Below are 72089 nucleotides of genomic sequence, written 5' to 3'. Positions count from 1 at the left end.
GTGAAGGTAAGGTAAAACTCTGAGAAAGGGCAATAAATGCAGAAGTGCATCCAACTGTTTTTTTACAGCATATATAAAATGTTTATGTATTTTTGTTTATTTAAATACTTTTTGGTAATTTGTTTTTAAATATTGGATGTGCAAGTATATTTTTAAGGATTTTTTCCTGAGTTCAGTTTTTATTAAAAAAATGATGCAATATCATTCTGAGTATTTTCCTTCGGAAATTACGTCTTTATCCCCATATTTGAGGGATCACATGGATCCCGTCCCAATCGAACTGTTCATATTTTGAGGGCAAGAACGTATCGATCCAATTTGAATGCCCGGTAACAATATGATGCAAAAAGCGAGTCTTTACGCTTTAGTGGTAATAATAATAATATGAATAATGTACCATATAAGCAGAAATGCCTATGCATATGTAAAACTGAAATGGGAGCAAAATTCAGTGTATAATAATTCATATGTACTACGATTTCCGACAACGTGGTAGTACCTATGACACGGAGACACTTGAAGCTCCTTTAAAGGAAAATTGTAAGAGTCGGTGAAATATTATTTCTTATATCATTTTCCCCCAGGCAATAATTTTAAAGGATTACATTTAAGCCTCATGTTCCATTTTTTTCAATTCGGCCCAAGAAAATTGATAAACAAGAAGTTATGGCCAAATCTTAAAACTAATTGCTTGCACCTATTACACTTCCCTGTAAGAACAGTGGCAATTATATGAGAGTCACAATTGATGAATATTTATTTATTTATTTATTTAACAAACGCCAATCGGCAATATACATACAAATAAAAAGAGGGTACAGAATCAGAATTTATAGAGGGCTGGTAAGTAATACAATGATAAAGAATATGGGACAGACGGTTCTTGAGAAAAATCTATAGGATGCATTTCGCAGAAAAGTATCGTAGGTTCCACCATAGAAATCGAGAGCACCATGAAGTGAGTTGACGCTGATGGCTATTCTATTGCACGGGCAGTAGACGACTATTCCTAAGAGTGAGACCAGCCGGGGCAAGCTCGAAGGAGCTGCGTACTTCCGGGGCATCAATAATACCATTCACCACTTTATAGAAGAACGCCAGATCAGTTATGCGACGGCGAGCCCGCAGACTGTTGATGTTGTACCGAATGTAGATATCTTCTGTAGCTGAAACGGTTGATGATGAATGTCGGAAGGCTAAGGCCTTGCAGAGCTTACGCTGCACTCTTTCAAGTCTAGTAATGCCTGCTTCAGTGTATGGAGACCAGATTATGGATCCGTACTCCAGTATTGGAAGAACTTGAGTTTTGAAAAGACAAATCAGGGAGTAGGGATTCTTGAAGTCCTTACTATTCCTAGTTATAAATCCGAGTATCTTAAAAGCTCTCTGAGTTATTCCGTCTATGTGCTTGTGGAAAGTTAGTTTTGTGTCAATCGTGACACCGAGGTCTTTGATGTCATCCACCTCCCTTATTTTATCACCATTGAGTGTGTACACTGCAGGTAAGGGAATGCGCGATCTCGAGAAGCACATCACAGCACAATTTTTAAAGTTGAGATCCAGTTTGTTCCTTGTACACCAGCCAGAGAGATTATCGACGTCCTGTTGTAGTAGATGACTATCCAGCACACTAGTGATTGATCGATAAACTTTAAGATCGTCTGCAAAGAGTAGGTATTCCGAGTTGAAGTCGTTACCAATATCATTCACGAATATGCTGAAGAGAATCGGACCGAGGTGAGAACCTTGCGGAACACCAGAGTTGGCCACATATTCATTGGATAGGTGGCCATCCACTTTGACCTGCAGGTGCCTGCCAGCTAGATATGACCTAAGCCAGTCTAACGCTTTGCCGCAGATGCCATATTTCCTGAGCTTGTATAGCAAGATGTCATGGTCAACTCGATCGAACGCTTTTCTGAAGTCAGTTTAGATGCTATGAACACAGGTGTTGGTATTCAGTGAGTTCAGTAGATAGTTGGTGTAGTCGAAAAGGTTAGTTGACGTTGAACGGCTACTAATAAAACCATGCTGTCTTGTGGTAATGATTGGATCAAAAGCAGCAGAGAGTTTCGGTAGGATCAGCTTTTCAAAAAGTTTAGCCAAAGCCGTCTGAATGCGGATTGGCCGATAATTCGTGACTGTATTCTTTGGACCTTCTTTATGAATGGGGCTGATGTACGAGAGTTTCCAGTCTGTAGAAAAAACACCACACTGCAGAGACGATTGGAAAATGTGTGTCAGCGGTTCACAGAGACCAATGGCGCAGTTCTTAAGAAAGGCATTCGGTAGGCCATCAGGTCCCGCACCTTTACTAGGATCTACGGAGTTCAGTTGCTTGAAGACATTATCAAAGGTAACCTCAAAGTCATTTAAGTTTACCGATTGCGTGTAAGGGTGTGAGTGTGCTAGGGTTACGCTATCGTCAGACACCGGTGCATATATGCTTTTAAAGAACTGTGCAAATAAGTTACTGATCTCTACGCCACTTGATGCTGATTGATTATCCCAGACCATGGATGCTGGAATGTCACTGTTTCCTCGCTTCTTATCCTTGATATAATTCCAGAACGCTTTGGTATCACCTTTCAGTGATATTCAACAATGCTCAAAACAAAGTTTTGATCGCATTCTTAACGCCAATGTAAAATCGTTGATGCAGACATTTGTATACATATGTGTGATTTTCCATGTGCATTTGATTTAGTCCATAAATTAGGCATTCAGCTCACTATAATCCTTCTTTGTAATCAACGATTAATAAATATTCTTCCCATATTACAAATCGCATTGATTTAATTTTTAGTCACAGTCACTAATCAAACTTTATGTAAGAATCAATTCAATGAGAAGCAATTTACATACATATTACATATCTTAATATATCATACATAACATAACATTTTTACTACATATTATTATTCGAACTTTCCAGCGCGGTATAGAACTGCTAGGGGAGCATGAGCAAGGGCGAGAGTGATCCACTTTGCGTAAGTGCCAGCCTTGGATTCACGAAATAATTTTCTCTGCTCCGTTATTTACGGCTAGAACCAGATTAAAATGCTTAGGAGCTTTACAATATTAGAAGGTAGAGTACCTCTCGGGGATAGAGCTCCAAAGTTTACTTAGATTCGCAAAAGACGCAGACGTATTACAAGATGTATACTACAAAGAAACGTAAGGGTCTAGCTCCATTTGGTAATACTAAGGATCAATAGGTCTATGTGATGGCTTTCAGCCTGCCAGGTCAACCTAACCTAACCTATTTCCGACTTATCAGTGGATCAATTAAAGTTTTAATAATTTTTCTTGGAAATGAATAATAATGCACGAAACGGAAACCGTTGATTTAATCAATTATGCGATCTGCCACTGTTGTGTAATTGTTCTTCTCTGTTTTAGACGTTCTTTGCAAATGTCACAATTCACAACTCCATCAAGCAGTAAACATTACTTTTTCTTGCCAGAATAATATTCTCTCAAACGAACAGTTGTCTATTACTTTTTACCCGTTGCCCATACTTTTTATGTTTCATAAAATTACTATCAGGTCAGCCCATAAGTTCGAGCGTTTTTTAAAGGTGGTTTTAAAATTAATAAAAAAGATATTTAAAGTATTTATTAATCAAAAATATATTTTCCTTCATTATTTACAATGTCTTCCCAACGTAAGTGCAAATTTTTATTTCCCTGCTCACAAAATGTTTGTCCTTGGAGCCAAAAAACGCTTCGATATCCCTTTTTATAGCTTCTTTTGAGGAGTAGTTCTTGTTACTCATATAGGATTGAAGTCCACGGAAAAGGTGATAATCACAAGGTGCAATATTCGGAGAGTATGGTGGATGCGGCATTAGCTCCCATCCGAGCTCGTTCAGCTTGCCTAATGTTTGCCTTGGTGATGAGGTCTTGCGTTGTCGTGGTGAAACAAAACTTTGCGTATATTCAATAAAGACGGTCGATTTTTCTTAAGAGCCTCATTCATTTGATAGCTGATGGGAATAATAATCAATAATAATGTTGTTGTTGTTGTAGCAGCATAAACATTCCACATACTTACATACGGGGAATGCTGCTGGAGTGACAGTCCTTGGCCGGATATAAATCCGGGTTGTTTCGGTAACGTAGAACCGACTGTCGTGAAAAAATAATAATCGTCTGATTTGGTTCCAGAAGTTCATAATAAACAATACCGGCCATATCCCACCAAATAGACAGGAGAATCTTTTTGGGGTGAGGGCCATCTCTAGGGGTCGGTTCTGGTGTTTCATCTTTATTTAACCATTGGCGTTTGCGCACAGGCCTATTGTAAAGGACCCATTTTTCATCACCAGTAACGATACGGTTCAAAAAACTTTAATTTTCAAACCGTTGCAGCAGCTGAGAACACACATTCACTCTCTGCTAAAGGTTGGCGACGGAAAGTCTATGCGGAACCCATTTTCCCAGCTTTGAAACCTTTCCCAACTCAACTAGGTGCCTGTGAACTATTCCATGCGATGAATTTAACCTCTGAGCTATCATATCGACTGTCAAATTTGGCTTCCACGAGTTCGAGCAAAGCGGGGCATCCTCCACGTCGCAGTTACCACTTCGGAATTTTGAAAACCACTTTTGCGCAGTCCTTACACTCACGGTATCCTCTCTGTGAACAGTTTATTTTGCAGCAGCAGTTGTTGCATTTTTACCACTTTTATAAAATAAATACAAAATATGCCACTTATACGCGTTCGAAGATTCCATTTTATTTTTTAACAGCTCGTGCTTCTATCCTCGATTAAAATCACTTGTTGAATGCACAATATATCAAAGAAAATATAAATAATTCCGTTATATTCCGCGAATAATTTTTTGTATGCAAAAATCGTACAAAAGTGAAATTATGAAATTTATAACAGTTCTTTAATAAGTACTCTAAATATTTCGATACCCATGATTAGCCTTTTCTAGGTAAGAAAACATTACTTAGCGTTTCATATACATAAGTAATTTTCTATATTCTGAAATTATTTTTTTAGTCCGGAACTGTCTACTTTATGAAGCAAGCATAAACCTTCCTTGTCTGTATATGGCCGATCTATTGAATCATTCGCAGTTCTTGAGGAAGAATTCTCCCAATTCTGTCAAAAAAGCATACAATTATAGGTAGATACTTGTGCTATGCCATTTTGAACTTTGCTGTATTTAGGGTATGTCTTTTTATTTTAATCCTACCAATAAGTTTTAAGCCAAGACAAAGCGAATAAGCATTTGGGGTTATAGCTTATTTCAGCATATTTTGTTATAAATCATGATTTTGCATATCCAAAAGGAAGTGGCATAATTTTTATTTTTAAGGCACAGCAAACTTAATATTTAAATATTATGGTAAAGTTAAAAAATTCAAGACTGATAATAATATTTATAATTATGATTAATTAAATACAATTAATAATTAAAAAATTGCTAACTATAACACAACGCCATTTGGCGTAACATCGGCCACCTTGACAGGATCATAATCCTTCAACTTCTGATGGCAGTACGGCGAGCTTGTGAATGGGGCGTTTAATTACGCCCGCTTTGGTTGCCACGTCTGCTACGCGGGCCTTGCCGTCTTGACCTGGTACAATTGCGGCGACGCGGCCGAGCACCCATTTTTGCGGTGGCGTGTTGTCCTCCTGGGCCAGGACGAGGCCGTTCAGGTCGAGGTTGCGCTTCGGATGCAACCACTTGCTCCTCTGTTGAAGACCCAACAGGTAGTTCCTGGACCACAGTCTCCGAAACTGTTGCTTGAGACAGCAAACAAGTTAACATCTGTCGCAGCGACGCATTGGGTCCTTCGATACTTGTGCTGGTGGTAGCGCTCGAAGGGGCACCCAATTAGTAGGTGCACTGGTGCTGGGGCCTCTCCATCGTTCGGTTACCAGGGGTCGCGAGTTGAGTTCTTCGGCGGTGAGCAGCGCGTTGCCGATTGCGCGCACGAGAAGATGTTTGGCAGACTTCACTGGCGCCTCCCATAACCCGCCGAAGTGCAGCGTCCTGGGTGGTATAAAGGCGAAGGTGAATCCTTCACCCGTTCCGTACTTCTGGACTTCTGTTTGTTGGACCTCGAAAGCTTCCCTCAGCTCGCGAAGCTTGCGCTCGGCACCGACGAAGTTGGTGGCGTTGTCGCTGTATATTTTCTGCGGATTATTTATTAATTTTATGTTTATTATATTATTATAATTATTTTTTCACGCACTTAGTCCCTGCTCGGGCGTCATGAAAAATCTTAAGCGTTTTTAAGATCATAATTAATTTATTTTGTTTTTTCTTTAGTGGAAAGTGCGCTAATAACAATTGTCTGGTAACTATTTACTTTTTTTCGAATAAGAATGCGAGCGCGTTCAATGATTAAAGTAACGGATTAAATCTAAAAATATATAATTAAAGTTATATATATTACGGATGTATGTATGTTATATAGGTATTTATACATATGTAGTATTATTTTGAAATTCATGTACAATAATTAAACAGTATTTTTTCTTTATTTTATTCTAATAGCGGTCGCCCCTCAGCAGGCAATGCAAACCTCCGAGTGTATTTCTGCCATGAAAAAGCTCCTCATAAAAATATTTGCCGTTCGGAGTCGGCTTAAAACTGTAGGCCCCTCCATTTGTGCAACAACATCAAGACGCACGCAACAATAGGAGGAGGAGCTCGGCCAAACCCCCAGAAATGGTGTAAATTACTACTATATGGTAAAATAGATATGTATATTCAAAAAATTAGAAGCGTCGGGTCTATGATTAAAAGCAGCTTTATAAATTGTAATTAAAACTAAAATATAGGTCGAAGCTGCAAATGTTGATAAATTTATTATCCCAAAAATTTTACTCCATATTACAAATATTATATTAAAAAAAAATTACAAATTCGTATAAAGAATCTAGTTCAAAAACATATGACAATGACTATACTGCTTTCACCGATATGTACCAAATTTGAAATGACGGCGAGTAACGTAGGCGATGGGATAATGAGCTGTATGACGACTTAGACAAAGCGCAGTGAGTAAATATCCAGCGACTTCGTTGGTCATGTCATCCAAATGAATACAAATGCACCGACTTTGAAAGTATTCTATGTGGTACCAGCAGGTGGTAGCAGAGGAAGAGGAAGGCCTCATTCGTGTTGAAAAGATCAGGTGGAGAACGATTTAAACGGCTATTTTTGTAAAAAAAATGTTGTACCTTTTCAATTTTCTTCGAATGAAATTCATAGCATGGATTCCATATTAATGAACGTCAAATAAAGTATTATGTGCTTTTATTTCATTAACAAAAATTCTTAGATTTTGTAATTATTTTACGAAAATTTATTTGTATTGTTTTCTAGCATATTAAAAGCACTTCTTTAAGTTTGAAAAAGCATTTATAGGTGCTTAAAATTTGATTCTTATTGCATATTTCCCTTTGGCAGTGATCACCCATAGTATTTATTGAGTCCTTTATTTTAAACTGAATTAGATTTTTAGTCAGCCCCTTAAGTATTATAAAATCAAGGTTACAAAGTTAGATTCCACACCAAATCCGCACAGAGCTCCATCAGTCAATATCAAACATAATCTATATTTTATATTTCTTGTTTGAAAATGACTCGTTCAGACGTGCAAAATTAAAAAACGTAAACAAAAATTTACTGAAAAAAGGTTAAAAATAAATTTATTAAAAAATGGAAATTAAAGTGGAAGGATTAAATGTGAATATTTTTTGGTAATAAGTACATATGTGTATATTTGTACCACTTATACATATAATCCTTTTACTACACGTGTATATATATATGTATACGAAGTAGTTAATTAGAATTATCATCGGAAATAAATAGGCAAACATATATGTATGTACATATATGTGTAAATAAAAATGTATTTGGACCATCTATGTATGTATATACATATGTATGTAAAAGTCCTGAGTCCTCTCCAAAAGCGGAAACTCACCCTTTATATGCAGCATCCACCCCACCACCAATTTTTTTTCGAGTTTTTGCTGCTCAATAGCAAGGAAGCATCCCTTAAATACGGTCGATTTTTTGGTATAAAAATTGCGTATTTGACATTAAACCATAATAAATATGATATAACATAATAGGTGTAATTGTCATTATATCACAACAAACTATGTGTGTAAATAACTTGTCAAGATGTTTAGTGCTCTCAACCCTAAATTGATTCGTTTGACACTCTCGTTGGTTTTGTGACTCTATTCCACATTCTTATTGGTTCGTTAATGTGCTACAATTAATAAGTCACAATTTTGACAGCAAAGTATTTGACCTTGCCGAAGTCACTAAACTCGAATATTTACTATGTTAATAACGGTATTAATGTTATCAATTCGTATATAGATGCACACATACATACTCTCAAACATATTAAGATACATATAAATATACCTTGTAAAGAAAAAAATAATAATGAAAATCACAATGAATTTAATGCGGAGAGATTATCGTCGAAAACAGCGAAAACAAGCTCAGGAGATTGGTAATGGATTCAACATAAGAGTTTGGTGTGACTGAACATTTTTACGAGTGTGTTTAATTGTTCTATGTACAATCCCTAGCAACTTTTCTAGACGCGAAGACAATACGCTATAATGTTGATATGGCCTTTTGTTGGTATTTTTTAACCGATTGTAGTTTTTGTAGACTCGTTTTAAAGATAATGTTGTATAAATCTCGATTAAAATTAATTTAACATACAAGAATAAAACAAACTTTTAAAAATTTAAACTGTGAAGCATGGTAGAGTTTTGATTTTTTCAATTTTTACAGACATTGAGCTTCACTAGGCGGGGCTTCGGTTCTGAATGAACAAATACGACAGTTTTAAGACCCAAAAATCTATAAGCAACTTCAATCTTTATAATTAGTTACAGCATTGAGTAAGTAATAAATTAACAATTTAAAGTACATAGCACTCTATTTCTTAATTGCAGTCAATGGAATAAAAACACGGTAAAAACCTAACGGTTAAATAATAGCTTTGTGTACGACATTGCGAGGCGGTTTTCAATGCCATATCAAGTAAGTTCTCTCTTTACTACTTGAGGAAAATATTTATATTGCTCCAATGAACTTAAAACTCTAATTAAAACACTTCTAACACTCTATAAGACTCTCATCATGCCCGCCCTAACGTATAGGGCAGAAGCGTGGACGATGACAATATCCGATTAGTCGTCGTGTGTTTGTGAGTGTTTGAGAGAAATATTCTGCGGTAGATGTTCGGACCTTTGCACGTTGGTGACGGTGAGTATCGTAGGCGACGAAACAATGAGCTGTAATGAGCTTGACGACGACATGGACATAGCGCAGCGAATAAAGATGCAGTGGCTACGTTCGCTGAGTCATGTCATCCGAATGGATACAAACGCACCGGCTTTGAAAGTATTCGATGCGGTACCAGGCGGTGGTAGCAGAGGAAGAAGAAGACCTCCTCTGCGTTGGAAAGATCAGGTAGAGAAGGACTCGGTTTCACTTGGTATGCCCAACTGGCGCCGGTTAAAGCTCCAGACTTGCCAACACACTGCCATTCGGATAGCGACGGGTTGCCTCCTGATGTCCTCAACACATTCATGACGAGGCCAATGTGCTACCTGGTAAATTCCACCTAAAACGACCCTATGCAGAAAAAAATTAATTTAGTTGTTTTTAGTTAAATTCAGTCAAATAATGTCTGCCAGAGAATAATATATATGGGAGAATCAAAAACTATATTTTTGCCTTAAGTTTAATAAGTTTGGCAACACTGTGAACTTCGCCTATACTGAAAAGTGAGTTTACATTCTTTTTATGATGTGTCTTTATTTAACATTTTCTTGTTCTTCCTTTATGACTATTGACAAAACCCCATTATATTTGAATATAATAAGCTATTGCTTCCATTCTTTCAAAGTTTCGACATGGTACATTGTAAAATAAAATGTTTATCGATTTTTTGAAACTTTAAAATTTTCGGTCACACCCGTCCCACTAAAAATTGAAAAAGTTCAATTAAATTGGTACTGTACATTATAATCACTTGATACTTTGCAATGATAACAAAGTATGCGTAGTAAATAGTTTGGTGACATTTTACTAATTTTTTATTCGCGTTTTGGACATTCAGTAATATAAAATACTTGGTCACACCCGTCACATAAACGCGAAGTGCTTGTTTTTTTAATGGATTCGAAAACCAGAAAGCGATAACAAAGGAAAAAACTTAAAAACAATAAAGAAAAATATGAACTGCATTTGGCTTTAGAGAGAACAAGAGATAAAAAAAGAAGAGATGCCAAAAAAATTACAATGGATGAAGCGACGTTGGAAGAAAAGAGGAGAAAAGATAAAGACATTGAAATTGCTAGCTTCAAATCACGTCGTTCATTGAAAAAAACAGTCACCAAAATTGAGAAAATCCTGCTTCGTAGTACATCGAAAAGAATTGCTGTTATTAAGCAACTCGCTAATGACGTTCACAGTGTTTGGGCATTATTAAAAATGATTACAAGTGACCTTAAGAAAAAGGTTGATTTGAAAATTGTACACATTTTTCAGAAGGTTGTGCATCTCAATTTAAAAATAGGTACAACATTTTCAATATATGTCTTGCTCCTAAGGATTTTGGGTTAGAAGTGACATGAAATTTTTTCGCTACAGGCCATGGTAAAGGCGCAGTAGATGGTATAGGGGCAACAGTAAAAAGAGTATTATGGACAGCCATTAAAGCTAGAGAATGTATTATGAAAACACCGCTGGACTGTTTCAAATATCTTGTTGCAAAACACAAATTGGATAAGATCAATGTTTTTTACGCATCAAAAGACGACATCGATCAGAATAGTTCTTTCTTAAACGAAAGATGGGAAAGCGTTCAAATGGTAAAGAACCTTCAAAAATGCATGCCTTTAAAAGAGAAGATGCGGTATCTGTATATACTTCCTATTCATATTTATCTGAATTTAAACAAATTTCCTTGAAAAATACAGGTCTAGAGTATTGTGATGTCAATGATAGCGAAAAAAAAATGAAATGTTATTTTATGTGTTTTTATTCATAATTGGATTCAATAAAAAGTTTTAGTTCACTAAATGTTTGATACTGGGTCACACCCGTTCCTTTTTTTAAGCTTTTTTTTTAAAGAAAAAAATGATTTTTTTAGAAAAGTAAGTATGACATACAACCAGAAAGACTTCAAACAATGTGCTCCTCCAACATTTCTATACGCATTCTTTGGGAAATTTTACAAAACCTTCAATGAAAGTAAAGTTTTGTTGAAAGCTTAAATATGTAAGGTCACACCCGTCACAGTCTTCAAATGGCAGCTATGGTCGGAAATGATGCATTTTCAGTATGTACTTGGTATCAAACAACTTTAATATTCACATGGCAGGGATTATTATAAATAAATAAATAAACACGGTCACACCCGTCACAATGGAAATGACCACCTGTTAAGGAGTATAAAAAACTGGTCAGGAAGCAGTTCCTGTTAGGGTGCTACCGTTGGTTTCACAAGACTAAATATAGGGTGGGCCACGTAAAATTTGCTTTTTGAATCGGTTATAAAAAAAAAAATAATCATTATTTTTTCAAAATTTTTTTTTTATTTTGAAGATTGAACATTGTCATTTATGAATGGAAAATAATATCGCTCAAATGACTGCCACGACTGGCTTTACAGTAGGCCATTCGATCAACCCAATTTTTAAGCACATTCTCGATTGTTCAGGCTCCAATTTCATGAATGGCAACTTCGATTTCGGCTCCCCACAAAAAATAGTCCAACGGGCTTAAATCACAACTCCGAGGCGGCCAATTGATATCGGAATTTCAGCTGATTATTCGGTTTTCAAAAACGGTAGCCAAACGTTCGAGTGTAACTTTGGCAGTGTGACAAATTGCACCGTCCTGTTGAAACCAAATGTCGTCCATGTCATCCTCTTCAATTTTTGGAAACAACTCGTTGAGCATGTCACGGTAACGCTCGCCATTTACTGTAACCGCGGCTCCTCGCTTATTTTCGAAAAAAAAAATGGTGCGATGATGCCGCCAGACCAAAAACCGCAACAAACAGTGACTCGTTGTGGATGCATTTGCTTCTCTACAGTAACGTGTGGATTTTCTGAGCCCCAAATCCGACAATTTTGCTTATTGACGTAGCCACCAATGTGAAAATCAGAAAAAAAGAAGAAGGCTCACCACTTTGGAAATAGGTTTTCAATATTTCCCAATTTTGTTCAAGCGTATAGCGTCCCATTTCGTAAATGTCAAACCTTTAAGTAAATTATGAACACATTTGACATGTCATTTGGTTACCATTCTCAAAAAAATAGGTGGTTCAAAGAGCAAACGCTATATGGCCCACCCTGTACAAGGTACCCAATTTTAAACCTACCACTAATTAATGGACAAACTCAAACTGGACTCGGAGTTTGGTGGAATGCTCTTGGAAGAGATTATAATATTAAACTATTTAGCAGATGACTCTTAATGCACTGACACATGTTACTCCGGTAGATCAAGAAGATAGCTACCATAATAGCATTTAGGTTAAATGAAGCGGAAAAAAAACGTATAGTTATGCCAGTCTATTATTGCGATAAACTCAGTTCACCTCAGGGAGGACTGATTACATCATTTCAACGGTAACATTCAATAAAAATTTTGTTCTCTCTTTCCATCTCGGGAGGAATGGTGTAAGGCACTTTTACCAAACCACTTCGACTATACAACCTAAACAGATGGTTCAAAAATGGATTGTGGTGTTGGAGCTGGTATATATTCTCATAATTTTGAGGTTGAAAAATCTGTGCGTCTTCCTAATACTTGCAGTGTCATCCATGCAAGTACTAGCAAGGGGGGGGAGAGCTTGTAGGCTATTATTCTTTCAGATATCCAAGCTGCGATCCAGGCATTTAATTCAGTTACAACAACCTCTAAACTGGCGGAACAAAGCAGAAATAGCCTTACCACCTTGAGTATAAACCATAAATTTACTTTAATCTGGGTCCCGGGACATCGAAACCCCACTTAGTGCAATAAAGAATGCAATTTGTTAAAATATCTACAATAATCTTTGACTCAAAAGTTTACCTTCGTTAATCATACAATATTAATTTTATTATAACTAAATGGTATACAGTATGTACTTGCTTTTGTTAGGCAACGCAGCTCAAATTTCACTGACCCGTATTTGTCGAAACCTTTGTACGGATAATGCATTTGTCCGTTTGAAGCATGAATACGCTTCTTTCGGCTGATCTCCAAACTATGTACCAGTATGTATGCCATATGGCTAGAGTTGAGAGAGTCCAGAATATGTGTCCATTCTTACGCTTTACACTGCGTAATCTACGCTTTTCAGATCTCATCCCCTATGAATTATTATTATTTAATTACTAATAAATTTAAAATCTCTGCAGATTAGAAGAACGATCATGTCTTTGTCTTTCGTCTTCAATATACTACGTGGTGTTTCTAATTGCCCCGTGGTCCTTGAGAGAATTTTCTATGGAGGCCTGCTTAGGTATCGTATGTTCGAAATGCTCCTATTACAGAGCCCTAATTAAGTTCAATAGAGGCTCAAAATACTCACCTCTATTACAAAAACTTACTTTAAATAACACACAACAAAATTGCGTACTTTCGCACATTTGTAGTCACGGTATTCGTAAACAAACCGTTGTCAGTCGACATTCGCAATAAGGGTGACTATGTCGAGATTCATTTCGCTTACTGGATTCTTTGAATCTCTTTTATACTCGTAAGTAATTTAGTTTAAGGGTATGTTCAACAATGCATTATAATGCGCAACATACCATTCCAGAGTGAGCAGTGCGTTCAAAAATGCAAATATGGCAGTACTGCAAATGCAACGCGTTCTTAAACGTCATTTTTGTATCAAAAGTCGTGCATTATTTGCAGCAAAAATTTTCACACTGCCAATAAATACGTTAGTACAATGTCTGATGAAAAGTGGGTATTTAATTATTTATTTTAGCTTTTAATACAAAAATTGATGAAAAATACGATATTTAAACTTTATTTTATGATACTTTTCTTGGTTTTAGTGATTACTTTAGTACATCGGAGATAAAATTACTGCTCAGAGTCCGACTGAGCACTGAGAAGGAGTTCACGTCGGGAAGGAGGAAAAAGAGCGTGCTCTGGGCTAAGGTCGTAGATGAAGTAAAAAAAGTTAATAAAGATTTAAAAATAGATAGAAACATTCGAAAATGAGAATAAAATATATCCTCGGGAAACGATTTTATTGTTTCAAAAAAAGACTTATTTTTGGGTATTTTCCGTTTTGATATTAAACTTTTGACAAGATATGTCCTTCTTTTAAGCTTTACACGGTTTTTTTTTCTTAAATTTAATAAAAGACTATCGGGTTTTTCCTCACAAATTTCAACAAATCTATCAGTTGCATGAATTGTCACATTGACAGTGCTGCCAGCGCTGCAAGTACTGCGCATTATAATGCGTTTCTGAACATAGCCTAAGTTTCCATTTACTTATATCTAAAATATGCACATTCAATCCCATAAGAATTTTTCGTTTTGTACTCTTTGACTAAGTACATATATAAATAAATAAAAATGAAGTAAATTTTTGTTTTTTTGCTAACCTATTAAATTTTCTAAATGGTTTAAGCAGCAAGAAGCAATTTCTTGGGCACCCCTGGATGCAATTGTTTCGTCCCATGCGTACATATTGACCTCATTATCATGAAAATTATGGAATCCTGCATTTAAAACATACATATTACGTTTATAATAAGCAATGGACACCTTCTGCAAGTCAAAAGAAAAAGCGAAATATTTATCTGAATTTTGTGATGTCAAAATCTTATCTTCTTGCATACTTTTTCTTGCTAATTCAGCGTTCTTTAAGTGCACATCATATTATTCCGTGATGTTTGTGATTTCAACATTGTTACATGATGTTTTTATTTTCAAATTTAGAAAATCACATTTTTGACATATATCTTTTCGCGGTTAGTGAAAATGTAATCTGAATTCTTTTTTAAAAACTATATGAGAGTTTCAGGATAAAAATTACTTTCGTGTGTAATGGCTTTCATATTGCGGAAAGCTTTGGATATGCTCCTTTATATGGGTTAGATGGGCATCTGAAATCCTTCTAGACGATCTTTAGATTTTAAAACACGATATAATCGTCCTATTGATATTTTAAAAGTTTTTGCAAACGCAATTTTTTCACCCGGAACAGATAAATTATATTTATATACAACTTTTCTTTGTGCTCCTTTATAATTTCTTTGGCGTCTTCTTTTTATATTACACCATTAAACAGCTTTTAAGAGAAATACATTTTGCTTGTTAAAATCTGCCAGCTTCCAAAAAATATCGAACTTTTTTTCCGGTCAGTTTCACTAACAAAAATTCTACAATTTTTTGAACAACCGCACTCTATATTTTCAAATTTTTTGGCTGGAGCTTTTTACCTGTATTTGTGTAATATTTTTGACCGCTGTTGCGCAACATTTTTCTGTTCTTTTGCGTATTTATAACTATTATTGTATTTCGTAGAATCTGACGCGTGATTACGAGTATCTGAAGAAGCATTGTCATCTGAACTCAACACGGGTTGTATAATTCTCTTTCTTTTAAAATATTTATTTAAATAAGAATTATTTTCATCGGAATTGCTTTCAGTATCTGATTTTAGGATTATTTTTTTGTTTATATTGATTGGGATGATTTCTATGAAGGAAGAATAATACAGTATTAAAATTAATTCAAATGTAGAATGACATGACAATTTGGAACTAAATAGTAGTACATATGTCTGTGAAGAAAGTGAACTTACACCATTTTCAAAGTAATTATATTTGTAACTTCACTAACTACGAAAATTTATATTGATAAAAACAATTAAAATTTTAACATTTTTTTTTGGAAAAAGATATCCTCCCGTTTTCGCAGAAATTAAGAGATGTAACGCCTTTACAAGACACTCTCCACCAAACCATTTGGAGACTAAATGGTGACCACACGGAACCCTTGAAACAATTTTAAAAACTCCTTCAATAGTGAACATTTTCTCATCTCAAAAGAATATTTTCATGGCCGTTGACCGCGTGCCACCGTAGAAGCTCCTTGCACCTGTCGAGTCTAATTTTCTTCAAGCACGTTGTCAAAAGATGAACAGTTGAGCGACGGAAGACTTAATTAGTCCTGACATGGATATGGTCGATACATTCACTTCCTTGGACATGATTTTTCTGCTTTCTACGGGGATTCGCGGATTCTTTTTTGAACGGCTATATGGCTGCACTGGTTCGAACCACGAGAGGACGACCACTTCTTTCACTTCACACGTTTGTAAATCTCACTTGCACTTTTCCCACACTTATGTAATGCAATCAATGCGATTTTCCTAGCTCCCCACTCCATTGTGAACAAGCGAAGTTTGCCAAGGAACTTAGTATAATTTTTGAGTAGACAATGCATACGAACAGAAGCAAAAATAACTGAATTTTTTCTGCGAATTTGTTCTCGCCGTATGCATTGTAAAATTTGTCACAGAATTTATGGCAAGACTAAGTATATGTTTGAGAAAATTATAATCTAAACCAAGTATCAGTTCAATATGCTTTGCTGAAAACTGTATATGGATATTTTCGTGTGACAATGAGCAAAGAAAAAGAAGGAAAAATTGCCAAACTGATCAGAATGTTAATACTTCTAGCCGTTTAGCTCGTAAGTAACTTGCTTAGATCAGGGCTTCCAAGGATTTGTATATGTATGTACAAGTATTGCACGAATTTTGCTTTTAGAGTAGTCTTTAAGCACAATCGAAAATAAAAACGTGACCGCTTATAAATCGTTTTTATATTTTTTGTCTAAATTTTTCGTTTACATACACATATATATTTATATACAATAAGTGAGACTCGCTTTATTAGCACGTGGCCAATTAGTGGGCGAATTGAGAGCAGCTAATCTAAGACTGCATAAGAATGACTTAAACTTTAACGGTATATTACATATTTCTCCTTCTTTGTTCATTTGAACGTTAATATGTTGGGCTCCACTACTAGAACTTCTTAAATTATTCCTGGAAAGCATGAATAGGTTTTGAAAATGTTTGTCATATATTTATCACTACTAATGGGTAATATTATCAAGAATCGCATTCTTAAATATTGTTTCTAAAGTGAATTTAATTATTTCACACATAAACTGGAATTGGTTTTGACAAATACACTTTTTGTACATATTTAAGTATATTTAATCAATGTTTGTTTCTAATACAATTTTAATCTACTAATTTGTTAATTTTTTTAGATTGTCCGCCAATTTATCAGTTAAGTTTAGATCTCTTTTTTGCGATAGCGTCCTCTACTGCACGGAGTTGTTTTAATAATTCTTCACGTCGCGACTTTTTCAAATCCTTTTCCGAATTTATTGAATGTGTTGGTGATGAAGCTAGAGCCGATACTCCTACAGTGGGTTGCTTTTTAATTTCAATAGATATTGGTGATCTCTTTTTAGTTGGTTCAGCTGAAAGAAGAAATATTAAAAATAAACATTAAAAAAAAAATTTTTTTTTCAAAGAGAGTTTGAGGTGACTCAATCGGTGTATTATAATTATGCAATAGAAAAAAGTGTGCAACAGTTATAAGAAATGTTTTGTTTAACCCGACAAAGTATTTATAACATAATAAATCGTGCAAAATTACAATAGGCTGAAGCAAAATCTGCAAGTGGAAGACCAAAGAAAATATTTGACCGCGCCGACCTATTTTGTTGAGAAAAGTATCCGAAAACCCGCAGATTTCGACAAAAAATCTTGCTAGTGAGCTAAGAAATTAGTGTGGGTTAGAAGATTCTCTTTATTTCTTTTATTCTCTACATAGCATATTTAAAAGAGGTTATCTGTCGCTAGAACATACCTAGCTCAACGAGATAGTTACTGGGATGATGTGATGTTCTGCAATGGGACTAAACAGAATGTGAAGGCAGCCAATAAAAACACTGGAAAAGCGGAATAGTATACCGATAATGAAATTTGGCAAACTCTCAGTCATGGAGTTGGGATGCATATCCAGCAATGGAATGGGTGATTTGGTTTTTATAGAAGATACGATGGATGCACGAGACATGAAACATAGTAAAACCCCTACTGAAACTGAATTTATTAAAATGAGTATATGGGAATGAATGTTTAGCATATTGACGTGCTCTCCGGATCTATCAGATAACAAATTTAAAAAAACAACCATCAGATGACGCTCTAAGACAACCTAATTATAATCCAGGCAAACCAAGAGTCTACATGTTTTGGGATTGAGAGTTGTCCACTCTTTCCATTGCGTGTTTTGTTTAAACTGTAAATCGGCTGTTTTATTTTTGTGTATGTATGTATATCTAGATTTGAATATTTGTTAATAAGTGTTAACAGGCGAACAAAACCCGTCAGTTGATTTTGCTTTCAACGCATCCTTCTTGCGATAAATTGAACGCCCACAGTAACTACAATTTTCAAGTATAGTACGCTTCACTTGCAGTTAGTTAATTTAGCAAGTGATCGTACACGTCGGGCCATATATCAAAAATTATTCAATCAAAGAAAATCATACTGGAATGTTCTGCCAGGTTTATTACAATTACTATCACTGATATGTAGCTTTAACCTAAACCAATATACAGGGTTTGATTGAAAAGTAATAAGCCTTCCCGCGCGGAGCGTCTGCCAAGCGATCAACCGAATCGGCTGGTGGGGGAAAATGATCGTTGGACCTTCCCCTTCCACTAGAAACCGGTCCCAGTTCGCTGGCAACAGCGGTGCAGCCAACATCGCTCCGCGCGTGAAAGCTCTTTTAAAAGTGTGTTAGGATTTTGCAGTGGCGAAAATGCAGCGATCTTGAGCAACGTTACCATGCTGATCATCTTTTTCGACTCTCGAGGCATCGTCCACAAAGAGTTTGTACCTTCAGGAAGCACTGTAAACGCGGCATTTTACAAAGAAGTGCTCCTTCGGCTGAAAAACCGCGTCGCCCGGGTTCGGCCCGATCTCGTCAACAATTGGACCCTTCATCACGACAATGCGCCGGCGCACACCGCCTTCCTCTGCACCTCTGCATTGGCCAAGATGGGGGTTCCGGTGCTTCCCCACCCTCCCTATAGCCCAGACATGTCCCCTCCGGACTTCTTTTTGTTCCCGCGCCTGAAAAGAAAGCTGAAGGGGAGGCGTTTCGACTCCATCGAGGCGATCCAAAAAAACTTTGACAGACGAATTGAACGCGATTCTGGCGGACAAGTTTAAAACATGTTTCCTGCAGTGGAAGGACCGCTACCAGCGGTGTATTGACGCTCAAGGGTCCTATTTTGAAGAATATTAGTTGTATAAGCCAAAAGGTTTAATAAAACTGCTTAAAAAAAATAAGGCTCATTACTTTTCAATCAAACCCTGTAAGGATTGTATGGAATTAAATAAGAATAATTTTAGATTTAACACAGGAATTCACTGGACTTCAAGGATTCCTCAACATCCAAGGGAACTATCCCAAAGGCAAGCATGAGAACTGGGCAGACTTCTGTGCAAACTTCCCACACACAATCTCACACAATTGCGAAACATTACCAAAAATGATGCGAAGCTGCACGAATAATTCGTAATACAGTGTACCCTTTTTTATTTTAAATTTACATTTAATTTTCCTACTTCTTACATTTTCCTACTTCTTGTTTTGTTTAAAATGTTGAAACACCAACAAAAACTGAAGAAGCTTTGAATGATTTGGAAAATTTTCGAGATAACGACGAAAATTCAAGTATATATAAATATACAAAACATATATAAATATATGTATATATATGATTATATATATATATATATAAATATATAAAATATAAATATATCTTTGAATTAGGTTTTTTATGTTATACACCATAGAACAAAAAATGCGGTTTAGAAAAAGACTATCAAACCTCCTTAGGCCAACGCATCACCGCTTACACCAAATATAGACAAATTTGTAAAAAATCTCACAAGATATTAACAGCCTAGGACCGCCATTTTTCCTTACAAAGTATAATCTAGATTTCCAAAAGATTAAAGGAATCTTTCAATGTTTTCCGCTGCTAATGAAAGTTTTTTAAGCTAAAATGTCTGTTTTGTTTACTCGTTGTTGTTGTTGTAGCAGTATAAAGTTTTGGGAAATACTTCTGAATTGACAACCCTTGGCAGGATTTCAATCAATACAGTCAATTTTGTGTTATTCTGAATAATGAATGGTTTAAAGAATCGAGCAAAGAAGGAAAGTTTAAAGCAACAAAAAAAAACGTCCCAATGTAACATTATCATCATTATTAATATCATTAAGGGATAATTTTTACACTTACCTTTCTTTCCTCCTCTTCTTTCATGCACTATCTTATCCGTAGTTCTGGAGCGTTTAATGTTAGACCGCCCTCTAGACATTGAGGAACTGTCGGAGCTGGACGAACCAGTATCTGAATCAGAATCACTCGAATCAGACGAACCTAAAATGATAGCATAGAAACAATATTTAATATGGAAATAGATTTCATGAGAAAACAAAATATTCTGCAAAGTTGTAAAATGATCGGTTTACTCTAGTAGCCACTATTTTAAAGCAATGACAATTCGTCAACAGCAAGAGACACACCATAGTGATATTTTTTTACCCCTTGCATAAAGGGAGACAGTACACATTTTTCGGAGTGTGCAGACACTATAGACCTCGAACCAACAACGACATCCCGACAAATTTAATTATGGTCAACAAAATAGAATGGGCAACACAAATTGTTCACCTATTTAAATCTCCAGGACTGGATGGAATGTTACCAACCATGCTCCATCTTCGTGGAGAGAATCGAGGGTTGTGTTCACTTCGAAAGCAGGAAAAATCGACCCTCTATACTCTAAGGAATACAGGCCCATTAGCCTAGCTTTCTAGAGTCAGAATTTCTCCTGATTACGAGAGAGAAAATTCTAGATGCATACATTAGAGACACATTTAAGCCGGACAAATTATACAAGGCACGCTTACACTAAAGGCCGATCTACTGAGACTGCACACTCGCTCGCTGAATATAGAGAAGGCTTTACAATATAAAGAGTATGATCTAAGGATATTTCTGGATATATCAAGAGATTTTAACAATGTGACGAAGGATGCTATTTTCAACAGTATAGAGTCACTTAACCCTAGAATATCATACTTCGTCGAAACGACGACGCATGTTTTTGTTTTTGGTGTTTCTCTTTAATTTTTATGTTTTTTCTGCTGATTTTTTGTATAGCATCAGTGTTTGCTGAACTCTCTTAGCGTGCTAATGTACAGCTCAGTTCTGTTTGGGTAAGTTTTTTTTTTTTTTGTGTTTACGTCGTCGAAACGACAAAGTAATTGTGTAATATTTATTGACTTGGCTGTGATTTCATAGTGTTTATTTTTTATGTAGTTTTTTAGTATTTACTTTAATTATTAAAATGGCAACTGGTACACGATGAACTGATAAAGAAATTGAAAAATTTCTTGCAATTTGCGATGATGAAATTGAATTGGAGGATGATCAACCGCCAACTGGAAGAAAACGAGGGTTGTTTGCATACCCAAGGCAGGGAGGAGAGGAGGGGTCACAACTCGGCCAAGGACTTTAGGCCTATAAGTCTTACCTCATTTATTCTAAAAATGTTTGAAAGATTGATTGATTATCATATCCGAGAGCACATCGAATCCAAATTATCTCCAGCGAAACCCGCTTATCTGAAAGGGAAATCCACGGAATCAGCCTTACACGAGGACGTAGAGACTGTGGAAAAATCTCTGGAAGGCAAACAATTCACTTTGGGGGCCTTCATAGATATAGAAGGTGTTTTTAATAACATCAGGGCGGAGTCAATTATCACTGCGTTAGATAGACTAGAGGTGGAAAGACCTATGTCTCCGGATCTCATCCCTGCTTGGATGCAGGGAAATTAATGCGGTCGCAAGAGGGGCTAAAGTCACTAGATTCGTGCACAGGGGGACGCCGCAAGGAGGTGTCTTTTCGCCCCTACTTTGGCTAGTTGTAATTGACGAAGTTCTGATAATGCTAAATAAGGGTGGGGTTAAGGTAGTAGCATGATGACTTGGTCCTGATGGTATCGGGACCGTTTCCCTCAGTCATGGCTGAGATTTTGGAAAGGTCTTTGGCTGTACTCAGTCGCTGAGCTGCCACTTGTGGCCTCCGAGTCAATTCTGACAAAACGGAGCTGGTGCTATTTACCAGAAAATATAAACCTCCAGCCTTTCGACTTCCCAAATTAAACAACCACGTTCTCCCGCTCTCATCGGAAGTTAGGTATCTTGGAGTGATACTTGACTCCAAACTCCATTGGAAGCTACACATTGAAAATCGGGTAAAGAAGGCCAGTATAGCCTCCTACTCCTGCAAATCTATGTTCGGTAAAAAATGGGGACTCAAGCCACAGGTCGTGCTGTGGATGTACAACGCAGGGGTTTCGCCAATTTTAACGTACGGATGCCTGGTTTGGTGGGAAGCTCTTCGGAAGGGCTATAATATCACTAAACTGGGGAGGGTGCTAAGGACTGTATGCATTGGCATCACCGGAGCATGTAAAACTTGCCCCAGTGCTGCCCTGAATGTTCGTTTGCACTTACTTCCCATCGACTTTTCCGTCATTTCCATCGCAGCTCAAAGTGCAATCAGGTTGAAGGAGATTGGTCTTTGGAGACAATCTCTCAAGGGACATAGAAGCATTTTCGGGCAGTTAACACCGTATTTCTCCGAACTTCGAACAGATCTCTCTATCCGCAAACTAGAGTTTGAGGGTCGTGCTAGAGCCATCTTTCCAAATAGGCAGGATTGGATCGAGGGGAAAATCTGCACCGAAGCTTGCACCTCTGTCTTCACTGACGGTTCCAAGATGGAATTGGGAGTCGGAGCAGGGGTTTTCTCTAAACCAGCCAATTTATCTATCTCCTTTAAACTGCCGAACACTGCTAGTGTTTTTCAAGCAGAAGTGTTTGCGATCTTGCTGGCATGCAAAATGCTTAAGGAACGCGGGAGCGAGGGACAATTTCTCCGATAGTCAAGCCGCGATTAAGGTTCTGACGACGCCATGGAGCAGATTAAAACTAGTGAACTCTTGTAAAGAGGAGATTAAATCACTTGGGTGTGCAGGTAACATTTCTCTGATCTGGGGTCCAGGACATAGGAACATAGAGGGAAATGATATTGCTGATGAGCTTGCTAAGAAGGGGGCTGGACTGGCCTCAGAGACCTCCTACCCAGTCATCGGCATCCCCTTGACAGTTGTTAAAGGGGAACTGCACAAATTATTTCTCACGAAAGCGCAGAAAAGATGGAGCTCCATTTCTTCATGTGCTATTTCAAAAACCCTTTGGTCCCAATACGATATAAGAAGAACTCAGAAAGTTCTTTGGACTCCTCGCCATTCAATTTCCAAACTAGTAGCTGTGTTACCGGTCACTGGACCATCGGCACACACGCGGAAAAGCTAGGGTTAACATTTAACCCCCATTGCAGAAGCTGTGGGGAACTTTCAGAGAAGGATACCGTTGAGCATTTTCTCTGTAAATGTCCGGGTTTAGCAGCTAGAAGACTAAGGTCACTCTTTTCTTCGACAGCCTGGGGCAGTGCGCCAACCTAAATCCAATCAATTATCTCCATTATATCAACAGCTCTGGTTGACTGTAGATATCTGCCTGTTGAAGGTTTCATAATGGTATCAAAACGGCGCTTTAGTGCTACCCTAGGAGTGCCAGGTGCATTTCAACCATTTCACCTACCTACCTACCTACATCTATTGGGTACCGGGTCACAAAGGCATCATAGGAGACGAAATAATAGATGAGATAGCTAAAAGTACTGTTAACCTAACATTTGAACAGAAGAACGGCATACAAAAACCACTAAATATAATATACAACGAAATGGATGAATGCATGAAAAAGCAAGTGGAAGCTAGGTTAGTCCACCTACTCCAAAACTCCACTACATGCAAAACTGCAAAAGTCATGTGTAGAACTAATGACAAAAAAAACTTACTCAATTCGTACCTATGCTCTAGCGAAAAGACTGCAAAACTTTTATAGGTATGCTGACAGGTCATAATCTATAAATGCAGCAAGTGCAGAGAGGATATAGAGGAAACTCTAGAGCACCTTCTGTGTCTTTGTCCGACATTATCAAAAACGCGCTCCCAATGCCAGGAACCCCGCAGTTTGAGGGTGTGGAGGAATCTCAAAAATAGCAGGAGGATCTGCTTAGATTTGCTAAAAGCATTGACTGTCTACTGTAAATCTTAACAGAGGTCATCTCGTATCGCTACGGTCCAAAAGGTATGTGCATGGCTTAATGCCAGCCGGGTTAACCTAATGTAACCTAGTTAGCGTATTTGATCTGAATAGATTTGCAAAAATAGAATAGACTGTAAAAATAGTTAAATTTCAAAGAAACATAAAAACCAATACCTGATCCAGATGAACTCGAAGTAACTCGGTGTCTAGATTTCGACTTATCAGATTTTTTCGCGGTTGCTATTGGCTTCTTTCTCTTATGCAATGGACTATATGCATTTCTCTTTTCCATTGCAGGTGACAGTGAATTTTTTCTCTTCACATTGGGAGAATGCCGATTACCTGCAAAGCAACGAAAATTTTAATTAACACAAAACTTCTCAATTCATCCAAAGAATTAATTTACTATTATGCTATAACTGTATTACTTATTTGTTCTGTGCAAAACTTTAAATCGTATTGCTATACCATGGAAGGATTATAAAATCTTTTTTACAAACAAAGCTTTGACTTCTTTTGAGTTAATTAGTCCAATAATCATGAATGAATGAAATTAAATTTCTTAATACCAGACTAATCATTTAAGGGGTTATACGCAGTTATGACTTTCAAAAAATCGATTTTTTTTATTGCATTTTTGTAATGTACATATATTCAAAAGTATACGCACGAAATTTGAAGTAGATCTAAGCAATACTTTCGGAGTTATACCTAAATATGTATGTAGAGATGCCTCGGCACGTTTTAAGGTAGGTTTTGAAACTTTAAACGTGTTTTTTTCAAAACGGCATTTTTCAAGTCGGTGTACACGATATCTCGAAAACGGCTTGTTTGATCGGTCAACCGTTTTAACTCAATCTTTAAAGATACATTTTCTAGTAATTAATCGTTCCTTTTGTAAATCTGATACTTATTTTCCATTTTATAATCAATTTACGGGCAAATTTTAACGTAAAAATCGAAATCGAAGCTGCCATTTTGTGAAAATTCACTATTTTGATTAGCCGAACGATTAATTACTAGATAATCTAATATATTACAATAACAAAATTTGTTTGGTTTTTTGATTTCAGATAATCCAATCCTGAGTTACAATGTACACCGTAAATCGTCTTTTTTTAAAGGAGGTTCCAGAAATCGCCTGCAGCGCGCTCTATAATCAACATTTTCATAAATAAAAAATTGTGTTACGTTCTTGAAGGATGCTTTTATAACCGCCAAAAATTTTCAAATTAAAATATTCTGAAGTTTCTTCAGGATAAATCCTTGACAACCCGTCTTTTATTTGCTTCATAACTGTGTATAACCCCTTAATATAGGTAATAAGAAAATAAATAAGAATAATTTTAAAGTTGTTACGAGCTAGCGAGATTCCTAAATTGTTTCTCTATTATTTTGCTATTTTTTTTTTATTATGTTTTGTTTTCTTGTTTTATGAACACCTTACTTATTTTTAATATTTGAATTTGGACCCAAATGTATCCCCTAAAAATACTACTTGCAGTATATATATATATGTTAAATTCTAGTAGCATGAGTGTTGTAGATTGAACTAGTCAAAGAATTACACGCTAACTTACAAGATCATTTACAAGGGTTCAAACAACAACAAAAACAAAAACTTGCGGCAAGCAGTGTTACTCTGGCACAATTATGTTCTGAATAATAATTAGCGCTTACACCCTTTTTTGGGTGTTTGCCCGAGCTTCTCCTTCTATTTGTGATGTGCGTCTTGATGTTGTTCCACAAATGGAGGGACGTACAGTTTCAAGCAGACTCCGAACGGCAGATATTTTGTATGAGGAGCTTTTTCATGGCAGAAATACACTCGAAGGTTTGCCATTGCCTGCCGAGGGGCGATCGCTATTAGAAAAAACGTTTTCTTCATTTTGGTGTTTCACCGAGATTCGAACCTACGTTCTCTCCGAATTCCGAATGGTAATCACGCGCCAACCCATTCGGCGACGGCGGCCGCCAAAGGGATTGAGCATATCCCTAAGCACATATCTTGAATATTATTTTCGTTAAAATTTGTACTCTAGTCTGTAAGATTGTAATACAATATAATATACTGAATAAATTTATTTGAATTGAATTTTAAAAACTACCGAATACCGGTTTCGGTAAATTTTTCAATCAGAACATCCTTATATCCAACTTATAAAACGTTAAAGAAGAAAATAAAAGACAGCTATTTATAGTACGTATTTGCCTCGTAAATTTAAATAGAAAAAGTTATCAAGCAACTCAATAAACATACTTGGAGAATGGCGAGGACGACGAGGGAGGCTCGGTGATCGTGCAGATCGCATTCCATGTCTACGTGATGGTGATACCTTATGCGAACTATTATAACGACGCCTATGACCAACTGGGGTAGACGAACGGCTACTTTCCGAGCTTGAATCAGATCGGGAGCTGCTCGAAGAAGAATACGAAGAATTGCTACTGTAGCTGCGACGATCATGACGGCGTTTGCTACTATGATCCCGTGATTCTCCACGCCCGCCAGGAGATCTCATCCATGGGTCACGCCACTCATCACCACGACCAACAGGTTCAACACGCTGAACAATAACTTCGCGAGTAGGACGTACTCGTCGTTCATCTTCATACTGCGGCATACGATGAGGAGGCAGTTCACGATATCGTGTTGATCGTCCATATGAGTCCACATCATCATATGTTGCTGGTATTGGCGGACCACGCGCAAATCGGTCGGTTGGACTGTATATACCAAGTGGTTCTTGATATAAGCCGTGTCGGCCATACGCTGGAGCAATCTGTAATGATAGAAAACTCTATTACTGTTCATTCGTAAAAAAAAATCCAAAACTAAAATACGAACATCTTGTGGGGAACCCCTCTCCTTTAAATAATAAGCATCCTTTTCTATTTCGTCTGGAGATAAAGTCAAATTCATTTTCTTATCCTCAAAATCCATATCTTGCTCTTTTCGTTTATTTGCCTTACGCATCATTTCTTTAGCTGTTCGTAAGCCGCGTTCCCATGCACTTTCAATAACGACTGGAGCATCCGCTGTAGCTGCCCTAGGATCATGGTGTGCACCATAAACTGCAGGTGCATGTTGTAGGCCCAGGCGGTGATGTAATGCTGGACGGTCAGTGCGAAAATCATGATAGTCAATTGGATGAGTTGGATAATTGGCAGGCCGAGTGGCAGATGGTCCTGTTTGCGTTACGGGAACCGGACGTACCAAATCAAACATTGTATAATTTCCCTTATCAGTTACACCAGGATGAAGAAAGCGACAACTCATTCCCCAAGTGCATTGACCACGGGTATAAAAGCGGCACACAGGTTTGGGTTCAGTTTCCTCCGGTCGTTTCTCATCTTCATCCGACACTTCGCCTTCTTCTAGTTCTTCGCCTTCTTCGGCTTCTCCATCAGATTTCGAAGATCTTTCATTCTCTTTTCCTAATTTACTTTGTTGTTCATGTATCTGCTTCTCATCATCCTTACTTATATCTTGACATTCGCCTTCTTCAGCTTCGAAGTCTAAGGCATCTTCATCATTTGATTTGACCAAAACCTCGATGGGATCACTTTGTTTGTCGTTTTCATTTGAACTTGCTGCTTCTTCAGTTGCTTTTGGGTTTTCCATCGTCTAAAACAAACGTGTTTACTCTCATTCACTTTATTTTTTCTAAAGACTAAGATACGTTGCAAAAGGGGCCAGAATTGGCATCCAGTTACAAATACAAATGCCTTCCTTTTCTTTGATAATCATATCGATAACCTACACTAAAGACCTGGCTGTATCTCAGTAGGATGGCTTGCAATGTTACACAGTACATTTATGTTAACAATCGGACTTCAGACTTTTTTGTTGGTGCCGTTAAAAATCCGTACTATGCGGATAATCTTACGGATAATATGGAGAGCCTATTCAACTTTGGACGAGTTCAACGGGTGCCCACTATTACCGACGTGTATTACGTCGAATTATATCGATAAATATACTAGCTTAGAGATAGGCAAGCAACGATAATGGCCAAATTTATTTATTTAGTATATTTACAAGCTTAATTTACCTTCACCCTTCGCCATTGTACTCGTATCGATAATTAATTTTTATTTTCTAAATCCTAACTTTTTTTTTAATTAAATTTAAAAAAATTACCAGAGAATGTAGTGAAATTCTAGTTATAAATCTATCTATAAATACCTTTCCGTGAGTTTTTATTAAGTCCAGTTTTTGACGTAAGTCCGTAATTACTGCATTTTGACTGTTATCAGTTTCTAAAGAAAACCGCCGTTCCGAATTGTTCTCTTTTTGATCGATTTCTTGGTCTAAAGGAGCAGATGCTGAAGAAACATTTGTTGCTTCGTCCTCTATAGACTGCTTACTACTATTCAAAAGTGAACCGCGCTTTTCACTCTCCAAATCGCTTACATCACTCAGTTCTTCATGGCTTATATTTGGTCCGCCATTACGGAAATTAGAATTAGGACTGTTGCTTCGGCTACTGTTAGATGATAAACTTGAATGTCTCGAGCTCCGTTGAGACTTTGAGGCTTGAGGTGACGGAGTACGACTTCCTAATGTTGAAATGGAATTATTATCTTTAAAATACTTAAGCTTAAACAAATGATAGACATGAAATCAACCTAAAATTAAAACAATTCACAAACTAACTGAAAAGAACACTGGAATACAAATTTCAGTTCAACTTTCAGTGGCGTTGGATATTTATCAAAGAACTGGTGTTCCACTGTGACATAAAACTACAGATAATTATTATTTATTGTTTCAATGTTTTTATAATCCTGAAAAGCTTTGAAGAAGAAGAGGGGAAATGAACTTATTAGGCACAATAACCGAAGTTGAACATTTATAAATAATATACCATTTAACAGCAGTCTGCAAGTTTTTACTCTGTACCAATTTTACCAATTGTACCATTTTAGAAATGCGGAAATTATTTTAACCAAATATTACTAATTATTTGCGAACCAAAGTCATGTATACTGGTACAATTAGAAAGAAAATAAATAAACTAAACAAAAATTTAGAAAACATAACTTGTATGATATCGAGATATTTTGATTTATGAAATTGTAAATTTGTAATTCTTTATAATAAGACGTTTTTGTAGAAATAAATGCTTCATACGCTTACTTTTAGTGGGTGAATTTTCGACAGGCGATTTTATACCATCGATTTCGTTATCACTAGACGAAGAAGACGATGAAGAATTAAATTCAGATTTGGAGGACGAATGTGGAGAATTCGCACCATCATTTGAACACCGTGAATTTGATCTCGATAATTCTTGTCCTTCCACATTTTCACCTGCCTCCACATTGAGTGTGTTTATGGCTTCCACTTCATTTGAAGGTTCGGGCGAAGATCGTGAATTCTCCGATGAATTTGATGATGAATTTGATACCGAAGATCCCGGGTTAGAATCATCCGAATCCATTGTCAATTAAATTTGTTTTAGAATCACCCGAAAACAGGAACGCTGAGAATGAAAACACACATATATATAAATAAATATAATACGATCCTAGTAATAGAAATACATATATAATATATAAGATCGTATATTCTTTATTGTATGCACAAAAAAAAATAATTTTTCTCAAAAGACAAATACGTATGTATTTTACAGTTCAATATTTTAAAAAAATCTTAGCGACTATAGAACTGATTTTCGGGCATATATTATAAAATATAATATATCCAAATGATTAGCAGTCCAAAATAGTACATGTACAATGTACATCATTGAAAATACTTAGTCTTGCCATAAATTCTGTGACACAGGAGAAGGAAAATCGCATTGTAGTGATCGCATTACATAAGTGTAGTAGAAATACAAGTGAGTTTTACGAATAGCTTTGTTTAGCACACGATAAATCATTTTTCCCAAACGTCTGAAGTTACAGACAGAAAAAGAAGTGGTCGTCCTCGAGTGGTTCGAACCAGTGCAGCCATAAAAACCGTTCGATAAAGAATTCGAAGAAATCCCCTTAGAAAGCAGAAAAGCATGTCCAGGGAAATGAATGTATCGACCAGATTCTTGTCAAGACTAATTAGAGATGATCTCCATAAAAGCCTTCCGTCGCTCAGCTGCTGGCTGCTTCTTCGGTGACACGTAGTCAACGGCCATGAAAATATTATTTTCACAGATGAGAAAATTTTCACTGTTGAAGAAGTTTTTAATAAGCAAAATGACAAAATCTATGCTAAAACTTCTAAAGATGTAAACAAATTTTGTTCAAAAGTTCCGCGTGACCACCAACCAGACTAACATACGTAATGGTTTGGTGGCGAGTGTCTTGCAAAGTCGTTACATCGCAGAAGATTGGCCGTCTGGAAGTCCAGATTTGAATCCATTGAACTACAGTTTGTGGTCAGAATTGGATAACATTGCCTCTCGAAGACCTCCTAGAAATTTGGAGAGTCTCAATCTTTGCTTCGAGCAGCAACGTCAATATCCATGGAAACCGTGCGTGTTGTAATAGCTAAATGGCCTAATCATTTGAAGGCTTGTGTAAAATCATGATCGTGATCATTTCAAATATTAATTTTATTTTAAGAATTTAGTATTTCATATCTATAACGGACTTAACTTATAACAGAACTTATGGCAGGACTGTGTATGTATATATAGAGGGTGATTTTTTAGCTATTATCTTTTTAAATAGTTGGTTTAAACAGATGACGCACGTTTCGTGTTTTGTTTCACTGTCAAACATCTTCAGTTTGGTCCATAATTTAACCATGAATCGTCTTACAAACGAGCAACGCTTGCAAATAATCATTGAATTTTATTATAAAAATGCATGTTCTGTTAAGAAAGTTTATTGCGCGCTTCTTCCATTTTATGCTCAGTTTAATCGACCCACTGAAGCGGCTATTCGAGCTATTGTGACTAAATTTAGAACCAAATTTACATTATTACTTAGAGGGCGAACTGAAGAAAATATCGCAGCTGTATCGGCCAGTGTTAATGATGACACGACAGTCGGTTCTACGTAACCGGAACGACCGGATTTATATCCGGCCAAGGACTGTCACTTCAGCAGCATTCCTCGTATATGTATGGGGCATATTTATGCTGCTACAACAACAACAACATGACTATTAATTATCGATTCGTCGCAGTTCGTAGCGATTGGGCCTCTGTTACTCAACAACGTGGAAAATTTTGCGAAAGGATTTAGGTGTGAAGCCTTTCAAAATACAGCTGGTGCAAGAATTGAAGCCGAACGACCAACCGCAACGCAGAATTTTTGGTGAATGGGCTCCTGAAAAGTTGGCCGAAGATCCACTTTTTTATCGAAAATTGTGTTCAGCTACGAAGCTCATTTTTGGATAAATGGGTACGTACGTAAATAAGCAGAATTGTCGATTTTGGAGTGAAGATCAGCCAGAAGAATTACAAGAGCTACCAATGTATCCAGAAAAGGTCACAGTTTGGTGCGGTTTATGGGCTGGAGGTTTAATTGGACTGTACTTCTTCAAAGATGCTGCAAATCGTAACGTAGCTGTGAATGGTGAGCGCTACCGTGAAATGATATCCAACTTGTTTTTTTGCCCAAAATGCATGACATGTGGTTTCAGCAAGACAGTGCCACACGCCACACAGCACGCGTAACAATGGACTTGTTGAGAGGCGAGTTCGGTGAACATTTTATTTCGCGTTCGGGACCTGTCAATCGGCCATCCAGATCGTGCGATATAACGCCTTTAGATTGATTTTTTGTGGGGCTATGTTAAAGCGCATGTCTATTCAAACAAGCCTGCTTCAATTAACGGATTGGAAGACAACATTAAAGCATTTATATGTGAGATACTGGCCGAAACATTTGAAAGAGTATGCCAAAATTGAACTAAGCGGATGGACCATTTAAAGCGCAGTTGCGGTCAACATTTGCATGAAACAATCTTCAAACATTAAATTATATATATATCGATAGTAGATTTAAATAAACATTTCATGCATTTTTCTGAATTTTACGTGTGTTTTTTTGAAAAACTTTCCTTTAGATCTTAAAAAAATCACTCTTTAGCAGTATTTATTGACCTTAGAAGCGCTTTCGAGACGACTGATCGGGGAATACTTCAAAAAAAATTCGGTGTGGAGAACACTGAACTTGAATGGTAATTTCTTGTCAGATCGGAAGCAACAAACGCTTATAGACTCATCTGACGATACTCTCTTAACAGTCAGCGATAGAAATCGGCCTAGAGCAGTAACAAAAATGCAAGAAGATCTCGATTCTTTATACAATTGGCTGTGCGTAAATAAACTGAAAACTAAATGTGACAAAAACAAAGTTTATGATTCTTTGTAGAGCAATAAGCGACCACAGCTTACAAATAAAAAATGAGAGAATTGAAGAAGTAAAAGTAAGTAAATATCTTGGAATATACATAATAACTTAAAATTTGAAGAGGACGTTGAATATAGCTCCTCCTCCTATTTGTGGCGTGCGTCTTGATGTTGTTCCACAAATGGAGGGACCGACAGTTATAAGCCGACTCCGAACGGCACATATTTCTATGAGGAGCTTTTTCATGGCAGAAATACACTCGGAGGTTTGCCATTGCCTGCCAAGGGGCGACCGCTATTAGAAAAAGGTTTTTCTTAATTTTGGTGTTTTCACCGAGATTCGAACCGACGTTCTCTCTGTGAATTCCGAATGGTAGTCACGCACCAACCCATTCGGCTACGACGGCCGCCTTGACTGAACGCCATACGAGAATTTGTGCCTACGTATGGCCACTCGAAGCAATTTCCCATCGCAAGTAATGGTTTGGGCCGCAGTGACCGCTGATGGACGCTCTCCAACCCTTTTTATAGAGCCTGGTGTCAAAGTGAATGCGACTTATTCTCGGGAAAATGTTTTAGAAGCCGCTTTAGAGCCGTGGACAAAAAAAATTCGGTCACAGACCATGGACGTTCCAACAGGACTCGGCACCGTCTTATAAAGCTCGTGTGAACCAAGAATGGTTAAAAAACATGTTCCACACTTCATTTCGTCCACACAATGGCTTTCGAATTTGCCAGACGCAAATCCGATGGACTATTCCATCTGGTCCATTATGGAGAGCAAGGTGAGGACTAAAAAATATGCCAGTATGGATGCGCTGAAAAAAGCGATTATAAGAGAATGGGCCAAAATATCTCAAGATCACATTCGTGCAGCATGCAACTCATTTTTTTACCGTTTGAAGGCTATAGTCAAGGCAAAAGGTGGTCATATCCAGCTAAAGTGAATATATGTTAAAATTGCAATCATTTTTGAACAATTTTGCCTTTGAAACCAATAAAAACTAGTTTCACACAAAAAGTTATGGTGTTTTGTTTCGTTCACCCTGTACTGTCCAACGATTTTTTCATGGCTAGCGACACACAAGTTGAGAAACTACAAAAAAAGCAAAACAGAGCTATGCGATTCTCTTTGAATAAGCGTTATGATACACCCATAAAAAAAATTATCAAAGACTTGAATTTCTGAGCGTGAAACAGCAAATATTTTATCACACTATGAAGTTCGTTTTTAATATAAAGCAGGGCAAATTACCGTTTCCACGACAGTCGATTCTACGTTACCGAAACGACCCGGCCAAGGACTGTCAGTCCAGCAGTATTCCCCGTATGTAAGTATGGGGAATGTTTATGCTGCTACAACAACAACAACAAATATGTATTACTTTAACTATGTTAAACTATAAATTACGCTGTAAAAAATTTATAATTGTAAACTATAATTTCTCTTTGTATACATATACATATGTAGGAATATTGTTTATATATTTAGCATATAAGCATATAAATGTATAAATTAGGTTTTAAGACCGTAAAAACTAAATAAACTCCTACTTATCCAAAATCGACGACAGACTCAATATATGTCTGGCATGTGAAGGTACTCCGCATGATACTAACCACCCATTCACATGCCCTCTCAAACGCACTCACCGAACACCCCTCTCCCTCTGAACCCAACCTGTGGAAACAGCACCTTTCCTGGGCCTACCGAGAGATGAGTTAGACGATGACGACCGGTGACTGCACCTTACCGGCAGGGCTTAAAATTGCTCTAATATCAAACAAATTAGATAATAAATTTTCGTTCACAAAGACAAGAGATTTACCTAAAAAATTCGTTTCGAGAGCTCTGATAGCATTCGGTGGTACACCCAACTAACATCAGTGAGTTTAAAATCAACGAGAATACAGAAATTAATATTTTCAGTATTTTCACAAAGCGTAGCAATGTTATCATCAACATGCATGGTATGCCACATACCGAACTCGATTGTATTTGTTCGTAAGTTGAAAAAAGACTCCTCTATCCTTCCGGAAGATATGAAAATGTGTTGGTTCAAAATATTTCTTATGGAAGGAAATAACTATTAAACCCCGTTTCGACGAGGGCTTTAATATATCATATTTAACGCGAGATTTGCATTAAAATACATCTTTGGACTACTGCGTATACCCGCATATATTGGAATGTATTTTTAGATTTTGGGTGGAAAGCTTATTATTTTAAGTGGCATACTATTTGCTTCTATCTTGGTTATCTAGGTTTTTTTAGCTTTTACGGTTAACATTTTACGTTTATATTTTTTTTACCAGCTGTTGGTGTGGATTCATAGTATCTGTCACTTTCGCTCCAAGTGCTCACAGCTTTTAATTGCAAAGCCCAAGTATTTTTATTTGGGCTTGAGGAAATAGAAACCCAGAAAAATAAAATAATACATAAGTACAATAAATATATATTATATTAAATAATAAATACACCATATTTTTACCGGTTTTAACAACATTTGTATTTTTAATTTTCACACATTTTTTATATAGTTTATAAAATAATAATAGACATACATCGTCTGAACTGTTGATGGGAATTTATTGAATTTTTACAAGTCCTGTCCTATTTTCTATCCAGGCGATAGCCCTGAAGAAATTATGCTGAATATTGAGGCGGATTTGATCATTCTCGATGAGTTCTTTAGACTCAATAAACTTTTATTAAATGTTAATAAGACGAATGTTGTATGTTTTCGAAGTAGAAGGAAGCCAGTGGCCACTCTTGGCGTTCTCCATAACGGGATTCTGTTTAACGAGGTCAATTGTGTTAAATTCCTGGGTAATAAAAGATATTCTATCTAGAGTTGGAACGACCACGTTAACTTTATGAAACGGAAACTATCAATGGTTAACGGTTTTCTTTATAAGGTTAGAAATAAACTAAAAAATTGATTTACTTTGGCCTAGCTCATTGCCACATCACATATGGCACTAGTACATGGGCTTCTTATAATAACGTTCATAGCATTCAAGTGATGCAAAATAGAATGCTCAAAAATGTTATCAATCTACCGCATCGATATCACTCAGTAGACTTATATGTAAACTGTCGCATTTTGCCTGTAAAATTAGTGCACAGATTTCAATTATTATGTCACATCCACAAAATTATGAAAAATAGTGCTCATAACTCTGTGCAATTAACAAGTCTCCAACATAGTTATGAAACTAGAAACAGAGACAACCTTGTTGTCTCCCGTTCGGTAGGTAAATAGGATATCATTCCAAAATATTTCACACAACGGTGTTCGTTGGTACAACGAGCTTGATAATGATGCTTTTCAGGAAGCAATTGAAAGAGCAAGTTTACAATCAGCGTTATAAATTGAAATACATAAATTCGTAATGAAAATTCGCTATGTAAATACGTTTATAAATGTAATTATTCTTTATAATAATGAATTAAAAATAAAATGTAATTGGCTTTATAATAACAAAAAAAAAATAAGTTTTAAACTTTGATTTGGTAATTGTCTAGTTTACAGCGCAGGTCCCGAAATGTATCAAACCTTTTTTTTATTGAATATAAATACAATACTATTTTGATTTATTTTAATATTTGAATATAAATTATACTCTAATACATAAAATCACACGCTTTTATATTACAAATTTCGCCTACGACACTTTTTTATATTTAACATTTAGATATATAATGGAAATGTTTACCCTCTAAAATTCCATGAACTAAAAAACTATCGAATATCTAGAAACTATAAATATGGCAAAGAAAAGAGCCAAAGTGATAATACCAGACATTATTATCAAAATTTATTTCGTCGCCCATTTTGTTCACATGTTTGTTATTAGTTATTATTAGTGCAATTGTTAACAATATTTAGCGAAATACTTTACTGAAAATATAAAGAATACAGTGCATTTAGTGAGTATTTAGAGGTATAAAACACAAACTTTACGGAATTATTTTTAGTTAATAACTTTTTAACGGTTTGAATTAAACTCCGTTTTATTATTCTTAATATTGGGACCTAATCGCGTCGATTGATTGGTACCCGTACCTAAAGTTGTGATAAATTTTGGCACCCGGGCTGTAAACTAGATAATTACCTCCGATTTATATATTTCTATACGAAATTTTAACAAATTAAAACAATAGGAAAACAGTCTAAACTGGTCAAATTATGTTGTATTTATTATTTTGACTGCATAGATATCATCAGAAAACTACGTGGAGAGAGGACAGGAGGACGAGAATACTTGTGAAATCTATAATCTGGAAAAGGCTACAAAGAAGAAATATATTTCCATACTTCTGATTTCTACGGTAGGAATCAGCATAAAAATGTTACAATACTGATTAAATCAGTATATGGATATAAAAAGAGGGTTAACTTGGCAAAAAGCAAAAAAAGCAGATGGAACATGTTGTTAAAACTAAGCCGCTTAAATCTGAACTACTATCGCTTTGGTCTCCAACATCATTTACAATCATTTGCTAAAAAAAACATATCGCGAAGTCCCGTTGTGCTATAATTCCCGCCGTTGCGATAGGTGAAAAATTTACTTCTTGCTCTTATGATAAATATTGCCATTAAGACGCATACCATAAATTGAAAGAGAACTTCCATGTGGCGCATCACTCATACACCATACATTACAACTTTTTGACAAAGGTATAGTGCGGTTTGTACCCATGGAATAACCATACAGGGCAATACAAATTTTAGCTTTGGAATATAGAAAATTACATATAATAAATATATCCTATTTTGTTATACTGAGCGGTAAAACTGGCAGTACAGTGAAAAATTTTCTTCCATAAAGTTTGGTAATATTTTTGTATAAAAAATAAACCATTAATATGCAAGTTTGGCATTACTTCAAATCTTTATTAACAATATAATTGTTTGTTGAGGAATATGACAGTGAATTTGCATAGACCAAACAAGACCCATCGATTCTATATTCAATTCTTACCTTTAAATTCACACAAAATACTGTCTTCTTTTTGCCACATATTGAATATCTCTTTCATTTGTCATAACCTTCAGGCAAAAAACCCGCGCGATATACCGAAGAATATTTTAACACTGCACTTTTACAAATAATAAATTGACGCTTTTCACGACTTGACTGTTCTCGACTTTTCACTTATGTATGTATACATACACATCTATGCACCGCAAAATTTAACTTGGAGGCATTTCAGAAAATACTTTAGTTCATTTTTTATTCAAAGTTTTAACTGGACGTTTTTTACGTAATTTCTGGAAATCGCACATATGTTTACTAATTTTTATTTTAAAATCTGTGAAGACCGTCGATGAAACCTTACCTGGAACGTATAAATAATTAGCGAACTTAATCGGCGATATATATTTGAATAAACACTTAGATGTAAATTCTCAACTTCAAGCACACTTCAGCTGAAAAAAACGGCTAGGCAATGCAAGGAAATCCACGTCAATGCTTTGAAACTCCCAATGAAAACAATTATTTTCTTTCACTTCGATTAAAGTTGGAAAATAATTTTATATGTTTTCACACACAGGCAGCCACAAAAACATGGCTTCTTTCTCAACCCAGGTTTGCATTTTTTGATACAACTTTTTACCAGTACTACCAACCCCTGCTAAATCTTTAGCGACAAACATTAAGCCTGCATGCACCATACTGCAATACGCATTACGTAATGTCACATCATAAACCCTTTATAACCTTATTACTCGTAATAAAATGAAAAATAAAATTAACGTTTTTTCACTTTAAAAAATTCGTCCCTGAAGAGGTTAAGGAGGTTCTTTAACTGGACGTGTGACACATACAGTTTAATGTCATCTATATATGATACATGGTTCATTCTATGTTCTGTAGCTTCTTCGTGTTTAATATTAAATCCATATGTTGTGTTATTTATTTACACACCTTCAGAAGCCAGCTATGGGACACTGAATCGAAAGCCTTTTGGTAATTTATGTAGCAGGTGTGCAGACTGCGCATTTGGGTTGTTGGTTTGTTTCATTACTACTGTGTCTATTATTAATTGCTCTTTATAACCCCTATTGTCTTTTTTGCAGCACTTCTGTTCATTCGATAAAATGTTACAGCGTGAAAGATGCGTATATATTTTGTTACTTTTTGTGCAAGTTGTTATTTTGTATAGGGTAGGCATGATATGGGTCTGTAGTTCGTCGGATTGGTTGATTCTGTGTTTTTTGGATTTTGCCCATGTAAAGTAGTTTTTGCGGACGATTAATTACCTCGTTTATTGCTCTGTTCATCTAGAGATTTGCGGTGGTTAACACTCCGGGCCATTTCCAGTTGGGTGTTTTACTGATTTTTTGAGCTAGTTGTTCTGTTGATACTTCTATGTCGTTTTGTTGTTGTAGATCTTTTTGACTCTTTTCATCTTCTTAGATCCAATGTGCTGTGTTGTCATGCGGTGTTAATGTTGACCACATTTCCTTCCAATAAAGAGTGATTTGTTCCTTCGTTGGTGAATTCATATCAGCAATGGAGGGCTAGTGTATTTTTAGGAACCGTTTTACACACTGGTAGATGGTTGGTCCTGCCCAGTGGGCAACTAGGATTCACGAGGTTGTCAGACCCGTATCCTCATAGGATATCTTTGGGATTGGTCGGCAGTCTTCCTTCTGGGTCCACTGTTTTCCCTCAGACAGACAGTTTACTAGCCAGTACGAGTATGTGAGGCATAAGGCCGTATTTTCGTGTCTTCGCCTGTAACTAAGATATGACGGGGTTGCTACGCTCGTCATCTCCCTAAAGAGGATGCTTTTGCGGTGTTATTATTATTATTATTGACTGTTTATCACGGCTCGGCATATGGGTACTATTGCATTGCGCTTGTAATGAGCTGGCAGCAACAATATCCTCTGTGTTATCGATAATTATTATTACGAATGTAAGGAGAAACATCAAAATAAAAACTAAATGTAAAGGATGCCAGCAAAGAAAACAGGTCTGTAAACATAATTCTAATAAAATTTTTGTTAAATATTATTAATTATGTATTAATTTTACAGAAAAAAGCGTGTGTTCGTAAGCATTTTGTCCTCTGATTACTTATTATAAAATGTAATATATAATATCCCATGCGCATTGCTGCCATAATTTTTTGCAACCTCAGTCAATGTCGCATACGAATTTCCTCCAACTGTTTATTACTAGCAGCCAATTAATTGCGCAATTGAATTAGTTATTCCTTCTCCTTGTATTTTCTTCATATCATTTATAATAATTAAAAAAACCAAAAACACCGAAATATTCCACCAAAATAATTTCTATGGAGAGAAACCTCTCAAAGCATTATTGACAGTTGATTGTCAATTTTGCAGGTAATCTGGCATATGTGAACGGGTAGATTAATTTGGTGGATTTATAGGTGATTAATGCATATGTGAATATATACTTTCACACCGAATTCGGAAGACGTAACCATGTACTCTATCATCCTTGACGTACCTCTACAAAAATTTCGGAATGCACTTAGTTATCGATAACCACATAATACTTGAATGTACGTACATATGGCTATGAAATATATATATATATGTATGCCTATAAAATAAATTGAAAGTAAAATCAATTGTACTGTTATCCAAAATTTGTGAAGTAAACAATATCCGATGATAATTATTGATCAGTTAAGTTAAATATCAAATTTGATAAATTTAATAGTTTGAAAAAAGCTTTGGGCTTTTTTCTCAACCTTATAAAGTGTGAACACATATCTCAATAATATTTGTAAAATGAGTGTCGTTGGCAAACAACTTAATTCTTTACAATCCAATAATGACATTAACGGAAAAGATGTAAGAGAAACAAGTACCAAAACATCAATGTTGGGAAAGTTTATATCACCAAATGATGTTCTTAATTTAAACGAAATAACAGAGAATTATTTATGTTCTATCAACGACAACATATACGATATTGATTTTACCCGTTTTAAAATACGTGACTTGGATTCGGGTGCAATATTGTTTGAAATAGCTAAGCCAAGTGATCGATTTTCTCCTAGTTTAGAAGACAAATTGATTGAGGCAGCTGATGGAATGTCCATTGAAGATTCAGTAGATGTGAATGCTGGTCGATATGTTCGATATCAATTTACCCCAGCTTTTCTCGAATTAAAGAATGTTGGGGCAACGTAAGTATATACATATTCACTTTTACGATTAGATTGATATCTTTGGGTAAAGAAATTAAGAGCTTACTGTAATTAACTCTCTATCAAAAATATTGGGGAAACTTTCCTCTATTGCCAAATAAAGGTTAACAATTTAGTATAATGTAACCTGCTTTGAAAAGGAATGTTTAAAGGGGGTGGGGGGGATAGACATCTTAAAACTGAAAAACGCACCCTCCGGAGGCTTATAGTTTTTAAGTAATTATATGTTAAAGTTGTGTAACTTCGCGAAAAGTTGGTGTTACCATACACCTGAAATAAAAACGAAGTTCGTATGCAGATACATATGTATGTTCAGTGGAGGGTTGATTGTAAATTAAAATTGAAAACATTTTTGAACATATAAGCATAGAAAAAAGCGTTGGAGGAGGAAATTTAAAAGAAAAACAGTGCGGTTGTCTGAATTATGTTATGGACGTATTTAAGGCTGGAGTTTAGAACAGTGCCGATCTTGGAATTTCTGGCAAACTATAATGTTTTTTTTAATGAAACTTGGTGGAGATGTTAGTGAGGTGTTAAGGAACACTCTTTATAACTTTAAATTAATCGGGAAATAATAATTTTTTAATTATTTACATTCAAAATGCCCTTGGGAACATCAGTATAATTTGCCACATTACACTCTATATTTTTTAACATTTCACTATAAATCACCAAATATACACTCACACGCGTGTTTTTACCGATTTTTATGCTAATATTTTAATTATATCTATTAAAATTAAATGCAAATACATTTGCCTATGCAATCACATTCCAATTTTAAGCGCGAATAAGAAGAAGATTGGAATGCCAACAGTATGGTGTTGCCGGATGCCTGCAAATGAAAACAAAAAATAAGTTCTTAAGTTTAGTCTTAATCATGGGGGTCGGGGTTATTGTGCCTCCTTATTACATACACGCATATGACGTTTTAATTTTGGGTTCAATGGTTTTAACACAGAAAGGAGTTTTACGCAAAAATACTGTGGATTGCGTAGCCGGAGTTGGACTGATGAGGGTTATTTTTTTGAAGCGCGGCCGAAGGCCGCCCACGCAAAAAGGAGTTCTACGCAAAAATACTGTGGATTGCGTAGCCGGAGTTGGACTGATGAGGGTTATTTTTTTGAAGCGCGGCCGAAGGCCGCCCACGCGAAAGGGAGTTCTACGCAAAAATACTGTGGATTGCGTAGACGGAGTTGGACTGATGAGGGTTATTTTTTTGAAGCGCGGCCGAAGGCCGCCCACGCGAAAAGGAGTTCTACGCAAAAATACTGTGGATTGCGTAGCCGGAGTTGGACTGATGAGGGTTATTTTTTTGAAGCGCGGCCGAAGGCCGCCCACGCGAAAAGGAGTTCTACGCAAAAATACTGTGGATTGCGTAGCCGGAGTTGGACTGATGAGGGTTATTTTTTTGAAGTGCGGCCGAAGGCCGCCCACGCGAAAAGGAGTTCTACGCAAAAATACTGTGGATTGCGTAGCCGGAGTTGGACTGATGAGGGTTATTTTTTTGAAGCGCGGCCGAAGGCCGCCTACGCGATAAAGAGTTCCACGCAAAAATACTGTGTTAATCAATTTAATTACTTTATTATTTTTTGTGATACGCTTAATATCATTGTTTTTAAGTTTAAATGAGTTGTATGTTTTTATTTTCAAATTCATTTCTCAACTTTAAATTACAGCAAAAAATACTGCAGTTTTACAATGAACCTTCCACTGAACATCCCTGCGTGCGAACTTCGTTTTCATTTCAGGTGTATGGCAACACCAACTTTTCGCTAAATTATAGAACTTTAACATTAAATTACTTAAAAACTATAAGCCTCCGGCAGGTTCTGTTTTCAGTTTTAAGATGAGGATACACCCCTCTATCACCCCCTTTTTACCGTTTTTTCCAAAGCGATCGGCACTATACTAAATTCTAGCCGTATTTAACTCATCGAAGCGTAAAAACAATGATATTAAAGGTATTACAAAAAATAATAAAGTAATTTAAAACCAAAAATTACGGTTTATAAGTATATTGGGCTGGAATTTAGAACAATGTATATTTTGGAATTTCTGGCAAACTATAATGTTTTTTTTAATGAAACTTGGTGGAGATGTTAGTGAGGTGTTAAGGAACACTCTTTATAACTTTAAATTATTCGGGAAATAATAATTTTTTAATTATTTACATTCAAAATGCCCTCGGGAACTTCACTATAATTTGCCACATTACACTCTATATTTTTTAACATTTCACTAAAATTCACCAAATATACACTCCCACGCGTGTTTTTACCGATTTTTATGCTAATATTCTAATTATATCTATTAAAATTAAATGCAAATTCATTTGCCTATGCAATCACATTCCAATTTTAAGCGCGAACAAGAAGAAGATTGGAATTACAACAGTATGGTGTTGCCGGATGCCTGCAAATGAAAACAAAAATTAAGTACTTGAGTTTAGTGTTAATGATGGGAATGGGGGTTATTGTGCCTGCTTACTACATACACGCATATGACGTTTTAATTTTGGGATCAATGGTTTTAACACGGAAAGGAGTTTTACGCAAAAATACTGAGCATTGCGTAGCCGGAGTTGGACTGATGAGGGTAATTTTTTTGAAGCGCGGCCGAAGGCCGCCCACGCGAAAAGGAGTTCTTCGCAAAAATGCTGTGCATTGCGTAGCCGGAGTTGGACTGATGAGGGTTATTTTTTTGAAGCGCGGCCGAAGGCCGCCCACGCGAAAAGGAGTTCTACGCAAAAATACGGTGGATTGCGTAGCCGGAGTTGGACTGATGAGGGTTATTTTTTTGAAGCGCGGCCGAAGGCCGCCCACGCGAAAAGGAGTTCTACGCAAAAATACTGTGCATTGCATAGCCGGAGTTGGACTGATGAGGGTTATTTTTTTGAAGCGCGGCCGAAGGCCGCCTACGCGATAAGGAGTTCTACGCAAAAATACTGTGTTAATTAATTTAATTTAATTTTAATTACTTTATTATTTTTTGTGATACGCTTAATATCATTGTTTTTAAGTTTAAATGAGTTGTATGTTTTTATTTTCAAAATTATTTCTCAACTTTAAATTACAGCAAAAAATACTGCAGTTTTACAATGAACCTTCCACTGAACATCCCTGCGTGCGAACTTCGTTTTCATTTCAGGTGTATGGCAACACCAACTTTTCGCTAAATTATAGAACTTTAACATTAAATTACTTAAAAACTATAAGCCTCCGGCAGGTTCTGTTTTCAGTTTTAAGATGGGGATACACCCCTCTATCACCCCCTTTTTACCGTTTTTTCCAAAGCGATATACATTATACTAAATTCTAGCCGTATATTGTATTGCTTCGATCAGTTTTACAAACGGGTCCTCATGCTTTTTATAAAAAGATTTTCTCCACAAAAATTCGATTACCATGTCTGCAAAACAAATAGGGTGGTTAAAAAACTTGTTTCCTTTCAAAAAAATTACCCTCATCAGTCCATCTCCGGCTACGCAATCCACAGTATTTTTGCGTAGAACTCCTAAGGAGGCACAATAACCCGCATCCCCGCCATTAACACTAAACTGAAATACAGGCGTCCCTGTTGTTGTTGTAGCAGCATAAACATTCCACATACTTACATACAGGGAATGCTGCTGGAGTGACAGTCCTTGGCCGGATATAAATCCGGGTCGTTTCAGTAACGTAGAACCGACTGTTGGGGAAACTGAAAACTAAGATAAAGATTGTTCCTTAACACCTCCCTAACATCTCCACCAAGTTTCATTAATTAAGACATTATATTTTGCCAAACATTGCCCAATTTACATTATTGCGAATCCCAGCCAAGAGTTATAAAAGCGAATAGGGGGGTCTTTTAAATTTTAAAATTAAACCCACACTCTTAGAAAAATTACAATTTTCAAGTTATTTTATTTCAAATATATTTGTTATTTTAACAAGCTGAGTTGCTGCCAGACATCTTAAAAATAAAAACAATGTAAAACTCTAGAAAATACTAAAAGGATTATGTATGTTTTATTATATATAGGTATATATTAAATAATTCTTTTGTATTAAAATATGTTTGAGTATATGCATTTTGAGTTTATGGATATGGATTTGATAGCTATATCTAGATAAATATCAAAACATAATTTTTTGATTTTTTTTCCAAAGTTTTACTATGTATATATTAATATTTAATATATGTATATATTGTTACGAATTTCATTACATTAAAATAATAATAATTCCTCTGAGCTCGATCACTGGTCGTTAAATAAAAGTCACAAACTAATGGCAACAAAACTTCATTTTTTTGTTTTGACATATCTTAATGCTTTAACTTTTTAATCAATTTTGCACCCCGGGCGAGTCCCAAATTTGTAGGATAATTAGAAACACCTTCAAATTCAATATGTTTATTTCCGCGTTATGCACATACATACATATGTGATTAGTTTGAATGCTCTCACCCGTCTTTTGTTTGTTTGTTAACAGTAATAGAAGCTCCGCCAGTGAAGGGCATATCACCGGTCATCTTCGTCTAGCTCATCTAAAGTTAGGCCCAGGAAACATGCTGTTTCGACGGGTTGGGTTCAGAGGCAGAGGGGTGTTAGATGAGACGGTTTTAGAGGGCATGTGAAAAGGTGGTTAGTGTCGAACAGGGTGCCTTCACATGCCGGACACATGTTTAGTATGTCGGGGGCGATTCTGGATAAGTAGGAGTTTAACCCCCTATAGTATCCAGAACGTAGTTGTGCCAGTGTTACACGTGTCTCACGAGGAAGCTGGAGCTCTTCATCTGCTATAGGTGGTGGTTGGACTCCGATTACGGCATTTACAGGACGGGAGCTCAAGAAGGTGGTGACGGTCTCCCGGTGAATGGCGTTTATTGACTGTCTAAACACGTATCTCACGAGGAAGCTGGAGCTCTTCATCTGCTATAGATGGTGGTTGGACTCCGATAACGGCATTTACAGGACGGGAGCTTAAGATGGTGGTGACGATCTCCCGGTGAATATCGTTTATTGACTGTCTAAACACTGTCAGGTCCAGTAGATTTCGGTCAGTTTTGTCCTGGATTTCGTCGGCCTAGTTTAAGAGGTGTCTCCTGACGTGCCTGGGAGGCGGCTCAGGCTCAAGCAGGTGTCTGTAGGGGTGAAACCTGCGGTAACATTCTAGCTGAAACTGCTTGCTGAGCAGTTTGTTATGCTCCATTACTGGAAGCATTTGTGCCTCGTTGTGAAGGTGTTGAACAGTGGATATCAGGAGGTAACCGGTCGCTGTCCGAATGGCAGTATTTTGGCATGTCTGTAGCTTTATCCACTGCGTGTTACTAGTTCCAGGCGACCAGAGAAGCGCAGCATAGTTCAGAACCGGCCGACCAATTGCCTTAAATGTCGATAGCAACAGTTCTTTTTCTAGTGGCAATTGCGGTTGTGTGCGCTGAGAAGTAGAGCAAACTGTCGAAGGTTACACCCAAAATTTTGGGGTTGTTTACCGTTGGAATTGGTGGGTCGTCGACTTTTACCTTAAGGAACAGCTTGACCTCCTTTGTCCAGGTGGTAAACAGGGGCGCCGTGGACTTAGTGGGGGAAAGTTTGAGATTCCTCGTAGTGAAAAAGCGAGAAATATCGGTGAGGTAGAAGTTCACTTTGGAACACAGGCCATCGATGTCATTGCCCGACGCCATTATCGTACAGTCGTCAGCGTATGAGACCAGAGAGACTTCCACTGGTGGTTGGGGAAGCTTCGAGATGTAGAAGTTGAACAGCAAGGGAGAAAGGACACCACCCTGCTCTACACCTTGCTTAATCTTCCTCTGCTTTGATGTTTGACCGCTCAGGTAGTTTGCGGACCACCTCTTCAGCACTGGCGGAAGTGTCGACGGATAATTATCATCTAGTAGCGTGGAATGGCTGACTGTGTCGAAAGCGTTCTTCGGGTCCAACGCTACTAGGACAATCCTGTCGCAGGGGCGGTTTTGGTTACGCCCGCGGTTTATCTGGGCGTTTATGACTGTGAGTGCAGTGGTGGTGTTATGCACTCGTCGGAAGCCGAGCTGATGTGGGGCTGGGGCCAGGTGTTTCGTGAAGAGTGTGAGTAGGAGGGCTTTAAGTGTCTTCACTACTGGGGAAAGGAGAGTTATCGGACGAAAAGATTCCCCTTGGTTGGCGGGTTTCCCAGGTTTCAGTAGTGGGACCACTCCACTTGTCAGGGATGATGAGAGTGGCCAAGGACAGGAGAAATCCTACTCCCAATGGTCCCAGGTGCTTCAGCATCAGCGCGTTTAGTCCGGCAGGGCCAATGGCTTTTGATGTTTTAGATATATTGATGGACCCCTGAACCTCATCACCGAAGAAAGCAAGTGGCGCACTGTCGTTCGTCAGTTTGTGCAGTCTTCTGGTAGCACGACGCTTGGATCTGTCGGCCGGAGGGTGCAGTATAAAAAGTCGGCTAAAGTAGGGAAATGAGGACGAATGTCCTTAAACTTTCCAGCTGGAATGAAGCGAGCCGCAGCAGCTGTGAGCGGAATGCGCGTTCGCCTGCGCGCATCGGTGGGGATAGGAAAAGCGGCGAAGGTGGCTTCTGTGAATTCCGTGAAGCCGGCCCAATTAGCTTTTTTAAAGTTAAAATAGGACCGGTGATTCGCGGAAACAAAGTCGGCAAGTCTCTCAATCGAGACGATAGTGGGCAAGTGGTCTGATGCAAGCGATATCATAGGTCGCCACGTTATGCTATTTATCAGACCCGCACTAGCTATTGTTAGATCAGGCGAGCTGCTGCAATTGCCAACTACCCTGGTTGGAGCTTCGTCGTTCACAGTGCTGAATGTCGAATCGTCTATTTGCTCTGCCAATTGCTGTCCCCTACGATCGTTTGGCAGGCTTGAGTGCCAAAGATCGTGATGCGCATTGAAGTCACCTACAACCAATCGGTTTTCACCTCTGATGAGCGCACCTATATCAGGGTGATATCCTGCCGCATTCCCGCTATTCCGACGTATTAAGCGAAACAAAATCGGCAATAACGAAAAGTTAACTCCAATATTCACCTCAGGTATACAAAAACTACAAATTTTGCCAACAAAAACTGGTTGAAGCCTAACTGTTGTGGATCTTTACATGAAACAAGGTTCCTCCTATGGTAAGAACTACAAAGGCACAACTACGATGGCTTTAACACCGAAATGAACCCGCAAACTTCTTAGGAGCAAACCAAATTCCCCTTTTCCACAGTAAAAATTGAAGAAATGGAAAATGTTGCAGCCATCAAATCGAAAGATATTCTAAAAGCGCTACATCTGAAGCATTAAACATGAAAAAAAACACTTTTGAATATGTTTCGCAAAGAACTTCGCCTCGATTTTGCAAGGGATCACATGGCTGGGAGTTATGTTACAAATAACGGTGCCGGTGAATGAAAAAAGTAGTACTTAGCGACTATAATTATTCAATCAGGATGGGTTGCATGGACACATGACTTAAGAAAGGAGAAAAGATACTTGAGTCGAAATCACAGTCATAAAGGTGGTGTTTTGGTAATGGAGAGCAGTATCGTACTATGGCGCATTCGAATTGAAATTTGTAGACTACAAAATTACGGAAGTAACATTAAGCAATCATATTTTCCCCAGATTGATGAAACATTTGGACCTATTAATTGGATCTTTCAACAGGATAATGCACCTGTACTCCCTTCAAGTGTAGTCAAAACTTGGATTGGTCTGAAATGTAATTAGACAATCTGGAGAATTTGTACAAATCCATTCATCAACGTATTTACGAAGTAATTTATAAACAAGATGGCAGCACAAACTTTAGCAAACAAGTTTTCCTTTATTTATTATTATTACTTTTATTTGATTAATGCCTCTATTCAAGTGGACCAATTAATCAAGCACAGTATTACAGCTGCTGAAGTTTTACTGCTCCGAAATACCGTTGGATGAAATATTATTTTTCTGCTTGTTTATTTTCGAGCAAAAAGGAAGGAAGCGGTCTAGAATTTTCAAAAAATCGATATTGATATTACGAAAGTATAGGCTTTTAAGAAGATACTGTCAAATTTTTGGAAGGATTATTATTAACAGACTTCTTGCAAAACAATATTTCATCTCAAGTAAATAAAAAAATCTTATTCGATTCTGATTATTGTTCTATTTTGCAAAGTATACCAGAGTCGATTCTTCGGCGGTTAATCTTAGGAAGCTTTTAACACGACGTTCAAAAAATATTGTAAAAAAACCACGACCGTTAGTACAAAGTTCAACAAAGCACTAGAAGATGTTTGAAATAAAAGTCGAAACATTTTTCTTTCAATAGTTTTTTATTCATAATTTTTGTTTTTTTTTTTTTGTTTTGGCCAAAATCTGGCGAAGTTCTCACTCACTCCATATCAGCGAATCAAATTTATTAGATTCGGTCTGGTAAACCGGATATTAACTTCCAGATTAATCTGCTCTTTCTGGACAACATAAAAGTATACTGACATCATTTAAGTCTCCTCTTCTGTACTTTTTTAATACTATGATGATAATCAACATCAGCGGATGAGTTTTTGGTCGCTCTTGAAAAGTGATGAAGTTCATAATTACATTTTTGATCTATTGGCAAATTGCATATTAGAAAAAACCTGGATACAAAAATTGAGCGAAAGGACGCAAAATATATATACAATATATATTATTTTAAAAATAACTAAATAAATAAATATTCTTAAAAGTAAATAAATAAAACAAACCAAGGGCAAATAAAACAAACAAAGTGAAATTCAAGACAGTATCTGTAGCCTTTGTCTTTCCAAAAGTAACGGATTACTACTGAACACACTGAAACATTGATTGACTTACTATACTCGAATACTGATGAAGTAGAATGTGAAAAAGCAGAAGAACAAAGAATATCAGATCATGAAACTATATTGTTCCGGTGCAACATAAAAACACAAAGCCCAATTGCTAGAGTGTCAGAGTTAACTTATGGGAGGGATACAGCCCTGAAAACTTTCAAAATCTACTGAGACAGTGCAGCAAAGTTGCACTGTATAGCTATACCACTTATGCAAGAACAGATTAGCAGTTTTCTGATGTCCATAATGAAACAGTTAACTACTAAAAAGCAAATTTACATGTACATATGTACATTGAAATTAGGAATAAATGGTATGATAGAGAATTAGTCGAAACTAATAAAAAAAGTATACATTTTATCAAAAAGCCATTATGACAGGAGATTGGGTAGAATACCACGAATTAAAGAAAATATACAAGAAAATGGTTAAAGTTAAAAAAATTCAGTATATGGAACACAAGGTTGAAACAAATAGTTATAGTAGTCGTTTAATGTGGAAATATTTAAAAAATGTTGTTAATAACACACATAACAAAGAAAACATTAAAGAGGTGCTTATCAACGAGAAAATATGTAGAAATAATAGCGAGATGGCTAATAAATTAAACGAATTCTTTGTGGATAGTATTATTGACATAAAGAGCAACATAGAAAATGTTGATTCTGAATTGACAAGGCAGGAAAAACTCACAACTACGTTTAAATTTGAAGAAATTAACACAGATAATATCCTTCATATTGTTAGGAAATCAAAGAGGAAATTGGGTGGAAATAACTTGTTATCAGAAGGGGTAATTAAGGATTCAATGGAATATATAGGTCACTTTTACGCCTTACTAGTAAATAGTAGTCTTAGGTCAACAACAGTACCTATGGAATGGAAAACTTCCACCATAGTACTAGTAAAGAAGGTGAAAAATAGTATAAAAGCTGAGGCACTTAGACCTATAAACACCCTTCCTAATTTGGAAAAAAAATTAGAAACGGTGGTTAAAAACCAACTAATATTCTATATTGAGTCCAATAATATTTTCATAAAGGAGCAATCCGGTTTCAGGGCAAAACGTTCATGCGAAACTGCGCTTAACTTGGTACTGTCGCAGTGGAAGGAAGACCTCAAATCCAAAATGAATGTAGTAGCAGTATTTATTGACCTTAAAAGAGCTTTCGAGACGATTGATCGGGAAATAATGTTAAAAAAATTGGAATTTTTGGTGTGGAGAACACTCAACTTAGATGGTTCCGTAGTTTCTTGTCAGACAGGAAGCAACAAACGCTTATAAACTCATCTATGCGAAGAAAGGTAGGAGGCGAAATTGGCTTACCGCAGGGGTCGGTCCTAGCTCCCATACTTTTCAATGTTTATATTAATGATATAAATACAGCATTGAAATATTGCAAGATAAACCTATTCGCTGACGATACTCTCTTAACAGTAATCGAGAGAAATCTGCATAGAGCAGTAACAAAAATGCAAGAAGATCTTGACTCCTTATACAATTGGTTGTGCGTAAATAAACTTAAACTATATGTGACAGAAACAAAGTTTATGATTCTTTCTAGAGCAATAAGTGCAAGCTTCGGGGACCATAGCTTACAAATAAAAAATGAGAGAATTGAAGAAGTAAAAGTAATTAAATATCTTGGAATTTATACAGATAATAAGTTAAAATTTGAAGACCACGTTGAATATACAGTTAATAAGATTGCGAAAAAAATCTAGCTCGTGACAAGATCATGCAAATACATAGGAAAGAGATATAAACGTCTGGTTTATAGATCAATAGTTGAGCCGCATTTTATATACTGTCGAACGATTTTTTCATGGATTCGAAGGATTTCATCGTAGCTTATATTCCAAAGTTCACGTCCGAGTATTGATCCTTGGGCCGCACCTGCTGTTATTTGTTTAGTCACACAGGTCAGACAGGCCCCCGCTGTTCTCTAAGGCTTCGCTAAGCCTATGCTTTGTCAGTTTCTCAAAGAGTTTTCATGCGCTATCCAGCATACATAGCAGTCTATAAGCGGACGCTAATGTTGGGTCTCCCTTTCCCTTACTGATTAGTACTAGTTTTAGTTTTTTCCATATTTCTGGAAAAAATCCTTCTTTTCGTTCGATTGCCAGCACTCAGTATTTCCACAGCTATGCCATCAGGCCCTGGCACTTTATTACATTTCATTGCTTTTACAGCATTAATTAATTCAACACAGTGTGTTTGGAAGAGTGTGTCGACAAATTTGCTTACCACACTTCGGTTTCCATATCAGCAGCAGCAGGGGATTTGACTCCTAGCTTTTTATTACGATTTTGTACCCCAACCCCCATGGGTTATTGTTTAGATCGTTTCTTAGTTCTTCCCATTTGTCTTTTTTGCTTTGGCTTATAGCTTTCCTCAATTCTTTTCTGCTCTTTTTGTATTCTTCGGATTCCGTTATCGCCGGGCCCAATCTTCCGGCTCTAGTGCACTTTCTACGCTTATGGATGCACCTATCTCTAAGTTCTGCGATCTCATGTGTCCACCAGTATACAGCATTTCTTTTTTTGTTCTTATCTATTTTAGGCATAGATGCGTTGCAACCTATTGTAATGCATTGTATTGTTGTATTGACTAGTGTTTTTGCTGTACTATTCGTACAGATCGTTGTTTTGTTTTCGTCAATAGTTGCAAGGAGCGTCGCTGGGTTTAGCTTGTTTGTGTTCCATTTGCGTTTACTTTTATTTCGATTTTCACGCACTCGTTGGTTTTCCATTTCAATGCAAAACGTGATGTATTGATGGTCACTCTCATTGTAATCTTCCAGGACTCTCCAGTCTTTGGTAAAGGTGACTATGCTTTCCGATGCTAGGGTTATGTCGGGGGTTGTGCCTTCGCAACCTGGCTTTCGGTACGTAGTCGTTCCTGTGTTGAGCACCACTAAACCTAGTCTGGCTGCCATGTCCAGCACTTGTCTACCTCTTGAGTTCGTTGTCGCCGAGCCCGTTTCGGTTGCTTTTGAGTTGAAGTCTCCCGCTATTATTAATCATCCCTCTAAACTAAGGGCTTTGTCTTCAATATTTTCCAGTTTCCGGGTGAATTCATCTATATTGGCGTTCGGTGTAAGGTAACAGCTTATCATTGTGAATTGACTGTTTTGAACGTAGACGAAACCATCGCCTGATCCTTTCGTGGTTATTATGAAATTTGTGCCCCTACGGATCCAGATGGCGGCAGTTCCCGTCTTCGATCCAAGCTTTCTCGGGTTGAGCATATTTTTCACCTATCAATACTGCTTGAACTCCTTTTTCTAAGACCATCTACTCCATTAGCAGGTCTGCATTTTTACTCCTGTGCATGCTTGCTTGGAGTATAATCATATCTTATCTTATTTTGGTATGTTCTTTTGTCATCGGGCATTTGCCCGAGCCTGGCATATGCTTTGTCTCGCTGCGATTGGCATCAGTACATCATAGGCAGCATTTGGGCGCTTTAGTGCACTCTTTCATTTTGTGCCCAGCTTCTCCACATCGGATGCATATACCTTTTCCGCTTCTGTCTGGTCCTTTGCAGTTTGATTGAAGGTGTCCGACACTGAAGCACCACTTCAGATATGTGTTAGCTCTCATACTTGCACTAACCCATCTGATTTTGATATTATTTTGCTTGAGCAGCTTTTCTGCGCGAGAGTAACATAAGCCCGTACTTGTTGGCGTTGATTAGGTTTTATGATCCTAACATCGATATTTTCATTAGTGCCAGCTAGCATTTTTCTCACAGCGTCATCAACATCCTTCTTCTACGTGACGGCATCCAAATCTCTGATCTCTACAGTTGAAGTTGGTCTGAGGTTGCAATGGAACCGACCGCTTTTACGGTTTCCTCTAATTGTTTCAAAAAATCAGCGTTAACTGTTTTCCCTTTGTCTAATTCAAGTAAAAGAGCGCCAGTTTTGGTTCTTCTTATGCCTTTCACCGTTGTGGTTTCGTCTGGCATGGTATTTTCTCGGATGTTTTTGAGGATTTCAGCATAACTGTGGCCCTCTACCGGCTTTACCAACACAGCCTTCGATTTTGGTTTTGGTATTCGTTCATTCTTCTTTTGGTTCGCTTTAGCCTTCCTTGCTCCATCGTTCTGCGCTCCATCACTTCTTTTTGGCAGGTATTGGGCCTAGATTTTTGCCGGCTTACCACTAGCATGACCGGTATGCAACGGGGCGCACTGGGAGTCGCTGGATAGATCGTTATGACTTTCCACCTGCGACCTCAAAGGGGCGATGTGAGTTCGCTCTGCCGATGTGTTAGCTCCGTTGTATATCAGTAACCAGCCGCCTTGGATCCTGGTCAGGAAGTGTTCTGTATGCATGTGCGACTATATGCATCTAACATGGTGAACAGTCTCTGGCCAACACACCGCCCAATATGGGAACAGACATGTGCTGGATTTTGTCATTACAAATATCTTGAATAAATTACCCGTGCAAAATATTAACCAAGAAACTTCCATTATTACAAAGCTAATACGCTCTGCAGTATATAAGTATATTCCCCAAAGCAATCAAAAGGTGTACAATAATACATATATCTCGTGGAACCAAAACCTAAAACGACTTTGATCCCAAAAAATTGACTTGTGGAAAATTTTCAAAAGAAACATTTCAAATACTAATGTAATGTCCTATAAAAAATCAAATGCTATTTTCAAAAGAGCGGATCAAATCGCTAAGAGGAAAAGTTTTGAGATTTTTACCTCAAGAACCTCACCCTTGTCCACGCTTAAAATGATTTGGTCAGACGTCAGGCGACTCACTGGTATCCCTCGTGCCCCCATAACATCTATCCAATCAAACAATACGCTGAACACCAACTCCGAAGATATAGCAACCACCTTCGCCAATTTTTGGTTTGAACTTTCTGAGGATAATAATTTTTCTCGCGAATATATCATAGAATAAGGTTACTCGTATTCCGTGCCTTACAACCCAGGAAATTTATCGCAGTCAGAAAAATATGTGGAAAGCAAAATAGTGTTTTGTGAATTGGAATCAGCACTTAAACATGCCAAAGATAAAACTCCTGGCATGGATCGTATATCGTATCCAATTCTCTCTAATTTACCGGTAACACGCAAAAAAAGGTTACTTTCTCTTTATAACACTATCTTCTCCAAAAGTTCATACCAACATCCTTGGCGTATAGCACAATTATCCTATCATCATACCAAGTAAACCTACTAGTTTGCCTTCGTCCTACAGGCCCATTTCTTTGATTTCTTGTCTTGTTGAAAACAATATTGTTAAACGACTGATATGGTTTGTAACAAAAAATAATATTATCAAGCATAACCAAACGGCCTTTAAGAATAAGCATAGTACAATGGACTCGCTTATTCAACTCCAGCACCACGTATCTTACTCTCTTGCCATTAAAACTTATTCCACAATTCTGGCTACTGATTTCGAGAAAGCTTTTGATGGCAGGAGTGTATGCGGTTTTAAGCCAACTTGCTTTATGGAAGATTGGTCCGAAAGCTTTTAAAATAGTAAAAGATTTTATGACTCATCGACAGTTCGAGTCCGCGTAAATAACGTTTTTTCGAATGCATATCCTCTTCAAAATGGTATACCCCAAGGCTCTGTGCTATCAGTAGTTTTATATTATTTCGACAAACTCACGGATATTTGCATAAATATTAAAAGCATCAAACTCACTCGGTATGCGGATGACGCCATTGTTTATACTAGTTTGAAAGATTTACAAGCGATTAACGAAACCTTCCATAAAGTACTTACAGAGTTTAAAAAATGGGGACTAAAATCTGGGGCATCTATCTCCATCCCAAAATGTAAATTATTATTTGTTTACATAAAGAAAAATGTATATGTCGGAACCTTGTCTTGACTCATTATTCTTCTCTTTGCAAATTTCACAACTCTAGGCAAGTAAGTTCTGCTCTATTGCAAGGCGCAATCTCAACTGCCCGACCGCCTGACGGACTTACGAAACTGAGCCTGTATAATTTCATCATCTCAGTATTCTATTGCTCTCTCTGTTTCGCTTAGATATTCCGCGCCTTACGACCAGACCTTACTCGACAACAGAGTCCGTCTCTTTTCCTCTGTCGTCGTGCACCAAGTTATACCTGCAGAAATATGGCGCCACCGAAAAATATACACAGACGTACAATGGTCATACTTAGCTCTTATTTAGCTGGAATTGGTACAATGGGCAAATAAGCCTATTCTGCGACACGGCCTTCCTGACAAATCACACGTCCCTGTGTGTTTCCCGAAACGTTAGAACACAGTGACACTTTTCCGCCTTAACAGATGTTTGTATTTCACATTCATTTTCTCTTAGCTTACAAGAATTAACAAGATAGTTTCACAAAATTCGATTATTCTTTGTTTCCATCACAACATTTTTTTTTTTTTTTTTTTTTTTTAACAAAATAAAGTTTTTTTTTTTTTTTTTTTTTTTTACGTAATTCCATTTCCATATTAGTATGCTGACCCCCCGCTATAACAAGTCCCTTCTGTTATAGTGCGGTCTGTGGAAAATCTGACCCCCGCCATAACAAGTCCATTCTGTTATAGTGCGGTCTGTGGAAAATCTGACCCCCGCCATAACAAGTCCATTCTGTTATAGTGCGGTCTGTGGAAAATCTGACCCGTATCTGGTGTCGCTTTATTTGTCTTATTTAATTTTTAAACATTAGACACATCTTCCTTTGTGCTGTCTTCATTTTCACATAACTCTTCAATCATTTGGTTATTTGGCAATGCTCTTAAAAATTCGTGCGAGTATTTATAAGTTCGCTTACTACTTAAAGATTTCAGTGTGTATCGGTCTCCATCTAATACTTCAACTATTTCAAATGGACCTTTAAATTTTGGATCTAGTTTAGTTTGGTGACGCTCTTCGTTCTTAAGTAATACATGATCACCTACGTTATGTTTAATGATTGTTGCTTTATTTTTATCGAACCTGTATTTATCATATCGTGCGTTTTCTTCCATATTTCGTTTAGCCTGCCTTCTGAGATTATCCCTATCTATGTCATTGTCATCTTCTTCGATTATTGGCAGCAAACCAAAAGGTCTAACATCCTTGCCAATTAATAATTCTAAGGGACTATACTTTGTTACTCGATTTGCCGTGCAATTCATAGCCAACTGAACATCAGCCAACGCATCCTGCCACGATCTTTGACTGGTTTCTACGGCCGTCAACATAGTTTTGAGTGTACTCATTACGCGTTCAACTTGGCCATTGGCTCTACTGGCCCCTGTCGCAATTAAATGCAAATTAATCTTTTGAGAAGAACAGAATTCGCGAAAACCTGAACTCGCAAAACAGCGACCTTGATCCGTGATTATCCTTGTGGGTAAACCGAATATTGACACAACTGATTTTACTGCCTTGATACAACTTTCAGTATCTATATTCAAGGTGTGGTAAAAATACACAAACTTCGTAAAAGCATCTATTAGTACTATGACGTACTCTTTCAAATCGTTTTTCCCACTCAGTTTACCAGTTATATCAATATGTATGGTGTGCCACGGGATTTCTATCTTGGGAATTGGATGCAGCTCCGCTTGCACCTTTCCTACAAGTGGCTTTGATACTTTACAGGTGATGCAATTGTCTACAAATCGTCGCACGTATTTTGGCATATTTTCGAACCAATAGTAACTATAGACCTTGTCTAACGTTTTCTCCCACCCGAGGTGCATAATAGATTCGTGTACGTGATTTATGACTGCCCATCTAAAACTCCTTGGAATTACCGGTAAGCATTTTGTTTTCCCATTTCGCTGTATTTTTCTGTGCAATATTCCTTTTCGCAATTCATAGGTCTTGGCTAAATTTTCGGACATTCCATTATTTTTAAGTTTCGTTAATATGTCTAGTATTTCAGTGTCGCGCTGTTGTTCTGATACCAACCAATTATCGGTTACCTCCGTCAAATTAATTCGCATTTCTGATACTTTGATTACGTTTCTAATTTTTTCTGGCACTGGATTTCGTGATAGAAAGTCGACGTGCGCCATTCGCTCGCCTTTCCTATACTCTAAATCAAAGTCAAATGATTGTAGAAACGCCCACCATCTATGTACTCTCGGAGTTAAATCCAATTTTGTACGACTTGATTTCAAAGAATTACAGTCCGTATAAACAACAAATTTACGTCCCTGCAAATAATGACGGAAATGTTTGATACCGTTAACTACGGCTAATGTCTCTAATTCATACGAATGGTATCTAGATTCAGCGGGCGATGTACATTTGCTGAAATATTCAACTACATGTGGCTTATTGTCGATTCTATGCAGCAATATTGCTCCATAGCCAATTGAACTCGCGTCTGTATGCAACTCTATTGGGAACTTAGGATCGAATATGATTAATACTGGAGCTTTTGTTAGTATCGATATTACTTTTGATCGTATTTGCTCATGCTCTGATTTCCAAACGAAATTTGAATTTTTCTTTGACGTAAGGTGGTACAGGGGTTTTAATATCTCGGAAAATTTGGGAACGAATTGCCGGAAGTAGGAAGACAAACCGATAAATTGCCTTAACTGTGTCACAGATTGCGGCGGTGGTAACCCTATTAATGCCTGAATTTTACGAGCGTTTGGCCTAATTTCTCCGTCACTAATTTCAAACCCAAGGTACTCGATACTAGTTTTGAGAAAAGAACATTTGCTTATATTAAAGGAAAATCCAGCTTTACTTAAAGTTTCTAGCACGATCTGCAACCGGTCTAATGCTTCTTCTTTGGTTTCTGCTATAATCAAAACATCATCGATGTATACGATGGCAAAAGTCCCAATGCTTTTATTATAGCCCGCTGGAAGACAGACGGTGCATTTTTAAGACCAAAAGGCATAGTCAAAAACTCATATTGCCCTTCAGGCGTTACAAATGCAGTTCGCTCAATCGAATCCACATGTACTGGGATTTGGTAAAACCCGCTTGCCATATCTACACATGAGAAATATCTTACACCGCGGAGTCTAGCAATTTGATCCGATATGAGAGGCAACGGATATTTGTCTGCCACTGTGTTATCGTTCAACATACGATAATCAACACAAAGACGATCGGTGCCATTTTTCTTTTTAACCAACATCATCGGACTAGCAAAAGGTGAACAACTTGGCCGTATTATATTTGATTGCAGTAATTCGTCAATTTTTTGTCGCACCCGGTTTTTCTCATCCTCACCTAGTCTGTATGGGCGTCGTTGTACCGTCTTTTGTGGGTCGATCAGTCTTATTTCCAACTGTCCAGTGGAGACACGTGTCTTTGGAATTCCGTCAATAAACGAATCAGAATAGAAATTTAAAATGTGAGTCAGTGCCACTTTATCAGATTCATTAATTTGGGTATTGGACCTTATAATATTTTCGTATTCTGTTGAATTTACAAAATTCACCTCTTTTGTTTTATAGATTTGAAACTTAGCAGCGTCCATTGAAACACCGAAGCCCTGGCCGAGAATTTCACGGCCAATCAGCACATCAGAACTTAAAAACTTATCCATAACAACATGTAACAAAATCTCAAAACAATATTGTTCAATATTTATATTAGATAAAACTTGCTGTGTACTACATATGGAGTCCTTACCAATACCGTTAAGTTTTACAATATTAGTGATTCGTTTTCCTTTAAATTTATTAGCGATGCTCTCCTTGACCAAGGAACATTCAGCCCCTGAGTCAAAACAGAATGGAACGTACTCACCGGACAGATTTATCATTCCTGATGGCGGGGCTACTGTACAAATTTCAACGCGCTTCTCGTAGACTTTGCCGTTTCCACCTGATCGACCTTTTGGACAAACTGATGCAAAATGTCCAATTTCGTCACACTTAAAGCATTTCACACTAGGCCGCTCCTTTGCTCCAGACGTACTGCTTCCGTTGCGATTCTTTCCAGTGTTCCTACCCTGCTCCAGTCTAGCTCGACAATTGGCGTATTTGTGACCGGCTTTTCCACAAAAGTTGCACTTCATCTGATTCTGTAACTTGGGCTTCTTCTGTTCAAAAGTAGTATTCGCATCGCCATCATAACTACGCTTCTTAAAAGCGTGTGCTTGTAGTTGTTGTTGGAGCTCATTACGGGTTTTAACATTGTTGGTAAAAATCCAACGTGACAATTTACTATCAAGTTGAGCCATGTGTGCCAATGTTACGGAAACTGCTATTTCTTCAAAGTTTTGAGTTTTCCATCTTGACATTAGCAGCGTTACGATGCGAGTCCCATACTCAGCGAGTCCTTCGCCAGCTTTTGGTCGGCCATTAAATACGTTCAGTAGAACAGCTGCACCAGTCTCAATTCCAACAAACCGTCCATTAAACAGCTCCTTAAACTGCGTCCAAGTGATGCCTGCAAAGCATACTTGGGATAGCCACTGTGACGCGCTACCTTCGAGTGCCTTGCTCAAGGCCATCACTAAATCGCTGCCCTCGACCACATTGTCCGCCATGATTAGATCGACTGTGGTGCACCATGCTGACGCGTCCGCTTCAGCGCCGTCGGGATTAAATTTTGGTAGCGTTACGCGTTTTAACTTGTCATTGGTTGTTGGATTTCTTGGTGTCTGCAGATTTTTAATTATGTCCATGAGATTGCGGTTCTGCTCTATTAGCGCTGTTATATTTGATTCAGTAGGCAAAGCAGATCCCACTTCTGATGTCGGAACCTTGTCTTGACTCATTATTCTTCTCTTTGCAAATTTCACAACTCTAGGCAAGTAAGTTCTGCTCTATTGCAAGGCGCAATCTCAACTGCCCGACCGCCTGACGGACTTACGAAACTGAGCCTGTATAATTTCATCATCTCAGTATTCTATTGCTCTCTCTGTTTCGCTTAGATATTCCGCGCCTTACGACCAGACCTTACTCGACAACAGAGTCCGTCTCTTTTCCTCTGTCGTCGTGCACCAAGTTATACCTGCAGAAATATGGCGCCACCGAAAAATATACACAGACGTACAATGGTCATACTTAGCTCTTATTTAGCTGGAATTGGTACAATGGGCAAATAAGCCTATTCTGCGACATATATATCCTCATCTAGTTTTTGATAATACCATAATTGAATCTGTCAGTAACTTAAAGACTTTTTTGACACTTTTTAAATAGAGTACGGGGTTTGATTGAAAAGTATTGAGCCTTATTTTTTTAAGCAGTTTTATTAAACGTTTTGGCTTATACAACTAATATTCTTCAAAATAGAACCCTTGAGCGTCAATACACCGCTGGTAGCGGTCCTTCCACTGCAGGAAACATTTTTTAAACTCATCCGCCGGAATCGCGTTCAATTCGGCTGTCACAGTTTTTTCATAATGGAGTCGAAACGCCTCCCCTTCAGCTTTCTTTTCAGGTGCGGGAACAAGAATAAGTCCGGAGGGGACAGGTCTGGGATGTAGGGAGGGTGGGAAGCACCGGAACCCCCATCTTGGCCAATGCAGAGGAGCAGAGGAAGGCGGTGTGCGCCGGCGCATTGTCGTGATGAAGGGTCCAATTGTTGACGAGGTCGGGCCGAACCCGGGCGACACGGTTTTTCAGCCGAAGGAGCACTTCTTTGTAAAATGCCGCGTTTACAGTGCTTCCTGGAGGTTCAAAAATTCACGAACCCGCTTCACATCTTCGTCTGTTTACGTCGTCGAAGGCCTTCCAGATCGCTGTTCGTCTTCGACGTCCTCCTTGCCTTCATTGAACGACTTGTGCCACCGTTTTACTTGGGCACTGGACAGAGATTGGTCTCCGTAAGCCTCCTTGAGTAGCCCAATAGTTTCGGTACTCGTTTTGTTTAGCTTTACGCAAAATTTGGTCGAGTAACGTTGCTCCAACGATCGCTGCATTTTCGCCACTGCAAAATCCTAACACACTTTTAAAACAGTTTTCACGCGCGGAGCGATGTTGACTGCACCGCTGTTGCCAGCGAACTGGGACGGGTTTCTAGTGGAAGGGGAAGGTCCAACGATCATTTTCCCTCACCAGCCGATTCGGTTGATCGCTTGGCAGACGCTCCGCGCGGGAAGACTCATTACTTTTCAATCAAACCATGTAAGCTTAGTTTAAAGTACCAATGTACTAGCCTCAGAAAGAGACTCTGCAAGAGACTAAACATTATTAAATATTTATGTAGTAAAAGATCTTTTATGCACCCCAATACTCTCACAAGCATCACAAAAGCTATTATACTCTCCAGTATCAACTATGAGCTTCCTATTTTTGGTTGGTGTGCAAACACAAATATCAAGCAACTTTAACCTATATATCATGCTGTGATTCGACGTAGCATAAACGCATTCCCAACATCACCTGTGAAATGCATTTCGGGCGAAACTGGTTTACCTTCATTAAGGGAAAAAATACGACACAACGATCCAACTGATACCCAAACTACTATATACTCCGAACTCTAGTGTCCATAAAATCGTAATTAGTGCTTCTAAACACAGAAGAAACTAAAAAGTTATGTGTACACTTTGATATAAATATACCGCCTAAATGCCATAAAATCAATATATTATACAACCCGAGTGGCTGATAAGAGAATTCAAATTTATGCATCTCTGCACGCTTTAAATAAATCCAACACCAGTAATGAAAGTTTTTTCCATTTTTTTTTTTGGAAATCGTCAATAACTACAAACAAGAAAATTTTGTAACTATTTTTACTGACGGCTCTAAAGCAACAAACACTGCCTTTGCAGTTACCTCATCGAAGGGCAGTACCATCAGAGGTGGTACGCTCCCTCCACTCACATCTCTATTTACTGCCGAGGCTTTTGCTATTCACAAAGCTCTAGAATATGTAATTCATCAAAAGGGCAAATTCGTTATATGTTCCGATAATTCTTCCTGCTTAAACGCAGTTCAAAACATACGCAACAGGTCAACAATAATAGTCAAGATCCGTGACCTTTGTATTAAATATAGGAATAAAATTGCGTTGCTCTGGGTTCCTGGTAATGAACAAGCTGATACTGCAGCGAAATACTTTGGATTACCACCTACTTATCAATATGAGACAAACGATTATAATGACCTGAAGAAAATATGTCGTAATAAGAGACTTACAGAATGGAAAAACTTAACCCGACTCGCGATAAACTTCTCTACCCCAGCAATATCCCTCGTCTACAAGCAACCATTTTCCACGTCTAAGGGCATATACAAATAGCTCACCAATATCTTCTCACCGGAAGTCCAAAACAAACATGCCCTTTTTGCAGCAATATTATGTCCGTCGATCATATATGTACATACTCAACACTTGTTTGATTTTAGTAAGTATTAGGCAAAAACATTTAATTACTAATCAGTATCAAAAATTGCTAAGAACACCATTCTATGTAAATATTTTGAAAATTTTTAATTTTTTAGTAGAATGTAACTTGCGTAATTTAATATAATTTTAATACTAAGAACTTACTTATATATGTATTCGGAGTCGATGGCCATTGTAGCTTGCACTCTTATATGCAATTAGGTTTAATATTTATATATTTTTCCTAATAAATAATAATAATAATAATTTTTGTTCGAGATTGGGACTCTATTACTTACTCAATGAGTCCAACAATTAAGTTGAAAATACTGAGATAAGCTGTATTTTATTTCTGTATGGTTTTGGTTAGTCGGCCGTGATTACCATTTAGAAGTGCGTACATTCGAATTTCCGTGCATGAAACACTAATATGATAGACAAAGTTTTTTTAATCGTGGTCGCCCCTCAAACCTCGCAAACCTTCGAGTATATTTCTGCCATTAAAAACGCCTAATAAAAAATATCTGCTGTTCGGAGTCGGCTTAAAACTGGAGGCCCCTCCATTTGTGGAACAACATCAAGACGCACGTCACAAATAGGAGTAGGAGCTCGGCCAAATGACCGCCGCGACCTCGGTGGCACACTTCCATCCGATGGTCCAAATTTTCGATGATGCTGAGGCATAATTGAGGTTCTATGCCGTTAATGTGCCGAATTATCTCATCCTTTAGCTCTTGAATTGTTGCTGGCTTATCGACGTACACCTTTTCTTTCAAATAACCCCAAAGAAAGAAGTCCAACGGTGTCAAATGACATGATCTTGGCGGCCAATTGACATCGCCGCGACATGAGATTAGTCGGCCATCAAATTTTTCGCGCAAAAGAGTCGTTGTTTCGTAGCTGTGTGACAAGTGGCACCGTCCTGTTGAAACCACATATCGTCCACATCTATATCTTGCAATTCAGGCCATAAAAAGTTCGTTATCTCTCACGATAGCGAACACTATTCATAGTAACTGCCTGAACGGCCTCATTTTGGAAAAAATACGGCCCAATGATGCCGCCGGCCTATATACCGCACCAAACAGTCACTCTTTGTGGGTGCATTGGTTTTTCGGCAATCACTCTTGGATTATCATTCGCCCAAATGCGGCAATTCTGCTTATTGACGAATCCACTGAGGTAAAATATGCGTCATCACTGAAGATGATTTTCTTCGAAAATTGGTCATTCACTGTTGCCATTTCCTGCCACCATTCTGACCATTGACGACGTTTGAAATGGTTAAGAGGCTTTAGTTCTTGAGTCAATTGCACCTTGTAGGCGTGTAAATGCAAGTCTTTATGCATAATGTTCATCAACGACGAGCGTCGTTGGGCACGACGACGAGTTGAGGTGGACGGCTCTTCAACCACACTATCGCGAACAGCAGCAATATTTTCTGCAGTACGAACTGTACGAGCATGCGCTGCGGTTTTCACATCTCCTACAGACCCGGTTTGCTCAATCTTTTGCACAATTTTTCCGATTGTACGCACATTTGGACGATTAAATTGACCGAAAAAATCACGAAATGCGCGATATGCATTTTTATTTGAACGCCCGTTTTCATAATAAGCCTGAATAACTTTAACGCGTTGCTGGATTGTGTATCTTTCCATGGTTTAAATTGATAGCCTGAAATTGAAAAATGTCAAATGAAATTTAGAAAAAAACTTGACGTTTAGGTGTGGTTCACATTCAACATCGGCCCTTGAAATTTAACCACCCTTTATAAAAAATGAGTATTTGGCCAAAATGAGTGTTTACCTTATGTAATTAATTATTGTAAATATTTTCATTTCACATTTAAAAACAGTAGTGTTTAAATTTTAATGCATCATCGATGTCTCTACGACCACGTTTGAATACAGCAAACCATCGTTTTATTGTTGTTATTGATAGAGCGGAGTCCTCATAACACTTTTGAAGCATTGCTTCGCTTGAACGGTATAATATCATGAAATTTTAACAGCTGTCTTTTTAAGGTTAGTATTAACTGAAAAAGAGGTGAAGCAATAAAACTAGTGCCATCTATGTGTTAGGCCCGGGACTTTTCAATCCATGTATTATGTATGTCCAATTAAATATTATATTTAAATACATAAAAGATGGAACAAAATTAATCACCCTATCGGAAAATGTATAATTTTTAGAACTTCCGTATAAAGAACTGTAGTATAAAGATAAAGATAAGGATAAAGGAAAATATAAGGATAAAAATATAGATATATATATAAAAATCAAAAAATATTAAGAGCAGGATAGAAATATAATGGTGGAGAGAAGAATAGAGATAAAGATAAAACTGGTTGAGTTTCAACTATAGGGCGAACCTTATTGTAATTATATAACATACTGTTGCGACCGAGAAACTTTCCGAACCGACTTGCAACAATAGCGAACGAATGAGATGCCAAAACAGAAACACGCTTTGATGGCGACAGCAGATGGCGGGACAGAACTCGCCAAAATATACGAGCTACCAGAACTAGAAATTACGATGGTTATTAAGCACATGTATATAAACAGAGGAGCATGCGCATAGGGTATTCAGTCGTAAGGTAAACGTGTACATGTAAAGTAAAGCAGTTAAGTATTGGAAATAAAATGAAGCAAGTGATGTTGCCATTCATTTGGGGCTTTTATTTGACAATCCAGTGATCGAACTCAGAGAAATTATTGTGATAGATTTATTTGGATTTTAACGTAACGAAATTCGTAATAATACTGATATTATTGATATTTAATTGTATGATAGTTGCCTTAATAATTTTAAACGATAAACATGTTGGACTAATTTAAATTTTTCTTTCATTTGTAGGGTGGAATTCACGGTTGGCAGCAAACCCGTCAATAATTTTCGGATGATTGAACGGCACTTCTTTCGAGATCGGTTGCTGAAAACATTTGATTTTGAATTTGGATATTGCATTCCTTATTCTAAAAACTCTTGTGAACACATATATGAGTTTCCTAACCTTCCTTCTGAACTAGGTAATACATTAAAGATGCTCATCTGCTAAAGCGAAATGATATTGAAGTATTGAGCAGAGCAAATTTCAAGGGTCTAGTCAATTTTATGGAAGTTAATATAAGCCGAATGAACTTTTTATTACGTTTCCATTCAATATATTAGCAATACAAAATCTATTCTACAGTATTACAGCAGATGTAAACTCTTCATATATAGGATATTACCCAGTTATACATACAGTCTGCCTAATAGAAGCGTGACCGGCGAAATTTCGAACCGCCGGAGACTAGACCGGAGAGTTCCGTTATAAAAAAATATTAGGTGTATCCTTTCCGCAATATCCATTGTGCAAAATTTAGAAAGTGGACGTTGTTTTTACAAAAAGAGTTCCGCATATGAAAAACGATTTGAAGCAGTGTTCCTATGTACACACCCTAAACGTCCGAAGAGTCACGTGCATCTACACCAAAATATTTGAAGAAGTTGAAGGCGTTCATAAATAAATAGGTGCAATGGTATACCGAAACTAAACGCGTTGATAACTTCCCCGGACAGAGCCCAAAAAAATACGTTTCAACATATCGCTGCGTGAGGCCGGACCAGTTTTAACGAAAAGTGGGGTTACTGTATCCAAATCCACGATTCGATGTCGTTTACGTGCAGAATACCTCAAATTCTGAAACACATTGAAAACCCGGCTGCTCTCATTATCACACATTGGAAAAAGACTAGCATGTGTTAAGGAAAATTCAGAGCGCAGTGCACAGTTGAATCATGGTTATGGGGGAATAGTTGCATATACGTGAGTCCAGTTAAAGTTCATGCTTGGGGCTGCGTCTCCGGAAAAGGATTTAGCCATTTATTTGTGGTTACCGCCAATTTGAATGTAGTTTTGATGAATAAAATTTACAAGAAAGCATTATTACAGTCAGCTGCGAAGATGCTTGGATGAACTAGTCAACCTTGCATTTTACGAGAAGACAACAATCCCAAGCATCGAAGCCGAAGGTGTGTAGGGTGGAAACAGCAAAAATGTTTTATTGGCCTTCACAGTCACCTTATGCCAACCCTATTGAAAATGTTTGGGCAATAGTTAAGCAAAAACTCAAAGGAAAACAAATATGGGCGGTTAAACAGTTATCAAGTCAAACTGACTGATTTGGAGCCAATTACCTCCACAACTCTAGCTAATGCACCACAACTTCTAGTCATACTTTGTGTTAATTTCTGTGCAAGTTGTGGATAATAAATATTTTGTGTATGATACATAAATACATAAATATTCTAAGCCCATCGATTTAGTCAAACAGTTTCTAATTTATGGGGGACACACTTCTATTAGGTAAACTGTATGGCTACTTTACTTTTCGCGTTTTTGACCGATGGCGTCATCACTTCAAATAAAGAGACAATAGGAAGAGAAGTTAATTGTGTATGTTCATATTCAGTGAAAGGCTTAGTAATATTGTGGTTTTTATTATTCAACATTCTAACAAAAATTAAGTACGGCGTGTTAAATTATGAAAACTTCAATTACAACAATACATTCAGATGCAGTTTTTTACGTGTTTTTGCGATGACGAGAAAGTGTATGAGTGTGTGTGTATACTCGTATATATTTATATATCATAATATCTTGTGCTTGGCCGATTCCAATGCTTTCGCTTACTCTTCCTCTTCACAAACAAGTAATTTATCTTCCTTTTGTTTGTATACTCGCAGCACTGAGGCTACAGCGAATTACGAAGGCGCAATCTTGTATTCTATCATTCTTGATTGCGCACCGCTATCTATAGCATTCAATTTTGATTTTGATCAAATTTGACACATTAGCTAAATGTTACTAAATTCTTTACAATAAAAGGATGGTGAACCTATTCGGATTAGGGTACACTGCAGCACTGATATGATAATCCCTAGAGTAGATGTTATCAATATTATAGCATAGCCAACTAATTAGGACGGCTTCCGAAATTTACTGAGTAAAACCCGGCTTGTTCTTGGGCTTGTTCGAGATATATAATAAAAGAGGCAGTCTGGCTGCCACCGTAGCCGAATGGGTTAGGACCTGGTAGCCTATTCAGTTGAGCCCGGATTGAAAACTCGGGGTAAAACACCAAATGAGAGAAAAGAATTTCGAATACCGATCACCCATCGGCAAGCAATGGCAAACATCCGACTTACGTATTTCCGCCACGAAAAAGCTCCTCATAAAAAATTATCGCCGTTCGAAGGCGGTGGAGGAACTCGTCCAAACAAGCAACAAAGGATGAAAGAACCAATTGATGTACAATGTGGCGCAAAATTAATCTCCGTAACGGAAGATTTATAGTTTTTGCATCATACAGGGTGGGCCATATAGCGTTTGCTTTTTGAACCACCTATTTTTTTGAGAATGGTAACACAAATGACATGTCAAATGTATTCATAATTTACTTAAAGGTTTGGCATTTACGAAATGGGACGCTATACGCTTGAACAAAATTAGGAAATATTGAAAACCGATTTCCAAAGTGGTGAGTCTTCTTTTTCTTTTCTGATTTTCACATTGGTGGCTACGTCAATAAGTAAAATTGTTGGACTTTCGGCTCAGAAAATCCACACGTTACTGTAGAGAAGCAAATGCATCCACAACGAGTCACTGTTTGGTGCGTGCCATTTTTTTTCGAAAATGAGCGATGACCGCGGTTACAGTAAATGGCGAGCGTTACCGTGACATGACCAACGAGTTGTTTCCAAAAATTTAAGAGGATGACATGGACGACATTTGGTTTCAACAGGATGATGCAACTTGTCACACTGCCAAAGTTACACTCGAACTTTTGGCTACCGTTTTTGAAAACCGAATAATCAGCCGAAATTCCGATATCAATTGCCCGCCTCGGAGTTGTGATTTAAGCCCGTTGGACTATTTTTTGTGGGGAGCCGTTAAGGACAAAAGCCGATTCAAAAGGCAAATTTTTCATGGCCCACCCTATATTTGGCACTTGTGAACTAAACAGCTGCAGTATACAAACAGACAAGTAATGAAGCACGTAAAGGGCAAAATAAAGATCTTCATCACTCAAAATCATTTTTGTTTTTATTTCGTAAAAAAATTATTAAAAAACGAATTGGTAAACAACGAAAATGATCAATTTAATATATAAGTACTTATAAACGTTTCAATCCTGCTGCAAATGTTAAGATAATACTTTTCCGATGTTCGGCAATTATTTTGCATAAACAGATAGAAGGTGAATATGTAAACAAAAATAATAGTTTAAAAAAAATTCCTTAATAATTTCGATAATGACGCTTATTTTTCTGCTGAAAATGGCAAAAAATTGTATGACGTCCATCAAAAACTTTACCCATAACATTGGATGAGTTTTTGACAATTAGAACGTTATAGTTTTGCCAAAATTTCGCATCAAACGTGACACTTTAATAAATGTGTAATCAGCGATTGTGATTGCACCTCTAACAAACCCGTTCTATATTATTATAAGTTTAACAGATGATCACTTTAATTTTAAATTAATATATTAAATGTATCTCTCTGTACATTAATCATTTAATATTAACCAAAATATACCAAAAGCTCTAAAATCACTACAAACCTAGTTTTAAGCCATCCAGCGTTAAAGATGTTGGCTGTCACATGCCATAAGTTGAAAAGTAAATATGAAAGTCATAACCATATAACTATAAATAAATAACTTCAGTAGAACAAACAAATCCTTTACGAAATTTTATAAGTTTCAAACACTTTATATGCGGCTGATATCAGCTTTATGATATAAAAAGAATAGTTTAATATCATTATTTCTTATGTAGTTTCAGATATGATTGCAAGCCCATTTGAAACTCGTTCGGATAGTTTCTATTTTGTTGAGAACCGTCTTATTATGCACAACAAAGCAGACTACGCTTACGATGGAGGTATGTTTATTTAAATGGATGCATTCAAGAATTTTGGAATCAATTCTCACCAAAAGCCATACAAGCCTTATTATTAATATCGTTCTGTAATTAACTGTTAATTTATGTGTAAGGTACAAACACTAATAAAAAAAACTTTAGATTGTGGAGTACTTCCAATGTATGCTATCTCTCCTTCATATATATTGTACTTAAATGTTTAGGCTCCTCATTCCCTGGACGCAAGTCATACGGGCTCGGGCAAGCATACCTTAACTGCAGAAATTTTACGGAACTTGCGCTCGTAGCAACAAGTGAGAAATAAACTGTTGTCGGTTGTTGCATTTATTTTTTAATTTTTGTTATCTTGATCACAGTGTTGGTATTGATCAATATTTACCAAATTTTAACTTATAATGGGAAATGGTAAATTTCATGTACAATGGTAAATTCCAAATACAAAATGTTTATTTTAATTTTCAAATACAAAGTCTATAATTAGTAATGATTTTACAACCTCAAGGGTAATTGATTCTAATTATTTTTAATTATATTAAGAGGCATTAGAAAATCTTCCAAATTTATTTTGAATAAGTGTAAACGTCTAAAGAAAGCAGATAACGGAGAAAGTTGTATGGAAAAAATCAACTTTTGAAATGATTTATTATATACGTACTTGTCTAAACATATAGCCCAAAAAAATATCTCTCCGAAGCAAGATCAGAATATCATTGTTTGTGACAAAGGTGAACTTATCGTTGCGTGAAGCTTAAGGAAAGTTTTAAGGAAAAGAGGAGTTAATGAATCCAAAGACAGGATACGAGGACTTTTACGTAAAGAAGACCGCATGATCATTCCGGAGCACATTGAAAAAACCGCTGCTCTCATTACCATACATTGAAAAGACTTGTATGAGCTAAGGCAAATACAGAACTGAATTGGGCAAACGTAATATGTGTTCTCGGCTGAATCTTCCTTTTGGGCGAATAGTTGCATACGTTGGGTTCATATGAGGAAGCTTCTCCGAGAAAAGATTCGGCCGTTTATTTATATCAGGTCAGTCCATAAGTTCGTGCGTATTTCCCCATAGTTTGAGTTTTGTACTATTTTTGCATACAAAAAATTATTCGCGGAATATAACGGAACTATTTATATTTTCTTTATTATCTTTGATATTTTTTATATTTTCTTTGATATATTGTGCATTCAACAAATGATTTTAATCGCGCATAGAAGAACGTGTTGTTAAAAAGTAAAAAGGAATCTTCGAACGTATAGGAGGCATATTTTGTATATTTTTTATAAAAGTGGTAAAAATGCAACAACTGCTGCTGCAGAAATAAACACTGTTATGGCGAGGATACCCCGCGCGCTGGTCGTCCTGAAGTCTTTAACTCCGACGCCTTACTCGAACTCGTGGAAGCTGAGCCAAATTTGACAGTCGATATGATAGCTCAGAGGTTAAATTCATCGCATGGAACAGTTGACAGGCACCTGGTTCAGTTGGGAAAGGTTTTAAAGCTGGGAAAATGGGTTCCGCATAGACTTTCCGTCGCCAACCCTCAGCAGAGAATGAACTTCTGGAACCAAACCAGACGATAACTGCTGATTACACAGGCCAACAAAATCTCGCTTTTTTACAGCTTTTAAAACGGCTATGGGTGTTTCTTGAAGGTTTTTTTATGCTGACAACGAATATGACCTTGAAAATGCTCCAGCACGTCAGGATTATTGGCAATTTGAGGTTAAAAAGTCAAAAAATGCAGATTTTGGCCATTTGGCAAGGTAAAGTTTGTTTTTAATTTTCCACAACGGCATCGCACAGTACTAGTCTTCAGTTTTAAAATCCATTTTTAAAAACATTTTTGCGATTAATATAAAAAAAGTTATACTATTTTGAATTCGCCCTTTACAGGGGCGTTAGAGAGTTAGAAAGGTTGAATTTGCATATCTAAAAGTCTCCAATTCAAAATAGAATAACTTTTTTTATATTAATCGTAAAAATATTTAAAAAAATGGATTTTAAAGCTTAAGACTAGTACTGTGCGATGCCGTTGTGGAAAATTAAAAAAAAACTTTACCTTGCCCAAAAAAAAATTAAAAAACTGGCCAAAATCTGCATTTTTTGACTTTTTAACCTTAAATTGCCAAAAATCCTGACGTGCTGGAGCATTTTCAAGGTCATATTCGTTTTCAGCATAAAAAAACCTTA

At 37.1% G+C, this 72089-nt stretch overlaps 2 protein-coding genes across 3 annotated transcripts; one reads left to right on the top strand and one right to left on the bottom strand.

Annotated features, from left to right (window-relative positions):
* Positions 1-17114: 17114 nt before the first annotated feature.
* On the bottom strand, positions 17115-38262 carry LOC128858604 (zinc finger CCCH domain-containing protein 18). 2 transcript variants are annotated; one of them, XM_054095008.1, is made up of 9 exons: positions 37997-38262; positions 37639-37928; positions 29484-29829; positions 28530-28903; positions 27189-27968; positions 26601-27123; positions 24515-24682; positions 20391-20531; positions 17115-17546 (listed from the first exon to the last, which is right to left on the bottom strand). In XM_054095008.1, exons 3-9 carry the CDS (start codon positions 29785-29787, stop codon positions 17347-17349), a joined length of 2490 nt encoding a protein of 829 aa, XP_053950983.1. In that variant the 5' UTR covers positions 29788-29829; positions 37639-37928; positions 37997-38262; the 3' UTR covers positions 17115-17346. The 2 variants fall into 2 exon arrangements, with proteins under 2 accessions (XP_053950983.1, XP_053950982.1); XM_054095007.1 differs by lacking the exon at positions 37639-37928.
* Positions 38263-40238: 1976 nt separating this feature from the next.
* Positions 40239-70050, top strand: LOC128858603 (protein unc-119 homolog). Its single transcript, XM_054095006.1, has 3 exons — positions 40239-40831; positions 65822-65994; positions 69794-70050. The coding sequence occupies exons 1-3, from the start codon at positions 40431-40433 to the stop codon at positions 69910-69912; spliced, it is 693 nt and encodes a 230-aa protein (XP_053950981.1). The 5' UTR covers positions 40239-40430; the 3' UTR covers positions 69913-70050.
* The last annotated feature ends 2039 nt before the right edge of the window (positions 70051-72089 follow it).

This window comes from Anastrepha ludens, chromosome 3, assembly GCF_028408465.1.
Source record: "Anastrepha ludens isolate Willacy chromosome 3, idAnaLude1.1, whole genome shotgun sequence".
Classification (NCBI taxonomy): domain Eukaryota; kingdom Metazoa; phylum Arthropoda; class Insecta; order Diptera; family Tephritidae; genus Anastrepha; species Anastrepha ludens.
Note: the sequence above shows the minus strand (reverse complement) of the source record. Positions and strands in the feature narration are given on the sequence as shown.

Coding starts and splice junctions, on each gene's coding strand:
- LOC128858604 (XM_054095008.1), bottom strand. CDS start 29,787: ATGGATTCGGATGATTCTAACCCGGGATCTTCGGTATCAAATTCATCA. Junction 28,904..29,483: donor CGAAAATTCACCCACTAAAA/GTAAGCGTATGA, acceptor TTTCAACATTAG/GAAGTCGTACTCCGTCACCT. Junction 27,124..27,188: donor AGAGGGGTTCCCCACAAGAT/GTTCGTATTTTA, acceptor CTATCATTACAG/ATTGCTCCAGCGTATGGCCG.
- LOC128858603 (XM_054095006.1), top strand. CDS start 40,431: ATGAGTGTCGTTGGCAAACAACTTAATTCTTTACAATCCAATAATGAC. Junction 40,832..65,821: donor TTAAAGAATGTTGGGGCAAC/GTAAGTATATAC, acceptor TTTCATTTGTAG/GGTGGAATTCACGGTTGGCA. Junction 65,995..69,793: donor TAACCTTCCTTCTGAACTAG/GTAATACATTAA, acceptor TTTCTTATGTAG/TTTCAGATATGATTGCAAGC.